Genomic DNA, 72,089 nt, shown 5'->3' on the forward strand with positions numbered 1-72,089 from the left:
CATTGTGCACTTTGTTTTTAAAAAAAATAAAGTTTAAATGTTAAAAAAAAAATTGCGTGGGGTCCCCCCTCCTAAGGCAAACCAGCCTCGGGCTCTTTGAGACGATCCTGGTTGCAGAAATATGGGAAAAAAATGGACAGGGGTTCCCCCATATTTAAGCAACCAGCATCGGGCTCTGCGCCTGGTCCTGGTTCCAAAAATACGGGGGACAAAAAGAGTAGGGGTCCCCCGTATTTTTAAAACCAGCACCGGGCTCCACTAGCTGGACAGATAATGCCACAGCCGGGGGTCACTTTTATATAGTGCCCTGCGGCCGTGGCATCAAATATCCAACTAGTCACCCCTGGCCGGGGTACCCTGGGGGAGTGGGGACCCCTTCAATCAAGGGGTCCCCCCCCCAGCCACCCAAGGGCCAGGGGTGAAGCCCGAGGCTGTCCCCCCCATCCAATGGGCTGCGGATGGGGGGCTGATAGCCTTTGTTGAAAATGTAAAGATATTGTTTTTAGTAGCAGTACTACAAGTCCCAGCAAGCCTCCCCCGCATGCTGGTACTTGGAGAACCACAAGTACCAGCATGCGGCGGAAAAACGGGCCCGCTGGTACCTGTAGTACTAATACTAAAAAATACCTAAAAAAAGACAAGACACACACACCTTGAAAGTAAAGATTTATTACATACATCCACACAAACATACATACATACTTACCTTATGTTCACACGCAGGTCGGTCCTCTTCTCCAGTAGAATCCATGGGGTACCTGTTGAATAAATTATACTCACCAGATCCAGGCTACCAGGCTCCTCGTAGAATCCATTTGTAATCCAGGTACTTGATTAAAATAAAAAAACGGAGACCCGAGCCACGCACTGAAAGGGGACCCATGTTTGCACATGGGTCCCCTTTCCCCGACTGCCAGAAACCCACTCTGACTTCTGTCTAAGTGGGTTTCTTCAACCAATCAGGGAGCGCCACGTTGTGGCACCCTCCTGATCGGCTGTGTGCTCCTGTACTGACTGACAGGCAGCACACGGCAGTGTTACAATGTAGCGCCTATGTAACCAATGGTGGGAACTTTCTGCCCTGCGGTTGACCGAAAGTGACCTCACCGCTGAGCAGAAAGTTCCCACCATTGGTTACAATGGAGCGCATAGGCGCTACATTGTAACACTGTCGCGTGCTGCCTGTCAGTCAGTACAGGAGCACACAGCCGATCAGGAGGGTGCCACAACGTGGCGCTCCCTGATTGGATGAAGAAACCCACTTAGACAGAAGTCAGAGTGGGTTTCTGGCAGTCGGGGAAAGGGGACCCATGTGCAAACATGGGTCCCCTTTCAGTGCGTGGCTCGGGTATCCGTTTTTTTATTTTAATCAAGTACCTGGATTACAAATGGATTCTACGAGGAGCCTGGGACCCTGGATCTGGTGAGTATAATTTATTCAACAGGTACCCCTTGGATTCTACTGGAGAAGAGGACCGAACTGCGTGGGGCCATAGGTAAGTATGTATGTATGTTTGTGTGGATGTATGTAATAAATCTTTACTTTCAAGGTGTGTGTGTCTTGTCTTTTTTGGGGTATTTTTTTAGTAGTAGTACTACAGGTACCAGCGGGCCCGTTTTTCCGCCGCATGCTGGTACTTGTGGTTCTCCAAGTACCAGCATGCGGGGGAGGCTTGCTGGGCCTTGTAGTACTGCTACTAAAAACAATATCTTTTCATTTTCACAAAAGGCTATCAGCCCCCCATCCGCAGCCAATTGGATGGGGGGGACAGCCTCGGGCTTCACCCCTGGCCCTTGGGTGGCTGGGGGGGGGCCCTTGATTGAAGGGGTCCCCACTCCCCCAGGGTACCCCGGCCAGGGGTGACTAGTTGGATTTTTGATGCCACGGCCGCAGGGCACTATATAAAAGTGACCCCCGGCTGTGGCATTATCTGTCCAGCTAGTGGAGCCCGGTGCTGGTTTTAAAAATACGGGGGACCCCTACTCTTTTTGTCCCCCGTATTTTTGGAACCAGGAGCAGGCGCAGAGCCCGATGCTGGTTGCTTAAATATGGGGGAACCCCTGTCAATTTTTTCCCCATATTTCTGCAACAGGATCGGCTCAAAGAGCCCGAGGCTGGTTATGCTTAGGAGGGGTGACCCCACGCATTTTTTTGGGGAAAATAACCACTTTCCCACCCCTTCCCACTGATATACATGCACGGATCTCATGGATCCGTGCATGCCTATCCAATCACGGTAAAAAAAAGCAGGTCTGTTTTTTTTAGCACTTTTTTACGAGTTGTAATTTTTCACGGCAGTGTTTTTTTTTTTTTTGCTTTGCACTTCTTAGTAAATGACCGAGATTCATACTTAAACAGCCGCGTTTTGACCGATGGTGTATTCATTCGTAATTTTTTTCTTGGACTTCCAAAAAAATACGAATGGCCTCATCACTGCCGTGATTTGAGTTTAGTAAATTACCGAGATGACACTTTGAAGAAAAAACGGCATCTCGGTCAAAATCGGGATCTTAGTAAATATACCCCAATGTGTAGTAATGTTATGCCATCAATAAGTGAATAAATCAGATATCTTCACTAGTTTTCACTTTCTTCAACCTTTGGTGAGACTGACAAATTCTTTCCTTAAAGATACTAATGATGTTTTGCAGGTGCTTGAGGAAATACAATGGGGAGAGAATTTTATCTTGATAAGTGCAGATGTTTCTACATTATACACGATAATAGAGATGAATAAGGGTTTGGAAGCAGTCTCTTACTTTCTTGATAAGTCTGAACTCTCAGTGGCGATAAAGACATTTGTTTTAAAAAGTATAAGATTCATTTTAACAAATAATTATTTTTATTTTGATGGTTTTTATTATATACAAATGGTCGGCACCGCCATGGGCACCAGATTCGCCCCCAGTTATGCCAATTTATTTATGGCGTATTGGGAAACCATTATGGTATGGCATCACGGTCAGCTGGGGGCGGGTCTGGTGTCCTGGCGCCGTTTTATAGATGACATTTTATTTATATGGAACGGAACGGCTGAGGAACTAGAAGAATTCTGTCATAATCTTAATACAAATGATTTTAATGTTAATCTTACGTTCTCAATCAGTAAAACGACCATTACATTTTTAGATTTATGTATTTATGTGAAGGATAACACTCTCCTCACTAAACTATATAGAAAAGATACAGACTCAAATAGTTTCATAAAGAGGAGTAGCCTACACCATAAAAACTGGTTAGACGGAATACCGTATGGACAATTTTTAAGGGTGAAACGTAACTGCACGGAAACAACAGTATGTGACCAGCAAATTACTGAGATGAGTAAGAGGTTTCTTGATAAAGGATATAAGAAGGAGGACATTATAGCCTCTAAAGTACGTGTTGAATCCATTGATAGAAAACAGTTGCTAAAAGGGAATAATAGAAAGGACAAGGGGACTGGGAGTCAACTACAGAAGTGGAATTTTATTAGTAACTATAGTGTCCAATATAAAGAAATTGAATCCATTTTCAGAAAACACTGGAAAATATTAAAAGAGGACCCGGTTCTGGGAAAAGAAATACCTGGCAGACCCTGTTTTACTTATCGTAGGGCCAAGAGTTTAAAAGATAAACTGGTACATAGTGCACTTAATGTGACCAAACGCACAAGTACCAGGAGCCATGGATTCCATAGATATGGGATGTGCACTATGTGTCGTCTGGTTAAAGGTCCGAGTAAACAAAAGGACTTTGAAGCCAATGGGGAAAAATTCACCATCTCTAATTTTATAACGTGTAACACTAAAAACGTTGTTTACATTTTATCCTGTACATGTGATCTTTTCTATGTCGGCAAGACGAGTAGAAACCTCAAGACTCGTCTTGCCGAACATACGTACAATATTAGAAAGGGGTTGGAAACACATACAGTATCCATGCACTTTAAGACAATGCATCAGTGCAACCCCAAACATCTTAAAATGTTTATTGGTATTCAGGCTATTACCCCAAATTGGAGAAATCGTGATGTGGAGAGCAATTTAGTGAAATCCGAGATGAAATGGATTTTTAAGTTAAATTCTTTAATCCCTAATGGTCTTAATTCGGATTTTGAGCTTAAATGGTTTTTATAAATTTATGAGATTGTTTTAATTTGTTTTAATATTTTTTGTTTTTTGGGTACTTGTCGTCATGCACTTTATGGACTCTATTTAAGGACTTGGACACTTTTTATTCTTGTTAATGGACGTTTGGAAGAACATTGTATGGAGCTATAGAGGATGGATCTATATAAATGTGTCAATTCCGCCATTTGGAGCGCTCTGTGGAGCGCAAGAGCCCAACTTCTGGTGAAAGAACGAATGGAACGCATTGTGGAATGCATGATAGTCACTTCCGGTTCCGGCCGGAAGTGCCGTGAACGTCATTTCCGCCGGAAATGAGAGCGGGAATCGCCGTGGCGGGAATGTACGCCTCAGCTGACATCTATGAGTTGATTAAGTGAGGGTATTTAAGAGGGACATGTTTAACCAGCCACCATGCCTCTGATGAAGGACTGAGGTCCGAAAAGCTTCAGGCGTGGTGACTGGTGTTTTGTGGACAATTCCTGGCGGTGACAGTCTCCTGTGAGTGGGGTTCAGTGTATCCGGACCGCTGAGCCGCATCATCCCATCTGAGATCTGGGAGGGTAACTGCACGAATGCCTGGCAAATGTCCTAACCCACAATAGTGGTTACATGCTTTTTATCATTCTGTTTATTGTGAGTGCAATTTTATTAAAATATCATTTTTAACTTTGCATTCGACTGTACTTGCACTATTTTCCGTTTATCTTTGAAAATTTAAAGGTAACATCTATCCCTGTGGTGGAGCTACATATGTGAGGACAAGAGGATATATTCCTAATTGAGGTCCTTTTCCACACGGTACGCTGACTATTCTGGGAGGAACATTGGAATAGAGACTGAATACTTCTGACACATCGTTTGATGTAAGATATTTGGACTTTGATAAGAACATTTGTGATTAGCGCATTGGTGCCCATATATATCTTGTTCTGCCTATTATCTAGAGACCTGTGAGGAGTCCTTTTTGGTGCACTAAAGCTGCTGTTCACAGTTGGCGCGATATACAGAAATATTTATTTTCAAGTTAATTATATATTCACTGGCGTACCTAACTTACAATGTGAGTCATCAGATCAAATATATAACGATATCTTTTATCCTCACATGAAGCAAATTTCTTTCTATGAACACACCTAACTTACACAGAGACAGGTGTATGAACACTCATAAAGGAGATAACAAGGTATCTTTCAAATTACAGATACGTATTAGCGTACCTAATACTCACAGTGAGGGCAACATGAATCCTCGCATAACAGTTTCTTTCTACGCCAGTCGAATAACCTCAATCCAAAGGTGATAAAAATATGTGCATTTATTCAAATACAATAAAATCAATAAATAAAGGCGGAAATGTCAGGCTCTGACGGAAGTGAGTACCATCTTGGAACAAAAAGTGGCCAACTTTAGCGAGTCCCAATTGTATAAGTAAATAAGACAAGGTCCTACCTTCCCTCAGAGTCCAGTAGCAGGTGCACAGATGCAGTGCCCCCTCCTATCCAACGCATTTCGAGTCAATGGACTCTTTTTCAAGGCATGAGGGTCCATGATCACCGATCTCCATATTTATAGTGGAGAAGATTACATCACTTCCGGCCTCAGGTCACGTGACCGGAGCAGGGAGTGTTGAAATTACAATAGTAATGATAAAATCAAATTAGAAATGTCTAAAATTAGTAGGTTTAACCTTTAAGATCAGATAAAGATCATAATGAAAAGTGGATAATATTCTAAATAATCCGTTTCTACGGCAAAAACGGAAGCCGGAAGTCAATGAAGTACCGCTTGGGGTTCTGGTAGGTGTAGTTTCTGATGAGAGAGGAATGTCTGCAGCGGAAGCAGAAGTCGAGTGCCGCTGAGGGATTTGGGGGATGTAGTCCACAGAACGCGGGATATCCATGAACCGCGATCGTGACTACCGGAAGCCGAATGTGCTCAGATGCCGCTGAGGATTCTGGTACATGAAGTCCATGAGAGTGCGCTGTTTGTAGTTCCCAATTCTGGATAGTGTAGTACTTGATTATAGGGAGTTTGTAGTTCACGGCCATGATTGCAAGAGTAATCTCTTCTCATGTGATGGAATTGTTGAAATTGTAGTGTTCTTTCCCGTAGCATGTAGTTCTGTTGTCCCCATATGCTTCTTAGTTGTCTCACACATGCAGATCTTTGATTAGATAATTTCCATTAGTTAAAATCTATCAAAGGAATATAGAGTATTACCATTCTGACATGATATTTTAGTAATATATGTACATCAGCTTGTGGACATATTTAAACTAGATGTTAATCCAACCGCCTATAGGTGAATGACTAATAAAGGAAGGTGAAAAAGTGAAGTGAAAAGAAAGGCTTGGAATGACTGCTTCTATTCTATAGGTGAATAGAGGTGTTTTTTTTTTTTTTTGTGGTATTATTAAAGAAACCATTTTAATTCAAAGTCATGATTCAGTCCACCAGGGGTGAGGGTATTGAGTGAAAATATGGTTTCATCTCGGATATTGCCAGGTTTCTTTCAATGTTTTTATCCTTCCATGTTGATCTAATGTGTTTTATTCCAATTAATTTTATTATATGCTGAACCGAGCATTCGTGTTTAATTTTGAAATGATTGGAGAGATGGTGGGTCTCCACTCCTTTTTTAACATTCTGCAGATGCTCTCCTATCCTTTTCTTGAGCGGTCGCGTGGTTCTACCAATGTAGTTGAGGACACAGGAGCATTCAATGAGATAGATCACATTTGCCGTGTGGCAAGTTATGAAGTCCCTAATTTTGAAGTTTATGTTATTGACTGTTACTTTGCAGTGTTTGCTAGTGGGGACTTTGATATTCCTGCAGCCAACGCACAGCCCGCACCTATGAAAACCCTTGGTTCTGATTGAGTTACGTGTTGGCATGGGTAGAGCACTCCTTACTAGCTGGTTTTTTAGGTTCCTTGATCTTCTATAGATGAAATTTGGTTTTGTCGGTATGATGTTACCAAGGATCGGGTTTTTCGTTAAGAGATACCAGTTCTTACTGATGATTTTCTCAATTTGTTTATGTTGGGCATTGTATTGGGATATGAATGCCTATTTAAGTTTATTGTTGGCTGGATCTTTTTTCTTCTTCATTCGATTATATGGTAATAGAGATACACAATCTTTTGTCTCTACTTCACTGATGACTTGGTCTAGTTCCTCTTCGTTGTAGCCCTTGTTTAGGAAATTGTTCTTCATTTGAAGTGATTGCTGCTTGAAGACCCGATTGTCACTGCAATTCCTGCGTACTCTCAAGAATTTACTTTTGGGGACCCCTTTTAGACATAAGGCGTGATGTTGACTATCTATCGGAATATATGTATTCATATCAGTTGGTTTCTGATAAATCATTGTGTTTAATTTGTTATTCTCCTGGTAGATGGTCAAATCTAAAAAGTTGATTTTCTCACGACTGCTAGTTAATATGAATTTCAGGTTGACATTATTGTCATTAAGTTGTCCAAAATATTTGTCCAGATCTTCTTGAGAGGAATTCCAGAACAGGAGTACATCATCAATGTAACGAAACCACTGTAAGAGGGGACCGCCCCAAGCTATGCTATCATATATCGTCCTGCTCACCCAGAAGCTCATGAATAGATTTGCATAGCTTGGGGCAAATTTTGTCCCCATAGCAGTGCCATTTTTTGGGAGAAAAAATTTGCCATTAAAGAAAAAGAAAAAACATTTTTAATATGAAATCAATTGCCTCCAACGTAAATTCTTTTCTCTCTTGTGTAAAATCTGTCTTGTCTAGAAACCATGTAATTGCTTCTAATCCCTGTTCGTGTCTTATACAGGTGTAAAGTGATGTTACATCGGCGGAAGCCATACACATCCCGTCTTTGCCAATTGATGTTTTGAAGTTTGGAGATAGCATCGCAGGTATCTTTTAAATAGGAAGGATTAGAAGTAACGAGAGGCTGTAGAATTGAATCCACTAGGGAGAAGAGGTTTGATGTCAGACTTCCAATACTGGCTATGATGGGCCTTCCAGGAGGGTCCACTAGACTTTTGTGAACCTTTGGAAATATATATATGGTTGGGGTAACCGGATTTTCTATGTTTACAAAGTCATATTCCTCTTTGGTCATTCTTTTGCCTTGCTGATGTTTATCCAGTAACCTGAGGAATTTCTCTTTTATTGTATTTGATGGATCACTTTTTAATTTAATATATGTCTCACCATCGGCTAATTGTCTGTTGATTTCTTTGATATAATCCTCCCGGTTTAATATGGCAATGCCTCCACCCTTGTCGCATGGTTTAATAAATATATCCTCATCTTTGCTTAGTTCTTCAATAATCCGCCTCTCCTGTTTATTGAGATTAAATTTCATCCTAGGTTTCTTTAGATTCTTAACTCCTTCCAAAACTATTTTTGTGAAAGTTTCGATGAAATTCCCCTTGATGTACATAGGGTAGAATTTTGATTTCTTCTTTCTCTTATTTGGGGGTTCTTCTTCCGTTGTCCCTGGGGTGTCCTTAGCCTTCTCTGGTGGTCCTCCTGGGATCTTACCTTCTAATTCTTTCTGCGCAAATAACTTTTTCAGGGTAATCTTTCTGATGAACTTCTGAATATCAATGTATTTGTTGAAATCATTCATGTGTGATGTCGGCGCATATTTAAGGCCTTTGTTGAGAACTCTCATTTCCTGATCGGTCAACTTTCTTTTGCTAAAGTTAAACACCAGACTGGTCTTTGTTTGTTCTTTATTAGTAATGATCTTTTTCTGTCTACTTCTGTTTCGATGGATGCCTCCTCTGCATCCGCTTTCTTGAAGATAATTTTTTTCTTCTTTTTTGTGATTGATGGTCTAATTTTATTTGTATTCTGTTGATTGGGGGTCTTTGTTCCAGGATTGACCATGATGGGGATTTATTTTTCAGTTGGGTGGCTCAGATTCGGTCCCTTCTTGAGGACCTTTCTCCTAAAAAAGGTTGCCTCCTTGATTGCATCACAACACCCTCACGGTGAGTGGACCTTTTTCTATTCTTCCTATTCTCTAGTGTATCCTGTCCTTGAGTGATAAATCTAGGACTGTTCCTCTGCTGTATATGATTCCTCCTTGGTGTTTCTTGGTCTTCATATCTTTATCATTGATAGCTTCTTACTAAAGTTGGCTCCGGGTGCCATCCATCATAAGTCGTTTTTGTGTTTTGATAGGTTCTCCTGTTTCCATGGTCCAGGTTTTCGTATCTATGCCGATGGTATCTGTATGTGTTCTCTCTCTGGTGTTGCCTATAGAATTCTTGTGTTTTTTTCCAGTTATAGTTACTTCTTTCCCATTCCCTTCTCTGTTTGTGGATGCTTCGACCCCTAGGGTTCCTCTCGGTTTTCGTATCATAATGTTGCCTCTTGTCATGATAGTCAAAGTGATTGTGTCGACCATGCGTCGACATTGTATAGTATATTGTTCTAAATGGACTATGTTTCCATCCTTTATATATTCTTTCTTTCATGCTCATCTCTCCTTTCTTCTGTTGTGTTTGATCCTTCGCTTTATTTCCTCTGATGATTCCAAATTTATAGAAGTCGTAGTCTCTTTGTAGTTTTCCTTGTTTCTTCTTTATTAGGAATTCTGTATTTTTACTGTTTTTTTCATTGATATCTTTTTCTAAGTCTGCAAATGTTGGTAATTTGTTGTATGGTTGTATGAGAGTTTGACGTATTTCTATCCTTTCACTTATTTCTTTTAATTTTATTTTTCTTTCCCTGAGTATGATAGACATAAGGAACAACGGAAGAAGAATCCCCAAATAAGAGAGAGAAGAAATCAAAATTCTACCTTACATACATCAAGAGGAATTTCATCGAAACTTTCACAAAAATAGTTTTGGAAGAAGTTAATAATCTAAATAAACCTAGGATAAAATTTAATCTCCATAAACAGGAGAGGCAGATTATTGAAGAACTAAGCAAAGATAAGGATATAATTATTAAACCATGCGACAAGGGTGGAGGCATTGCCATATTAAACCGGGAGGATAATATCAAAGAAATCAACAGACGATGGTGAGACATATATTAAATTAAAAAGTGATCCATCAAATACAATAAAAGAGAAATTCCTCAGGTTACTGGATAAACATCAGCAAGGCAAAGGAATGATCAAAGAGGAATATGACTTTGTAAACCTAGAAAAATCCGGTTACCCCAACCATATATATACTTCCAAAGGTTCACAAAAGTCTAGTGGACCCTCCTGAAAGGCCTATCATAGCCGGTATTGGAAGTCTGACATCAAACCTCTCCTCCCTAGTGGATTCAATTCTACAGCCTCTCATTGCTTCTAATCCTTCCTATTTAAAAGATACCGGTGACGCTATCTCCAAACTTCAAAACAACAATTGGCAAGACGGGATGTGCATGGCTTCTGCCGATGTAACATTACTTTACACCTATATAAAACACGAACAGGGATTAGAAGCAATTACATGGTTTCTAGACAAGACGGATTTTACACAAGAGAGAAAATAATTTACATTGGAGGCAATTGTTTTCATATTAAAAAATAATTATTTTTTCTTTAATGGTGAATATTTTCTCCAAAAAAATGGCACTGCTATGAGGACAAAATTTGCCCCAAGCTATGCAAATCTATTCATGAGCTTCTGGGAGAGCAGGATGATATATGAAAGCATAGCTTGGGGCGGTCCCCTCTTACATTGGTTTCGTTACATTGTTGATGTACTCCTGTTCTGGAATTCCTCTCAAGAAGATCTGGACAAATATTTTGAACAACTTAATGACAATAATGTCAATCTGAAATTCACATTAACTAGCAGTCACGAGAAAATCAACTTTTTAGATTTGACCATCAACCAGGAGAATAACAAATTAAACACAATGATTTATCAGAAACCAACTGATGTGAATACATTTATTAAAATAGATAGTCAACATCACGCCTTATGTCTAAAAGGGTTCCCCAAAAGTAAATTCTTGAGAGTACGCAGGAATTGCAGTGACAATTGGGTCTTCAAGCAGCAATCACTTCAAATGAAGAACAATTTCCAAAACAAAGGCTACAACGAAGAGGAACTAGACCAAGTCATCAGTGAAGTAGAGACAATAGATCATGCATCTCTATTACCATATAATCGAATGAAGAAGAAAAAAGATCCAGCCAACAATAAACTTAAATGGGCATTCATATCCCAATACAACGCCCAACATAAACAAATTGAGAAAATCATCAGTAAGAACTGGTATCTCTTAACGAAAGACCCGATCCTTGGTAACATCATACCGACAAAACCAAATTTCATCTATAGAAGATCAAGGAACCTAAAAAACCAGCTAGTAAGGAGTGCTCTACCCATGCCGACTCGTAACTCAATCAGAACCAAGGGTTTTCATAGGTGCGGGCTGTGCTTTGGCTGCAGGAATATCAAAGACCCCACTAGCAAACACTGCAAAGTAACAGTCAATAACATAAACGTCAAAATTAGGGACTTCATAACTTGCCACACGGCAAATGTGATCTATCTCATTGAATGCTCCTGTGTCCTCAACTACATCAGTAGAACCACGCGGCCGCTCAAGATAAGGATAGGAGAGCATCTGCAGAATGTTAAAAAAGGAGTGGAGACCCACCATCTCTCCAGTCATTTCAAAATTAAACATGAATGCTCGGTTCAGCATATAAAAAAATTCATTGGAATTAAACACATTAGATCAACATGGAAGGATAAAAACATTGAAAGAAACCTGGCAATATCCGAGATGAAACCATATTTTCACTCAATACCCTCACCCCTGGTGGACTGAATCATGACTTTGAATTAAAATAGTTTCTTTAATAATACCACAAAATAAAAATATTAAACACCTCTATTCACATATAGAATAGAAGCAGTCATTCCAAGCCTTTCTTTTCACTTCACTTTTTCACCTTCCTTCATTAGTCATTCACCTATAGACGGTTGGATTAACATCTAGTTTAAATATGTCCACAAGCTGATGTAAAAATATTACTATAACATCATGTCAGAATGGTAATACTCTATATTCCTTTGATAGATTTTAACTAATGGAAATGATCTAATTAAAGATCTGCCTGTGTGAGACAACTTAAGATGGGTACTCACGGAGAGATCCATGCTTAAAATCTAAGCAATTTGACTAGATTGCTTAGATTTTAAGCACAGATCACTCGTGTGTACCCCCCTCAGCGATAGCAATGCGCAGCCCCGCACATCGCTATCGCCGGTGCTAGATTGGCCTGCATGCATTGACTCGAAACGCGTTGGTTAAGAGGGGGCACTGCATCGGTGGACCTGCTACTGGACTCTGAGGGAAGGTAGGACCTTGTCTTATTTACTTATACAATTGTGACTCGCTAAAGTTGGCCACTTTTTGTTCCAAGAGGGTACTCACTTCCTTCAGAGCCTGACATTTCCGCTGAGTCAAGCTTTTATTTATTGATTTTATTGTATTTGAATAAATGCACATCTTTTTATCACCTTTGGATTGAGGTTATTCGACTGGCGTAGAAAGAAAACGTTATGCGAGGATTCATGTTGCCCTCACTGTGAGTATTAGGTACGCTAATACGTATCTGTAACTTGAAAGATACCTTGTTATCTCCTGTTGGCTGCGAAGAATTCGCATCATCAGTCCAGCCATGGCTTAAAAGATACCTTTATTAGTGTTTATACACCTGTCTCTGTGTAAGTTAGGTGTGTTCATAGAAAGAAATATCCTTCATGTGAGGATAAAAGATACCTTTATATATTTAATCTGATGACTCACATTGTAAGTGAGGTACGCCAGTGAATAGTAGTGAAGATATCTGATTTATTCACTTGTTGATGGCATAACATTACTACACATTGTGTCCTTTTTGTTGTATATTCTCTTGCATACATTCGAGTGTTCAATCAAAACATTGGAAACAGAGCGCGTCTGGTTATTCATCAGGATATACTCATTACAGCTAAGTACACCAATCCCTTCACCTCACATTCACCGTCACTGCTTAAACGATAGCACCATCTAGGCCACACAAGCATGTGCAATACGTCAATGCAGTAACATTATAACATATACAAATATCTTATCAGTTTAAAATACAATCGTGGAAAGTATATAAAACACAATGCTTAATACGTGCAGCATCCATGGTGAACTAAGACACACACACTGCGAACATGTGTGTGATGTAAACTGGTGAGAGTGAACAATTAATCTACTGACAGTGTGACATCTAGATTGACAATACTAAAATGTGCTTAAACAACATTATGTAATGCAACTGCTTTGATATACTGCAAACATATTAGACCCTTATATATGGCGAGTAAATTAAAAATATGTTGCAAATAAAATCTATTACTACATTCTAAACCAACTACTGGGGTGGGTAACCAACTTACGGGGTTCCACTTGCGTTCCAACCAACTTATACAAATAGATGGTCCAACAAAACATCAAGACCAAGCAGCGGCAATATGAACAAAAAACAATTATGACCATATTTATAAAAAGCAGCTTAAACTCATGTTTTCATTCAAACCTCGCAAATGGATAGTGTTAAGTTTATAAATCCTCCGAGCTTCAAATTGTAACAATTTACTGGCTCGATTGCTCCCTCGTAATGTGGCTGGGATGTGATCCACGATTTTATCGGTGTGAAATGGCGAGCAACTGGTTGGTCACTTTTGCCAGTTTGGAGGGAGGCCCTAATCGCTGACCTGTGTTGGGCCATCCTCTCTTTGAAGTGGCATTGTGTCTTGCCAATGTAGTACAAACTACAGGGGCAGATCAGTACATATATGACAAATGAGGAGCTGCAAGTAAGTGGCCATCTGATGGGGATTTTTTTGCCTGTGTGGGGGTGTGAATTGTACAAATTTCTCAGACATGATGTTAAGTTGTTCTTCTAATTCCTCAGGGTTGCTCGTAATACGGTACAGTGAATACGGTAGGCCTCGCACTGAAGCTCTGGGCTGGAAGTTGTCATATCACAATAACGTATTGTGATCTGTTGGTTTGGAGTAGTGATGTGCACCGGAAATTTTTCGGGTTTTGTGTTTTGGTTTTGGATTCGGTTCCGCGGCCGTATTTTAGATTCAGACGCGTTTTGGCAAAACCTCCCTGAAATTTTTTTGTCGGATTCGGGTGTGTTTTTAAAAAAAAACCTCAAAAACAGCTTAAATCATAGAATTTGGGGGTCATTTTGATCCCATAGTGTTATTAACCTCAATAACCATAATTTCCACTCATTTCCAGTCTATTCTGAACACCTCACACTATTATTTTTAGTCCTAAAATTTGCACCGAGGTCGCTGGATGGCTAAGCTAAGCGACCCAAGTGGCCGATACAAACACCTGGCCCATCTAGGAGTGGCACTGCAGTGTCAGGCAGGATGGCACTTCAAAAAAATAGTCCCCAAACAGCACATGATGCAAAGAAAAAAAGAGGCGCACCGAGGTCGCTGTGTGACTAAGCTAAGCGACATAAGTGGCCGACACAAACACCTGGCCCATCTAGGAGTGGCACTGCAGTGTCAGACAGGATGGCCGATTTAAAAAATAGTCCCCAAACAGCACAGGATGCAAAGAAAAAAAGAGGTGCAATGAGGTAGCTGTTTGGCTAAGCTAAGCGACCCAAGTGGCCGACACAAACACCTGGCCCATCTAGGAGTGGCACTGCAGTGTCAGACAGGATGGCAGATTTAAAAAATAGTCCCCAAACAGCACATGATGCAAAGAAAAAAAGAGGTGCACCAAGGTCGCTGGATGGCTAAGCTAAGCGACCCAAGTGGCTGACACAAACACCTGGCCCATCTAGGAGTGGCACTGCAGTGTCAGACAGGATGGCCGATTTAAAAAACAGTCCCCAAACAGCACAGGATGCAAAGAAAAAAAGAGGTGCAATGAGGTAGCTGTGTGGCTAAGCTAAGCAACCCAAGTGGCCGACACAAACACCTGGCCCATCTAGGAGTGGCACTGCAGTGTCAGACAGGATGGCCAATTTAAAAAATAGTCCCCAAACAGCACATGATGCAAAGAAAAAAAGAGGTGCACCAAGGTCTCTGGATGGCTCAGCTAAGCGACCCAAGTGGCCGAAACAAACACCTGGCCCACCTAGGAGTGGCACTGCAGTTTTCTAGCGAGAGGATGAGTGCTTCCATCCTCATGTGAATCTGAACCACTTCCCATGAACATAGGCCAGGGCCTCAGCCGTTCCTTGCCACTCCGTGTCGTAAATGGCATATTGGCAAGTTTACGTTTCTTATCAGATGCTTTTAATTTTGATTTTTGGGTAATTTTACTGAACTTTTGTAGTATACTTGACGACACAGAGGTAGAGCAATGGACTACTGTACCGTACTGCTATATATATACTGGTGGTCAGCAAAATTCTGCACTGTCCTCCTACTATATATACTGCGCACAACTAAAATGCAGCACAGGTATGGATGGATAGTATACTTGACGACACAGAGGTAGGTAGAGCAGTGGACTACTGTACCGTACTGCTTTATATTATATACTGGTGGTCAGCAAAATTCTACACTGTCCTCCTATTATTTATACTGCGCACAACTAAAATGCACCACAGGTATGGATGGATAGTATACTTGATGACACAGAGGTAGGTAGAGCAGTGGACGACTGTACCGTACTGCTATATATTATATACTGGTGGTCAGCAAAATTCTGCACTGTCCTCCTACTATATATACTGCGCACAACTAAAATGCACCACAGGTATGGATGGATAGTATACTTGATGACACAGAGGTAGGTAGAGCAGTGGACTACTGTACCGTACTGCTATATATTATATACTGGTGGTCAGCAAAATTCTGCACTGTCCTCCTACTATATATATTGCGCATAACTAAAATGCACCACAGGTATGGATGGATAGTATACTTGACAACACAGAGGTAGGTAGAGCAGTGGCCTACTGTACCATACTGCTATATAATATATACTGGTGGTCAGCAAAATTCTGCACTGTCCTCCTACTATATATACTGTGCACAACTAAAATGCACCACAGGTATGGATGGATAGTATACTTGACGACACAGAGGTAGGTAGAGCAGTGGCCTACTGTACCGTACTGCTATATATTATATACTGGTGGTCAGCAAAATTTTGCACTCTCCTCCTACTATATATACTGTGCACAACTAAAATGCACCACAGGTATGGATGGATAGTATACTTGACGACACAGAGGTAGGTAGAGCAGTGGACTACTGTACCGTACTGCTATATAATACTGGTGGTCACTGGTCAGCAAAATTCTGCACTATCCCCCTTCTATATACTACAATGCAGCACAGATATGGAGCGTTTTTCAGGCAGAACACGTAGATATTTTCAGCACACTGAGCACAGATATTTGCAAGCACACTGAGCACAGATATTTACAGCACACTGAGCACAGATATTTGCAGCACACTGAACACAGAAACTGAGAGAACGCTGCACGTCCTCTCCCTATCATCTCCAATGCATGAGTGAAAATTGCGGCGACACGCGGCTCCTTATATAGAATACGAATCTCGCGAGAATCCGACAGCGGGATGATGACGTTCGGGCGTGCTCGGGTTAACCGAGCAAGGCGGGAAGATCCAAGTCTGCCTCGGAACCGTGTAAAATGGGTGAAGTTCGGAGGGGTTCGGATTCCGAGGAACTGAACCCGCTCATCACTAGTTTGGAGTGTAATGAAGTTTGAATATTGCCTTCACATAACCTGATTTTTATATCCAACAAACAAATTTCAGATTTCTGTGTGGTTAAAGCTAATTTAAATGGGCTGGCAGACCTGTTGTGTGTGTTTATCAGAGTGTTTAACAACCCTTCTTCTTTCATCCAATACAAGAGCAAATCATCTATGTAACGGTAATATAGTGAGATGCTCTCAGAAATGGTCGGGTCTTCAAAGAATAATTGGCGTTGTACTTCCCACATGTATGCGTTCGCTAGCGATGGGGTCGGGCATCGCACAACCAATATTTTGTATAAAAAACTTACCATTAAACAAAAAATAATTGTAGGTCAAAGTACATTCAAGCAATTACATAAAAAGATTGACATCGGGACCCTCATACAGTGTATTATGCATAGTAAGCCACTTAATTGCTGCTAACCCGGCCTGGTGGGTTGTGTAAACTTGGCTTGCACACATGGTTGTAAAAAAAATCTAAATAGATGGCAATAGGTTCGACAGGGAACCCCTGGCAGATATAATCGGATGGCCAGGGGGTCGCTGTGCGTCCTTGTGGATTTTCAGAATTGTGTAAAAAACCGGCACCACCGGATGCGTGCAAGTCAGTCTATTGCATATCGCTTGCAACTCTTGTGGGTGACCCCAATTAACTTTGCGGTTAGCCGCAGACCGCAAAGTTCCCATCATAGGCCAGAATGGAGCTGCACTAATCTCCATTCTAGCCGCTGCGCTCCGCCTGATTGACAGGCCAAGAGCGCACAGCCAAACAGGAGAGCACCATGATGTAGCGCTCCCTGATTGGTTGGCGTGATCTCCAGTGACAGCAGTCACGGGGGGTCCCGGCATTCGGGAAAAGGGGTTTCATATGTAAACATGGAATCCCTTGATAATGTCAATATTACCTTTCAACACAAAGCTATACCTTTAAACACACCTTTACTATGGAGCTGCTGCGGTCGCTAGCTCACGCTACGTACTTTGTACGCTATTTGCGCAGAGTCCCGTACCGTGTACGCACTTAGCGTACAAACGCCGTACTGTGGGTACAAAGCACACGCAGTGCGTTCGCACCCAATTAATACACCTTAAAACCTTATACAGTTATACAATGCAATTATATGATTACACTTTAAACCTTATGCAGCAAAGCTCTGCAATGATGTTACACCTTAAACCTTATGCAGCGCTGACGGTACAAAGTACCCGCAGTGCGTACACCTTATCAATACACCCTTAAACCTTATACAGTAAAATACGCTTTAAACCCTAGCAGGGAAATGAGGACACAACACCGATATGTAGTTGAACCACAGGGTTCTAAGGCCACAGTGGATTATTTCAAAAGGTAAACAGTACAAATTAAACACTACAGGCTAACAAGATATATCTAAACAGAATAATGGCTACAGAGAATGTACATACGTGTGAATATTCGCAAGCGCTTCCCAGATCCGGTCCTCCGCTAATCAGGTTGAAAGCGTTAAGCCTGCAGCTCGCTCTTTATTCAGTAGATCAAGACATAATACAATAGACACTGTGTGCTCTTCTACCATTGGTTAGGGGGTGGGAGATGTCCTGTGCACCAGGGACCATTGATCAGTTCAAGAAGTGGGCGATGGCTAGGACTTGAGATGTGGTTTCTGTTGTTTACATCTGAGTTCCCGCCCCATGATCAGTTAAACCCATCACATTAATAATAAATCTGGTATTATTAATAATTTAATGAGGTAAGATTTAATAATGTTCTTATTCCCACCAGATTAATGCTTACGTGACTCTGAACAATATGATTCCACACATGATATGATTATCTATTTCAATCTTCAATATATACATAAATCCACATATTCATATATATATATATATATATATATATATACATACGTACAAACATACTCCTACTATTACAATTTGTTAGGAATTATATATTTATTCATCTATATATATATATATATATATATATATATATATATATATATATAAAAAGAAATAGAGTTTCCCCTGGGAGCTAGTCATATTCTTTGGTATATCAAGAGTTTTCACTTCAAATAAAAAATCATGAGAAATAGACTTATTTATTTAATAAAATACAGTAAAATAAGCTGTATCACAATATGTCCAAAGTGACAATCAACAAAGTTTCGTACAAATATTTGTGTTGGTAACAATTCAGTCACATAATAACATGATAATTGATCCTCCTTGAAGAGATGACAAAAACCGCTGTCTTAACCCAACGCGTTTCGTCCTACGGACTTCATCAGGGGTTATATTTATAATCTAAACAATGTGGAAAACATTCCATAAATATATCATTTTTGTTTATCTACAATGTACTCATATTAATTGCAATTATAATGTATACATACCAAAGGATCACAGTATGGACAAGCAACTTAGCGTGTCTTCAAAGATAAATAAAAACACTTAAAAGTGATATCACACCACATGGGATATCTGTAAAATTATAACATAATGGCAGGATAAGAATATATATGAGGAGGAATGGAGGATAAAAAACTGAATAAGCGACAAATGGGGTTTTCTTTAGTGGATCAAATCTGACCTATTTGATCTATATTGACATAATAACCCAAGGCAGTTCAATTGTTATAGGAGCTTATTATATTCATCATTTATAAGCTAAATGGAGCTGTTGCAAAAACTTATCTTGTTTATCATTTATAAACTGAAGTGGGGGACGTATTGCTACTCATTCTATAGTGATTTATAATTCCATAATCATATTAGTATGATACATTTATACATACCAATCAAGCACATTAGATGTAATTCATTCTGTGTTTATCCACTGAGCCAAACTATGTTTGGAGATTTCTGAGAGCAATTGTATTTAAACCTATAATGGAAAACACATTTCTAATACTATATGGGTATGATATATATTAAAAATACTGGCCCATAATTTTCATACATACCACTTGTGTTGAAAAATAGCTCATAGAGCAGCTTTTCACTAAATCGCATCCAAACGTAGATTTTACACAAGGCAGAAAACTGTAAATGTACCTATGATGGAGTAGAGTGTATAAATAAGGGAATAATGATAGGTACACAGATAATTCTGATCAGCTTTAGCTCTTTGTCAGAATTAATGTTTTAAAGAGGTATTCGTCATTACCCAAAATATACTGAAGGATTTTGTAGGGGATAATGATAGGTACACAAATAATTCTGATAATTCTAATCAGCTTTAGCTCTTTGTCAGAATTAATGTTTTAAGGAGGTATTCGTCATTGCCCCAAAATACACTGAAGGATTTTGTAGGAATTTGTTCACATCTGATTCAAAATAGCAGAAAGTATAGACTCTTTTCATCTAAATATTAGATATTATATTGATATTGAATACCTTCTTTTCTAAACCTCCAGGGCTATTCACCAGAAATATTTATCATGTTAACATTTAGAAGCTATCCATTATAGAGAAAATACTATAGGTCAACAAAAAAAAATGGATTTTGGATTATTTATATCCCTATTATCCAAACCACAATATTTTTAGAGCTAGTATTTAACTCCACACATTATTATCATCAGTATTCAATTCCAATTACTAACATCATTTGTAATTACACACCAAATAAAAATATAGAGGGCCATGAGATCAATATGCTTACCTCTCTGCATCCAGTAATGCTCCTAGCTGCTGCACACAATCTGGACTCAGACTGCTGGGTTTTTTAAACCCCACTACAAATGACATCACTTCCCTTAATTGAATTAACTAAACTAAAGGGGGGTACACACGGAGAGATCCGTGCTTAAAATCTAAGCAATCTTGCTAGATTGCTTAGATTTTAAGCACGGATCTGCCGTGTGTATGCCCTCCAGCGATAGCGATGCGCGGCCCCGCGCATCGCTATCGCCGATGCTAGATTGAGCCTGCATGCAGGCTCAATCTAGCGGGTCACTCACTTCACCGTTGTGTGAAGTGAGCGCCCCCCCCGTCGGCTTCTCCCCTCGCTCAGCACATCGCGCTGTGCTGAGCGGGGTGAGAGATGTGTGCTGAGCGGTCTGTGTTAAGATCGCTCAGCACACATCTCTCCCGTGAGTACCCCCCTTTAGAGTACTAACTGATTAATTTCCATACCTAATTGATATTATGTCTTGAATTCACTAAAATACAGTGAAGTGCTTATTACCACAGGGCCGATCTTATAAAACACTGAAAATACAAAATGGGCAAACATATAGTATCAAGCGCTGGCAATAAAAATTCAAACCTTCCCTTTATGGATGGTTGTATTGAGGGTGTGTTGCTACCCCCTCTTCCTCTATTCCACTTCTTGTGGGGACCACTTCAATCCTCAATCCACATTCAGGATCGTGACATGAAAAAGAACATATAATACAATGGTGTAGTATGTCTTAGCCGGATCACACTTCACCCCAATGACTTTAGTTCAAGGAGTTGATAGGTGTTAAGCCTCCACCAATTTTTTCAGGGAACAGAGAACAGAAAAAGCGTACCCAAACTCACAGTAGGAATGGATATGATAATCGTGTAAAGGTATCTTTTATGTGAAATCACGGAAGATAGTCTAGAGGGCGTACCCCAACTCACAGTGACTAGAGAGAAATGAAACCCATAAAGGTTTCTTTTAGTGAGGACTTCAGATTACAGCGTACCCCAACTCACGATTAAAAAGACGTTTGTAATCATATCACGGTTTCTTTCACTCTTCAAATACCAGATGAAAAGTCGGTGCAAAAAGGTTTATTCCATAAAATTCAATAAAAATATTCACGCAGGAATACACAATTAACTAATAAAAGTCAACTAAAAAGGAGCATAGATGTACGATCATACCACCCAGGTTTGGACACCTGGAGTATATCACCTGAGCATGCAAGTTCCGGAGTTCTTATTGGTGCATCCAGGGTCCAAAGTTCAGGTGGGAAGAAAGTGCATCAAAATGAAGAAAAAAAGCTCCTGTCTGCTTCCAACGCGTTTCAATCTCTGCAAGAGATCTTCCTCAAGGCCTGCAGACCAGGGGCCCATGTACCGGTATTTATACCCATAGTAAATTGTTAAACAGGAAGTGAGGTCACACCATGATAACATTTTCATACAATATTAATTTCTATATACATTTGTTTTCACAGTTTTTTAATACTATTATCCAGTTGGAAATGATCAAGTGGAGCGATTCTGCTCTATCCAGACAGCAGGATTAGTAAACCTTAATAGAAAACTCAAACGCCGAAACCGGAAATGAATAACCGTGGAACGCATGCGTTCCACCGGTCACGTGATCGGCGGCTCATGTGTTGTTCAAGTCGAATGGATTCACCCGCTCCGACAACACTAGTGCAGAGCCGTCTTGAGTCGGGATCGGAAGTGAACTCCCGTGGAACGCATGCGTTCCACCGGTCACGTGGTCCGCGGCTCATGCAATGAGGTAGGGGAAAGCGGAAGTCTCCATCTGTGCACCGCATATATTCCCCATCCTAAAAGGTCAATACTTTGGTTTCACGATTAAATAAAGTCCATATATATAATAAAAGACATGTCTTTTATTTATAATTATAAAACACTCTTACCGAATGGTTTAAATAGCGATTTTGAAACCAAATGGTTTCTTTAGATGCTGTTTTGTGTTTTTAATTGTTGTTTTTTCTTCTTTTCTGGCGGAACATCAATTAGGACTTTTTATGGACTATATGTATGGACTCTCTTCTCTATACATATGGACTTTCTTCGACACAAATAGAAGGATCTATAAGAAAACAAAGAAATGGATATGTTGATATAATTACGATGTTTTATTGTATATGGATTATATGCATGCAGTTGGAAATGATATAAATTCATTTATTTAATCGTGAAACCAAAGTATTGACCTTTTAGGATGGGGAATATATGCGGTGCACAGATGGAGACTTCCGCTTTCCCCTACCTCATTGCATGAGCCGCTGACCACGTGACCGGTGGAACGCATGCGTTCCACGGGAGTTCACTTCCGATCCCGACTCAAGACGGCTCTGCACTAGTGTTGTCGGAGCGGGTGAATCCATTCGACTTGAACAACACATGAGCCGCCGATCACGTGACCGGTGGACCGCATGCGTTCCACGGTTATTCATTTCCGGTTTCGGCGTTTGAGTTTTCTATTAAGGTTTACTAATCCTGCTGTCTGGATAGAGCAGAATCGCTCCACTTGATCATTTCCAACTGGATAATAGTATTAAAAAACTGTGAAAACAAATGTATATAGAAATTAATATTGTATGAAAATGTTATCATGGTGTGACCTCACTTCCTGTTTAACAATTTACTATGGGTTTAAATACCGGTACATGGGCCCCTGGTCTGCAGGCCTTGAGGAAGATTTCTTGCAGAGATTGAAACGCGTTGGCAGCAGACAGGAGCTTTTTTTCTTCATTTTGATGCACTTTCTTCCCACCTGAACTTTGGAACCTGGATGCACCAATAAGAACTCCGGAACTTGCATGCTCAGGTGATATACTCCAGGTGTCCAAACCTGGGTGGTATGATCGTACATCTATGCTCCTTTTTAGTTGACTTTTATTAGTTAATTGTGTATTCCTGCGTGAATATTTTTATTGAATTTTATGGAATAAACCTTTTTGCACCGACTTTTCATCTGGTATTTGAAGAGTGAAAGAAACCGTGATATGATTACAAACGTCTTTTTAATCGTGAGTTGGGGTACGCTGTAATCTGAAGTCCTCACTAAAAGAAACCTTTATGGGTTTCATTTCTCTCTAGTCACTGTGAGTTGGGGTACGCCCTCTAGACTATCTTCCGTGATTTCACATAAAGATACCTTTACACGATTATCATATCCATTCCTACTGTGAGTTTGGGTACGCTTTTTCTGTTCTCTGTTCCCTGAAAAAATTGGTGGAGGCTTAACACCTATCAACTCCTTGAACTAAAGTCACTGGGGTGAAGTGTGATCCGGCTAAGACATACTACACCATTGTATTATATGTTCTTTTTCATGTCACGATCCTGAATGTGGATTGAGGATTGAAGTGGTCCCCACAAGAAGTGGAATAGAGGAAGAGGGGGTAGCGACACACCCTCAATACAACCATCCATAAAGGGAAGGTTTGAATTTTTATTCCCAGCGCTTGATACTATATGTTTGCCCATTTTGTATTTTCTGTTCACAACAGAGGTTGGTGATACCTCTAGAGCAACATATTTCTCAGCTGCAGGGGTGCGCCAGAATAGATCAATTTATTTTTTGTGTTTTATTATAAAACACTGAGTCTTTTCGGAGGTGGAGGGATTAATTAAATAATTGCGTTCCACAACCCCATTGCGGCGTGCGTTCCACCGTCACTTACATGCTTCCTGTATTAGTAAAACTCAGCTGTGAAGCTGCACCAAGCGGTGTGGCTCCGTAACTCCGTGCACCATAGCAACCGAGTGTAATCAATGACGCGCTTCCGCCTTCCGGCGCGTCTTGCGTTTCATTGTTCATGGACTTCCTGCATATGCGTTCCAAACAGTGTGTATGGATTGTATTATATACAACTAAGGTGTTATTATTACATTAAAGGTGTGGATAAACCTTTTCATTTAGGGCAGGACTATTTAAGTTATTTATATAGTTACCATGCTTAAACATTAACTTTGGGTTTAATTTATATTTTACCAATCAATTACGAGTTCGTAACAGTCCTAAATGTGAGAAATATTTTTAAAGCAATATTTTTAAAGCCTTAATGTGAATTATTATAGTGCACTTATTAAGTATTAGTTTTGATCTTAATTGAATCTAGTCAATTACCTAACTAAAACACTATTAATCAAACAGATTTATTCTAGACCACCTGTGATTAAATGTGGTCTGAAAATATTTAAATCCATATTACATTCTAAATAGGAATCTGATCATTAGTGTTATTATCCTATAGATTGGACCCTATTGTGATTATTCCATAGTGCTTATATTTAAACTATTAATCACTACTTTTATTATATCAATATTAAATGTGGTCAATTAAGTGAATTTATCCTATTAATTAACTCAATGGAAATGAGTGAAATACCCAATTAATCATATTAAAGTGTCTCAACCTGTCACATTGTTATACCTCCTATGATTAAATATATCTGAGTGTGTTTAACTTATTAAGGTCATAAGTGAGAATCTAATCGTATGTGAAAATCTTTATTAATCCTAAACAAATAGATGTACTTACTATTCTTAACCACCTGTAATTTAGTGTGTGTCGTTGTTTTAAATATTTATCCCCTAAACTTAAATCTAATCATTAATGAGGGTCGTTGTTAGTCCTGATCTAAACTGTAAAGACCCCATTATTATTTTATGATTACTGTCTAGAATGATTTTATCCAATATGTTTGACCAAACCCATACGACTAAGGTATCATTAATATTGGGACATCCTACAAACAGCCATAGTAATAAAAAGAGTACCTGGCATATAATCTCATGGTCCTCTATTTACAATATCATACACAATCACATAAATGGAACCATAATATACTCAAGTGTCTGACACAAAATCTTAAGATATTTCATTTACAGTATCATGCCTTTATATACATACATTAACAAATGTCAATCACAAGCAATTTACTGCAACTGTCATAGTCATCCCATATTACTCTAATTTCCCTAAATGCTTTGCTGATCCCTATTCTTTCCAAAAAGAGGTGGGAAAAAGAAAAGAAGAAGAACAAGAAAAAGAGCCTCAAATGATGGATATAAACTTCAACTGATGTTTCGTAATACATCAAGACCTATAGGAAAGAAACAATATCTATGCCCTCATTATGGCCCATGGGAGACTGGGTGTCTAGAGTGTAAATCCAAAACGTTTCACGTTTGGCTAAAGTGAGTTCTCGGCTACTACCTCTTGTATCAACTGGTATAAATTCCAGTACCGTAAAAGAGAAATTCTCCCTGTTGACTACGGAATTATGTTTTTCTCCATAGTGTCTTGCCAGACTGTGAGTGGTCATCTTATTTTTTATATTTCTCATATGCTCTTGTATCCTGATCTTAATTGCTCTTTTCGTCTTTCCTACATATGACATATTGCAACTACAGGTAATCCTGTATATTACGAATTCTGTGTTGCAATTGACCAAATGATGCAATTTGTATGTTCTTCCTGTATCTAACTTATGTTCAAAAGGTTTACGTCCCATATGTTTGCAGCATATGCACCTTGAGCATGGAAAACAGCCCTTGGTAGGGATAAGAGAATTTACTCAGGATTTTGGGGTGTTAGGACCAACCATTCTACTTGGTGCCATTTTGCTTTTCAAGTTTGGGGCTCTTTGGAAAACTATATCTGGTTTTCTTGGTAAAGTGGGGCCCAAAATCGGATCCTTTAGTAAGATACCCCAATGACGATCCATAATCTTTCTGATGGTATGGTTCTCACGATTGTACCGAGTTACAAATGGTCGAATAGGTCGTCTATTATTTTCTGACTCTCTGATCCGAGGCTGTAACATCTGTTCTCTGTTCTTAACCGAAGCTCTGTTCATGGCTTCATGAATTAAGTCATGAGCATATCCTCTTTCCATAAATCTTTTCTGTAATGTGGTTGCTTGTTCCCAGTAATCGTTGATGTTACTACAATTACGTCTCAAGCGAACAAATTGTGCAAATGGAACCCCTCTCTTCCATGCTGGGTGGTGACAGCTGGACTGTGGTATATAACTATTAGCATCCACCTCTTTGAAGTAGGTTTTGGTTTTGACTGTTTCTTCAGGTTGACCTGTTAAGACCAAATCCAAGTAATCTATATTCTTAGAGTCCACCTTATAAGTAAATTTCAGGTTGAAATCATTCGTGTGTATATATGAAATGAAATCTGTAATACTGGCTGTATCCCCTTTCCAAATAAATAGGAGATCATCAATATATCTCTGATAGAATAATATATTGTCGGAATACCTTGAATTGTATACAAATAGGTCTTCCCAGACTCCCATAAAGATGTTTGCGTACGATGGGGCAAACTTAGTCCCCATCGCGGTCCCTTGTTGTTGTAAATAGAATTTCTTATTGAATTCAAAGTAGTTGTGATTTAGTATGAAAGTTATACTATCCAAAAGGAATTCAATCTCCTTGGAGGATTTATCTGGATCCGCTGATAGTGTTTTCTTAACCGCTTCAAGGCCTTTAGTATGAGGAATACAAGAGTATAATGCCTGGACATCCACAGTTAACCAGCACAATTCCTCTGACCAGACAAACGATTCCAATTTCCGTAATACACTTGTTGGGTCTTTCAAATAAGAGGTAAGCTTTACTACATATGGTTGCAGTTTCAAATCCAAATAGTGTGACAGGTTGGACGTCAAAGACTTGATCCCTGCTACTATAGGGCGTCCAGGGGGTGTAGTTTTATTTTTGTGTACCTTCGGGATATGATAGAACGTTGGAATTATAGGGAATTTCACAAATAAGTAATCAAACTCCTCTCTGCAAATCAAGTTTTCATCTAGAGCTTTAAGGAGTAGACCTTTGAGTTCTTCTTGATATTGGACAATGGGATTGGATGGTAATTCTACATATGTAGAACCATCATCAAGAATCCTCGAGGCTTCGTCCATATATGCTGCTTTGGTTTGTAGAACTACTGCTCCTCCTTTATCGGCACTTTTGATGACAATATTTTGATCTTTAACTAGTGACTTCAATGCTCCTTTCTCTTGTGTACTAAGATTAGTTTGATACTTATTATTCTGTATTTTTATTTGTTTAAAGTCATCTTTCACTGATTCATAAAATATATCGAGATTGCTACCTCTCGATTCCACTGGATAGAATTTAGAGGGTAATTTTACCAATGGTTCTCTTTCATGATTTGATCTTATGTAAGGCGGGTTCTTGAGGAAGTGTCTTTGAATCGTAAGTTTTCTTATGTACTTATTAAGATCTATAAATAAACTGAATTTGTTTACATGAGAGTCTGGTGCAAATTTGAGACCCTTCATTAATAATAAGTTTTCCGCTGTTGACAGCTGTCTCTCTGCATTATTGACGATCCCTGTCTCGGTTTCTCTTGATTGAATAATGCCTTTCTTTTTTGGGGGCTTTTTTTCTACCACCTCTAGATCCTCGCCTATTCCATTGTACCCTCTTTTCGTCCCTTGGGGTGAATCTATTAGATCGAACAGTTCTTCTTCCTGTTGGATGAAGGGGAGTTTGTATCTCTGTCTCCCATCTAAAAAACGTTTAGGTGGTTGTTTTCTTGGTGTCAATGACCAATCACTATCTATTCGATTTCTAGAAGACCAGTAATTATTGTGGTCAGTGCGATAATTACGATAATCTCTCTTATAGCCATAGTTGGATGGAATCCTATTCCTATAATTTCCAAAATCTTCCCTTCTACTTGGGTAAGGTGACTGGTATTGTCTTCTTGGTCTGTAATTTTGTGGTCTATCCACATAGTTCTCATGATAATTCTGAACATTCCGTCATCCTCTATCTTGTTGTCCAAATCTCGTTTTAATGGGTGGATTTCTTCCATTATTAGCCCTATCTTCTTGAATGGGTAAATTATGAATCTGCCCTGAAATATAGTCATTTTTGTCTCGAATTAACTTTTTTTGTTTACATGATATAATTTCATTCTCCACAGTATCCAATTTATATTGTAAATCCGTGACATCCCGCTTAAATTCCTCACTATGTTCAAATTTTACTGCCTGAGATTCAACATTTTTTAATTTCCTCCTCCAGATGATTAAGTTCACGTTTCCTTTCGGAAATGATTAAAGCAATTAATTTTACTGAACATCCATCTAATATGGCATTCCAATTTGTAATAAACTCCTCATTACCTCCCCCTATAGTGGGATTTTTATGTAATCTGAGTCCTCTTGGGACTTTCCCCACTTCTAGATATTTCTCCAATGTTATGATATCATACCAATTTTTTAGTTCTGTTATCGCCAATTTTTCTACTAAATTTAAATAGCCATAGTAATCATTCTCATCAGTCTGAAACACCTGTTCTTCCTCCTCAAAAATATTCCTAACCTTCAATGATCTCTTAGATCTGTCTTTAAAAATCGGCATTTCTGCACACAAGCTGCGGTTCGGGTCTTACTAACAGAAAATAAAATTGTAGAAAAAGTATAAGACCTTTCTCGAGCTAAAGATATGAAGAGCTACACCGTAGGGGAAGTACCCCCTGTTAGACGGGGTACAATGGTTACGAATAAAAAAGAAATAGAGTTTCCCCTGGGAGCTAGTGATATTCTTTGGTATATCAAGAGTTTTCACTTCAAATAAAAAATCATGAGAAATAGACTTATTTATTTAATAAAATACAGTAAAATAAGCTGTATCACAATATGTCCAAAGTGACAATCAACAAAGTTTCGTACAAATATTTGTGTTGGTAACAATTCAGTCACATAATAACATGATAATTGATCCTCCTTGAAGAGATGACAAAAACCGCTGTCTTAACCCAACGCGTTTCATCCTACGGACTTCATCAGGGGTTATATTTATAATCTAAACAATGTGGAAAACATTCCATAAATATATCATTTTTGTTTATCTACAATGTACTCATATTAATTGCAATTATAATGTATACATACCAAAGGATCACAGTATGGACAAGCAACTTAGCGTGTCTTCAAAGATAAATAAAAACACTTAAAAGTGATATCACACCACATGGGATATCTGTAAAATTATAACATAATTGCAGGATAAGAATATATATGAGGAGGAATGGAGGATAAAAAACTGAATAAGCGACAAATGGGGTTTTCTTTAGTGGATCAAATCTGACCTATTTGATCTATATTGACATAATAACCCAAGGCAGTTCAATTGTTATAGGAGCTTATTATATTCATCATTTATAAGCTAAATGGAGCTGTTGCAAAAACTTATCTTGTTTATCATTTATAAACTGAAGTGGGGGACGTATTGCTACTCATTCTATAGTGATTTATAATTCCATAATCATATTAGTATGATACATTTATACATACCAATCAAGCACATTAGATGTAATTCATTCTGTGTTTATCCACTGAGCCAAACTATGTTTGGAGATTTCTGAGAGCAATTGTATTTAAACCTATAATGGAAAACACATTTCTAATACTATATGGGTATGATATATATTAAAAATACTGGCCCATAATTTTCATACATACCACTTGTGTTGAAAAATAGCTCATAGAGCAGATTTTCACTAAATCGCATCCAAACGTAGATTTTACACAAGGCAGAAAACTGTAAATGTACCTATGATGGAGTAGAGTGTATAAATAAGGGAATAATGATAGGTACACAGATAATTCTGATCAGCTTTAGCTCTTTGTCAGAATTAATGTTTTAAAGAGGTATTCGTCATTACCCAAAATATACTGAAGGATTTTGTAGGGGATAATGATAGGTACACAAATAATTCTGATAATTCTAATCAGCTTTAGCTCTTTGTCAGAATTAATGTTTTAAGGAGGTATTCGTCATTACCCAAAATATACTGAAGGATTTTGTAGGGGATAATGATAGGTACACAAATAATTCTGATAATTCTAATCAGCTTTAGCTCTTTGTCAGAATTAATGTTTTAAGGAGGTATTCGTCATTGCCCCAAAATACACTGAAGGATTTTGTAGGAATTTGTTCACATCTGATTCAAAATAGCAGAAAGTATAGACTCTTTTCACCTAAATATTAGATATTATATTGATATTGAATACCTTCTTTTCTAAACCTCCAGGGCTATTCACCAGAAATATTTATCATGTTAACATTTAGAAGCTATCCATTATAGAGAAAATACTATAGGTCAACTAAAAAAATGGATTTTGGATTATTTATATCCCTATTATCCAAACCACAATATTTTTAGAGCTAGTATTTAACTCCACACATTATTATCATCAGTATTCAATTCCAATTACTAACATAATTTGTAATTACACACCAAATAAAAATATAGAGGGCCATGAGATCAATATGCTTACCTCTCTGCATCCAGTAATGCTCCTAGCTGCTGCACACAATCTGGACTCAGACTGCTGGGTTTTTTAAACCCCACTACAAATGACATCACTTCCCTTAATTGAATTAACTAAACTTAGAGTACTAACTGATTAATTTCCATACCTAATTGATATTATGTCCTGAATTCACTAAAATACAGTGAAGTGCTTATTACCACAGGGCCGATCTTATAAAACACTGAGCCTTTTCGGAGGTGGAGGGATTAATTAAATAATTGCGTTCCACAACCCCATTGCGGCGTGCGTTCCACCGTCGCTTACGTGCTTCCTGTATTAGTAAAACTCAGCTGTGAAGCCGCACTAAGCGGTGTGGCTCCGTAACTCCGTGCACCATAGCAACCGAGTGTAATCAATGACGCGCTTCCGCCTTCCGGCACGTCTTGCGTTTAATTGTTCATGGACTTCCTGCATATGCGTTCCAAACAGCGTGTATGGATTGTATTATATACAACTAAGGTGTTATTATTACATTAAAGGTGTGGATGAACCCTTATCATTTAGGGCAGGACTATTTAAGTTATTTATATAGTTACCATGCTTAAACATTAACTTTGGGTTTAATTTATATTTTACCAATCAATTACGAGTTTGTAACAGTCCTAAATGTGAGAAATATTTTTAAAGCAATATTTTTAAAGCCTTAATGTAAATTATTATAGTGCACTTATTAAGTATTAGTTTTGATCTTAATTAAATCTAGTCAATTACCTAACTAAAACACTATTAATCAAACAGATTTATTCTAGACCACCTGTGATTAAATGTGGTCTGAAAATATTTAAATCCATATTAAATTCTAAATAGGAATCTGATCATTAGTGTTATTATCCTATAGATTGGACCCTATTGTGATTATTCCATAGTGCTTATATTTAAACTATTAATCACTACTTTTATTATATCAATATTAAATGTGGTCAATTAAGTGAATTTATCCTATTAATTAACTCAATGGAAATGAGTGAAATACCCAATTAATCATATTAAAGTGTCTCAACCTGTCACATTGTTATACCTCCTATGATTAAATATATCTGAGTGTGTTTAACTTATTAAGGTCATAAGTGAGAATCTAATCGTATGTGAAAATCTTTATTAATCCTAAACCAATAGATGTACTTACTATTCTTAACCACCTGTAATTTAGTGTGTGTCGTTGTTTTAAATATTTATCCCCTAAACTTAAATCTAATCATTAATGAGGGTCGTTGTTAGTCCTGATCTAAACTGTAAAGACCCCATTATTATTTTATGATTACTGTCTAGAATGATTTTATCCAATATGTTTAACCAAACCCATACGACTAAGGTACCATTATTATTGGGACATCCTACAAACAGCCATAGTAATAAAAAGAGTACGTGGCATATAATCTCATGGTCCTCTATTTACAATATCATACACAATCACATAAATGGAACCATAATATACTCAAGTGTCTGACACAAAATCTTAAGATATTTCATTTACAGTATCATGCCTTTATATACATACATTAACAAATGTCAATCACAAGCAATTTACTGCAACTGTCATAGTCATCCCATATTACTCTGGCTGTTTGTAGGATGTCCCAATATTAATGGTACCTTAGTCGTATGGGTTTGGTCAAACATATTGGATAAAATCATTCTAGACAGTAATCATAAAATAATAATGGGGTCTTTACAGTTTAGATCAGGACTAACAACGACCCTCATTAATGATTAGATTTAAGTTTAGGGGATAAATATTTAAAACAACGACACACACTAAATTACAGGTGGTTAAGAATAGTAAGTACATCTATTGGTTTAGGATTAATAAAGATTTTCACATACGATTAGATTCTCACTTATGACCTTAATAAGTTAAACACACTCAGATATATTTAATCATAGGAGGTATAACAATGTGACAGGTTGAGACACTTTAATATGATTAATTGGGTATTTCACTCATTTCCATTGAGTTAATTAATAGGATAAATTCACTTAATTGACCACATTTAATATTGATATAATAAAAGTAGTGATTAATAGTTTAAATATAAGCACTATGGAATAATCACAATAGGGTCCAATCTATAGGATAATAACACTAATGATCAGATTCCTATTTAGAATTTAATATGGATTTAAATATTTTCAGACCACATTTAATCACAGGTGGTCTAGAATAAATATGTTTTATTAATAGTGTTTTAGTTAGGTAATTGACTAGATTTAATTAAGATCAAAACTAATACTTAATAAGTGCACTATAATAATTCACATTAAGGCTTTAAAAATATTGCTTTAAAAATATTTCTCACATTTAGGACTGTTACGAACTCGTAATTGATTGGTAAAATATAAATTAAACCCAAAGTTAATGTTTAAGCATGGTTACTATATAAATAACTTAAATAGTCCTGCCCTAAATGATAAGGGTTCATCCACACCTTTAATGTAATAATAACACCTTAGTTGTATATAATACAATCCATACACGCTGTTTGGAACGCATATGCAGGAAGTCCATGAACAATGAAACGCAAGACGCGCCGGAAGGCGGAAGCGCGTCATTGATTACACTCGGTTGCTATGGTGCACGGAGTTACGGAGCCACACCGCTTGGTGCGGCTTCACAGCTGAGTTTTACTAATACAGGAAGCACGTAAGCGACGGTGGAACGCACGCCGCAATGGGGTTGTGGAACGCAATTATTTAATTAATCCCTCCACCTCCGAAAAGGCTCAGTGTTTTATAAGATCGGCCCTGTGGTAATAAGCACTTCACTGTATTTTAGTGAATTCAGGACATAATATCAATTAGGTATGGAAATTAATCAGTTAGTACTCTAAGTTTAGTTAATTCAATTAAGGGAAGTGATGTCATTTGTAGTGGGGTTTAAAAAACCCAGCAGTCTGAGTCCAGATTGTGTGCAGCAGCTAGGAGCATTACTGGATGCAGAGAGGTAAGCATATTGATCTCATGGCCCTCTATATTTTTATTTGGTGTGTAATTACAAATGATGTTAGTAATTGGAATTGAATACTGATGATAATAATGTGTGGAGTTAAATACTAGCTCTAAAAAATATTGTGGTTTGGATAATAGGGATATAAATAATCCAAAATCCATTTTTTTTGTTGACCTATAGTATTTTCTCTATAATGGATAGCTTCTAAATGTTAACATGATAAATATTTCTGGTGAATAGCCCTGGAGGTTTAGAAAAGAAGTTATTCAATATCAATATAATATCTAATATTTAGATGAAAAGAGTCTATACTTTCTGCTATTTTGAATCAGATGTGAACAAATTCCTACAAAATCCTTCAGTGTATTTTGGGGCAATGACGAATACCTCCTTAAAACATTAATTCTGACAAAGAGCTAAAGCTGATTAGAATTATCAGAATTATTAGTGTACCTATCATTATCCCCTACAAAATCCTTCAGTATATTTTGGGTAATGACGAATACCTCTTTAAAACATTAATTCTGACAAAGAGCTAAAGCTGATCAGAATTATCTGTGTACCTATCATTATTCCCTTATTTATACACTCTACTCCATCATAGGTACATTTACAGTTTTCTGCCTTGTGTAAAATCTACGTTTGGATGCGATTTAGTGAAAAGCTGCTCTATGAGCTATTTTTCAACACAAGTGGTATGTATGAAAATTATGGGCCAGTATTTTCAATATATATCATACCCATATAGTATTAGAAATGTGTTTTCCATTATAGGTTTAAATACAATTGCTCTCAGAAATCTCCAAACATAGTTTGGCTCAGTGGATAAACACAGAATGAATTACATCTAATGTGCTTGATTGGTATGTATAAATGTATCATACTAATATGATTATGGAATTATAAATCACTATAGAATGAGTAGCAATACGTCCCCCACTTCAGTTTATAAATGATAAACAAGATAAGTTTTTGCAACAGCTCCATTTAGCTTATAAATGATGAATATAATAAGCTCCTATAACAATTGAACTGCCTTGGGTTATTATGTCAATATAGATCAAATAGGTCAGATTTGATCCACTAAAGAAAACCCCATTTGTCGCTTATTCAGTTTTTTATCCTCCATTCCTCCTCATATATATTCTTATCCTGCCATTATGTTATAATTTTACAGATATCCCATGTGGTGTGATATCACTTTTAAGTGTTTTTATTTATCTTTGAAGACACGCTAAGTTGCTTGTCCATACTGTGATCCTTTGGTATGTATACATTATAATTGCAATTAATATGAGTACATTGTAGATAAACATAAATGATATATTTATGGAATGTTTTCCACATTGTTTAGATTATAAATATAACCCCTGATGAAGTCCGTAGGACGAAACGCATTGGGTTAAGACAGCGGTTTTTGTCATCTCTTCAAGGAGGATCAATTATCATGTTATTATGTGACTGAATTGTTACCAACACAAATATTTGTACGAAACTTTGTTGATTGTCACTTTGGACATATTGTGATACAGCTTATTTTACTGTATTTTATTAAATAAATAAGTCTATTTCTCATGATTTTTTATTTGAAGTGAAAACTCTTGATATACCAAAGAATATCACTAGCTCCCAGGGGAAACTCTATTTCTTTTTTTATTCGTAACCATTGTAACCCGTCTAACAGGGGGTACTTCCCCTACGGTGTAGCTCTTCATATCTTTAGCGCGAGAAAGGTCTTATACTTTTTCTACAATTCTATTTTCTGTTAGTAAGACCCGAACCGCAGCTTGTGTGCAGAAATGCCGATTTTTAAAGACAGATCTAAGAGATCATTGAAGGTTAGGAATATTTTTGAGGAGGAAGAACAGGTGTTTCAGACTGATGAGAATGATTACTATGGCTATTTAAATTTAGTAGAAAAATTGGCGATAAAAGAACTAAAAAATTGGTATGATATCATAACATTGGAGAAATATCTAGAAGTGGGGAGAGTCCCAAGAGGACTCAGATTACATAAAAATCCCACTATAGGGGGAGGTAATGAGGAGTTTATTACGAATTGGAATGCCATATTAGATGGATGTTCAGTAAAATTAATTGCTTTATTCATTTCCGAAAGGAAACGTGAACTTAATCATCTGGAGGAGGAAATTAAAAATGTTGAATCTCAGGCAGTAAAATTTGAACATAGTGAGGAATTTAAGCGGGATATCACGGATTTACAATATAAATTGGATACTGTGGAGAATCAAATTATATCACGTAAACAAAAAAGTTCATTCGAGACAAAAATGACTATATTTCAGGGCAGATTCATAATTTACCCATTCAAGAAGATAGGGCTAATAATGGAAGAAATCCACCCATTAAAACGAGATTTGGACAACAAGATAGAGGACGACGAAATGTTCAGAATTATCATGAGAACTATGTGGATAGACCACAAAATTACAGACCAAGAAGACAATACCAGTCACCTTACCCAAGTAGAAGGGAAGATTTTGGAAATTATAGGAATAGGATTCCATCCAACTATGGCTATAAGAGAGATTATCGTAATTATCGCACTGACCACAATAATTACTGGTCTTCTAGAAATCGAATAGATAGTGATTGGTCATTGACACCAAGAAAACAACCACCTAAACGTTTTTTAGATGGGAGACAGAGATACAAACTCCCCTTCATCCAACAGGAAGAAGAACTGTTCGATCGAATAGATTCACCCCAAGGGACAAAAAGAGGGTACAATGGAATAGGCGCGGATCTAGAGGTGGTAGAAAAAAGCCCCAAAAAAAGAAAGGCATTATTCAATCAAGAGAAACCGAGACAGGGATCGTCAATAATGCAGAGAGACAGCTGTCAACAGCGGAAAACTCATTATTAATGAAGGGTCTCAAATTTGCACCAGACTCTCATGTAAACAAATTCAGTTTATTTATAGATCTTAATAAGTACATAAGAAAACTTACGATTCAAAGACACTTCCTCAAGAACCCGCCTTACATAAGATCAAATCTTGAAAGAGAACCATTGGTAAAATTACCCTCTAAATTCTATCCAGTGGAATCGAGAGGTAGCAATCTCGATATATTTTATGAATCAGTGAAAGATGACTTTAAACAAATAAAAATACAGAATAATAAGTATCAAACTAATCTTAGTACACAAGAGAAAGGAGCATTGAAGTCACTAGTTAAAGATCAAAATATTGTCATCAAAAGTGCCGATAAAGGAGGAGCAGTAGTTCTACAAACCAAAGCAGCATATATGGACGAAGCCTCGAGGATTCTTGATGATGGTTCTACATATGTAGAATTACCATCCAATCCCATTGTCCAATATCAAGAAGAACTCAAAGGTCTACTCCTTAAAGCTCTAGATGAAAACTTGATTTGCAGAGAGGAGTTTGATTACTTATTTGTGAAATTCCCTATAATTCCAACGTTCTATCATATCCCGAAGGTACACAAAAATAAAACTACACCCCCTGGACGCCCTATAGTAGCAGGGATCAAGTCTTTGACGTCCAACCTGTCACACTATTTGGATTTGAAACTGCAACCATATGTAGTAAAGCTTACCTCTTATTTGAAAGACTCAACAAGTGTATTACGGAAATTGAAATCGTTTGTCTGGTCAGAGGAATTGTGCTGGTTAACTGTGGATGTCCAGGCATTATACTCTTGTATTCCTCATACTAAAGGCCTTGAAGCGGTTAAGAAAACACTATCAGCGGATCCAGATAAATCCTCCAAGGAGATTGAATTCCTTTTGGATAGTATAACTTTCATACTAAATCACAACTACTTTGAATTCAATAAGAAATTCTATTTACAACAACAAGGGACCGCGATGGGGACTAAGTTTGCCCCATCGTACGCAAACATCTTTATGGGAGTCTGGGAAGACCTATTTGTATACAATTCAAGGTATTCCGACAATATATTATTCTATCAGAGATATATTGATGATCTCCTATTTATTTGGAAAGGGGATACAGCCAGTATTACAGATTTCATTTCATATATACACACGAATGATTTCAACCTGAAATTTACTTATAAGGTGGACTCTAAGAATATAGATTACTTGGATTTGGTCTTAACAGGTCAACCTGAAGAAACAGTCAAAACCAAAACCTACTTCAAAGAGGTGGATGCTAATAGTTATATACCACAGTCCAGCTGTCACCACCCAGCATGGAAGAGAGGGGTTCCATTTGCACAATTTGTTCGCTTGAGACGTAATTGTAGTAACATCAACGATTACTGGGAACAAGCAACCACATTACAGAAAAGATTTATGGAAAGAGGATATGCTCATGACTTAATTCATGAAGCCATGAACAGAGCTTTGGTTAAGAACAGAGAACAGATGTTACAGCCTCGGATCAGAGAGTCAGAAAATAATAGATGACCTGTTCGACTATTTGTAACTCGGTACAATCGTGAGAACCATACCATCAGAAAGATCATGGATCGTCATTGGGGTATCTTACTAAAGGATCCGATTTTGGGCCCCACCTTACCAAGAAAACCAGATATAGTTTTCCAAAGAGCCCCAAACTTGAAAAGCAAAATGGCACCAAGTAGAATGGTTGGTCCTAACACCCCAAAATCTCGAGTAAATTCTCTTATCCCTACCAAGGGCTGTTTTCCATGCTCAAGGTGCATATGCTGCAAACATATGGGACGTAAACCTTTTGAACATAAGTTAGATACAGGAAGAACATACAAATTGCATCATTTGGTCAATTGCAACACAGAATTCGTAATATACAGGATTACCTGTAGTTGCAATATGTCATATGTAGGAAAGACGAAAAGAGCAATTAAGATCAGGATACAAGAGCATATGAGAAATATAAAAAATAAGATGACCACTCACAGTCTGGCAAGACACTATGGAGAAAAACATAATTCCGTAGTCAACAGGGAGAATTTCTCTTTTACGGTACTGGAATTTATACCAGTTGATACAAGAGGTAGTAGCCGAGAACTCACTTTAGCCAAACGTGAAACATTTTGGATTTACACTCTAGACACCCAGTCTCCCATGGGCCATAATGAGGGCATAGATATTGTTTCTTTCCTATAGGTCTTGATGTATTACGAAACATCAGTTGAAGTTTATATCCATCATTTGAGGCTCTTTTTCTTGTTCTTCTTCTTTTCTTTTTCCCACCTCTTTTTGGAAAGAATAGGGATCAGCAAAGCATTTAGGGAAATTAGAGTAATATGGGATGACTATGACAGTTGCAGTAAATTGCTTGTGATTGACATTTGTTAATGTATGTATATAAAGGCATGATACTGTAAATGAAATATCTTAAGATTTTGTGTCAGACACTTGAGTATATTATGGTTCCATTTATGTGATTGTGTATGATATTGTAAATAGAGGACCATGAGATTATATGCCAGGTACTCTTTTTATTACTATGGCTGTTTGTAGGATGTCCCAATATTAATGGTACCTTAGTCGTATGGGTTTGGTCAAACATATTGGATAAAATCATTCTAGACAGTAATCATAAAATAATAATGGGGTCTTTACAGTTTAGATCAGGACTAACAACGACCCTCATTAATGATTAGATTTAAGTTTAGGGGATAAATATTTAAAACAACGACACACACTAAATTACAGGTGGTTAAGAATAGTAAGTACATCTATTGGTTTAGGATTAATAAAGATTTTCACATACGATTAGATTCTCACTTATGACCTTAATAAGTTAAACACACTCAGATATATTTAATCATAGGAGGTATAACAATGTGACAGGTTGAGACACTTTAATATGATTAATTGGGTATTTCACTCATTTCCATTGAGTTAATTAATAGGATAAATTCACTTAATTGACCACATTTAATATTGATATAATAAAAGTAGTGATTAATAGTTTAAATATAAGCACTATGGAATAATCACAATAGGGTCCAATCTATAGGATAATAACACTAATGATCAGATTCCTATTTAGAATTTAATATGGATTTAAATATTTTCAGACCACATTTAATCACAGGTGGTCTAGAATAAATATGTTTGATTTATAGTGTTTTAGTTTGGTAATTGACTAGATTTAATTAAGATCAAAACTAATACTTAATAAGTGCACTATAATAATTCACATTAAGGCTTTAAAAATATTGCTTTAAAAATATTTCTCACATTTAGGACTGTTACAAACTCGTAATTGATTGGTAAAATATAAATTAAACCCAAAGTTAATGTTTAAGCATGGTAACTATATAAATAACTTAAATAGTCCTGCCCTAAATGATAAGGGTTCATCCACACCTTTAATGTAATAATAACACCTTAGTTGTATATAATACAATCCATACACGCTGTTTGGAATGCATATGCAGGAAGTCCATGAACAATGAAATGCAAGACGCGCCGGAAGGCGGAAGCGCGTCATTGATTACACTCGGTTGCTATGGTGCACGGAGTTACGGAGCCACACCGCTTAGTGCGGCTTCACAGCTGAGTTTTACTAATACAGGAAGCACGTAAGCGACGGTGGAACGCACGCCGCAATGGGGTTGTGGAACGCAATTATTTAATTAATCCCTCCACCTCCGAAAAGGCTCAGTGTTTTATAAGATCGGCCCTGTGGTAATAAGCACTTCACTGTATTTTAGTGAATTCAGGACATAATATCAATTAGGTATGGAAATTAATCAGTTAGTACTCTAAGTTTAGTTAATTCAATTAAGGGAAGTGATGTCATTTGTAGTGGGGTTTAAAAAACCCAGCAGTCTGAGTCCAGATTGTGTGCAGCAGCTAGGAGCATTACTGGATGCAGAGAGGTAAGCATATTGATCTCATGGCCCTCTATATTTTTATTTGGTGTGTAATTACAAATGATGTTAGTAATTGGAATTGAATACTGATGATAATAATGTGTGGAGTTAAATACTAGCTCTAAAAAATATTGTGGTTTGGATAATAGGGATATAAATAATCCAAAATCCATTTTTTTTGTTGACCTATAGTATTTTCTCTATAATGGATAGCTTCTAAATGTTAACATGATAAATATTTCTGGTGAATAGCCCTGGAGGTTTAGAAAAGAAGTTATTCAATATCAATATAATATCTAATATTTAGATGAAAAGAGTCTATACTTTCTGCTATTTTGAATCAGATGTGAACAAATTCCTACAAAATCCTTCAGTGTATTTTGGGGCAATGACGAATACCTCCTTAAAACATTAATTCTGACAAAGAGCTAAAGCTGATTAGAATTATCAGAATTATTAGTGTACCTATCATTATCCCCTACAAAATCCTTCAGTATATTTTGGGTAATGACGAATACCTCTTTAAAACATTAATTCTGACAAAGAGCTAAAGCTGATCAGAATTATCTGTGTACCTATCATTATTCCCTTATTTATACACTCTACTCCATCATAGGTACATTTACAGTTTTCTGCCTTGTGTAAAATCTACGTTTGGATGCGATTTAGTGAAAAGCTGCTCTATGAGCTATTTTTCAACACAAGTGGTATGTATGAAAATTATGGGCCAGTATTTTTAATATATATCATACCCATATAGTATTAGAAATGTGTTTTCCATTATAGGTTTAAATACAATTGCTCTCAGAAATCTCCAAACATAGTTTGGCTCAGTGGATAAACACAGAAGGAATTACATCTAATGTGCTTGATTGGTATGTATAAATGTATCATACTAATATGATTATGGAATTATAAATCACTATAGAATGAGTAGCAATACGTCCCCCACTTCAGTTTATAAACGATAAACAAGATAAGTTTTTGCAACAGCTCCATTTAGCTTATAAATGATGAATATAATAAGCTCCTATAACAATTGAACTGCCTTGGGTTATTATGTCAATATAGATCAAATAGGTCAGATTTGATCCACTAAAGAAAACCCCATTTGTCGCTTATTCAGTTTTTTATCCTCCATTCCTCCTCATATATATTCTTATCCTGCCATTATGTTATAATTTTACAGATATCCCATGTGGTGTGATATCACTTTTAAGTGTTTTTATTTATCTTTGAAGACACGCTAAGTTGCTTGTCCATACTGTGATCCTTTGGTATGTATACATTATAATTGCAATTAATATGAGTACATTGTAGATAAACATAAATGATATATTTATGGAATGTTTTCCACATTGTTTAGATTATAAATATAACCCCTGATGAAGTCCGTAGGACGAAACGCGTTGGGTTAAGACAGCAGTTTTTGTCATCTCTTCAAGGAGGATCAATTATCATGTTATTATGTGACTGAATTGTTACCAACACAAATATTTGTACGAAACTTTGTTGATTGTCACTTTGGACATATTGTGATACAGCTTATTTTACTATATTTTATTAAATAAATAAGTCTATTTCTCATGATTTTTAATTTGAAGAGAAAACTCTTGATATACCAAAGAATATCACTAGCTCCCAGGGGAAACTCTATTTCTCTTTTTATTCGTAACCATTGTAACCCGTCTAACAGGGGGTACTTCCCCTACGGTGTAGCTCTTCATATCTTTAGCGCGAGAAAGGTCTTATACTTTTTCTACAATTCTATTTTCTGTTAGTAAGACCCGAACCGCAGCTTGTGTGCAGAAATGCCGATTTTTAAAGACAGATCTAAGAGATCATTGAAGGTTAGGAATATTTTTGAGGAGGAAGAACAGGTGTTTCAGACTGATGAGAATGATTACTATGGCTATTTAAATTTAGTAGAAAAATTGGCGATAAAAGAACTAAAAAATTGGTATGATATCATAACATTGGAGAAATATCTAGAAGTGGGGAGAGTCCCAAGAGGACTCAGATTACATAAAAATCCCACTATAGGGGGAGGTAATGAGGAGTTTATTACGAATTGGAATGCCATATTAGATGGATGTTCAGTAAAATTAATTGCTTTAATCATTTCCGAAAGGAAACGTGAACTTAATCATCTGGAGGAGGAAATTAAAAATGTTGAATCTCAGGCAGTAAAATTTGAACATAGTGAGGAATTTAAGCGGGATATCACGGATTTACAATATAAATTGGATACTGTGGAGAATCAAATTATATCACGTAAACAAAAAAGTTCATTCGAGACAAAAATGACTATATTTCAGGGCAGATTCATAATTTACCCATTCAAGAAGATAGGGCTAATAATGGATGAAATACACCCATTAAAACGAGATTTGGACAACAAGATAGAGGACGACGAAATGTTCAGAATTATCATGAGAACTATGTGGATAGACCACAAAATTACAGACCAAGAAGACAATACCAGTCACCTTACCCAAGTAGAAGGGAAGATTTTGGAAATTATAGGAATAGGATTCCATCCAACTATGGCTATAAGAGAGATTATCGTAATTATCGCACTGACCACAATAATTACTGGTCTTCTAGAAATCGAATAGATAGTGATTGGTCATTGACACCAAGAAAACAACCACCTAAACGTTTTTTAGATGGGAGACAGAGATACAAACTCCCCTTCATCCAACAGGAAGAAGAACTGTTCGATCGAATAGATTCACCCCAAGGGACGAAAAGAGGGTACAATGGAATAGGCGCAGATCTAGAGGTGGTAGAAAAAAGCCCCCAAAAAAGAAAGGCATTATTCAATCAAGAGAAACCGAGACAGGGATCGTCAATAATGCAGAGAGACAGCTGTCAACAGCGGAAAACTCATTATTAATGAAGGGTCTCAAATTTGCACCAGACTCTCATGTAAACAAATTCAGTTTATTTATAGATCTTAATAAGTACATAAGAAAACTTACGATTCAAAGACACTTCCTCAAGAACCCGCCTTACATAAGATCAAATCATGAAAGAGAACCATTGGTAAAATTACCCTCTAAATTCTATCCAGTGGAATCGAGAGGTAGCAATCTCGATATATTTTATGAATCAGTGAAAGATGACTTTAAACAAATAAAAATACAGAATAATAAGTATCAAACTAATCTTAGTACACAAGAGAAAGGAGCATTGAAGTCACTAGTTAAAGATCAAAATATTGTCATCAAAAGTGCCGATAAAGGAGGAGCAGTAGTTCTACAAACCAAAGCAGCATATATGGACGAAGCCTCGAGGATTCTTGATGATGGTTCTACATATGTAGAATTACCATCCAATCCCATTGTCCAATATCAAGAAGAACTCAAAGGTCTACTCCTTAAAGCTCTAGATGAAAACTTGATTTGCAGAGAGGAGTTTGATTACTTATTTGTGAAATTCCCTATAATTCCAACGTTCTATCATATCCCGAAGGTACACAAAAATAAAACTACACCCCCTGGACGCCCTATAGTAGCAGGGATCAAGTCTTTGACGTCCAACCTGTCACACTATTTGGATTTGAAACTGCAACCATATGTAGTAAAGCTTACCTCTTATTTGAAAGACTCAACAAGTGTATTACGGAAATTGAAATCGTTTGTCTGGTCAGAGGAATTGTGCTGGTTAACTGTGGATGTCCAGGCATTATACTCTTGTATTCCTCATACTAAAGGCCTTGAAGCGGTTAAGAAAACACTATCAGCGGATCCAGATAAATCCTCCAAGGAGATTGAATTCCTTTTGGATAGTATAACTTTCATACTAAATCACAACTACTTTGAATTCAATAAGAAATTCTATTTACAACAAGGGACCGCGATGGGGACTAAGTTTGCCCCATCGTACGCAAACATCTTTATGGGAGTCTGGGAAGACCTATTTGTATACAATTCAAGGTATTCCGACAATATATTATTCTATCAGAGATATATTGATGATCTCCTATTTATTTGGAAAGGGGATACAGCCAGTATTACAGATTTCATTTCATATATACACACGAATGATTTCAACCTGAAATTTACTTATAAGGTGGACTCTAAGAATATAGATTACTTGGATTTGGTCTTAACAGGTCAACCTGAAGAAACAGTCAAAACCAAAACCTACTTCAAAGAGGTGGATGCTAATAGTTATATACCACAGTCCAGCTGTCACCACCCAGCATGGAAGAGAGGGGTTCCATTTGCACAATTTGTTCGCTTGAGACGTAATTGTAGTAACATCAACGATTACTGGGAACAAGCAACCACATTACAGAAAAGATTTATGGAAAGAGGATATGCTCATGACTTAATTCATGAAGCCATGAACAGAGCTTTGGTTAAGAACAGAGAACAGATGTTACAGCCTCGGATCAGAGAGTCAGAAAATAATAGACGACCTGTTCGACTATTTGTAACTCGGTACAGTCGTGAGAACCATACCATCAGAAAAATCATGGATCGTCATTGGGGTATCTTACTAAAGGATCCGATTTGGGGCCCCACTTTACCAAGAAAACCAGATATAGTTTTCCAAAGAGCCCCAAACTTGAAAAGCAAAATGGCACCAAGTAGAATGGTTGGTCCTAACACCCCAAAATCTCGAGTAAATTCTCTTATCCCTACCAAGGGCTGTTTTCCATGCTCAAGGTGCATATGCTGCAAACATATGGGACGTAAACCTTTTGAACATAAGTTAGATACAGGAAGAACATACAAATTGCATCATTTGGTCAATTGCAACACAGAATTCGTAATATACAGGATTACCTGTAGTTGCAATATGTCATATGTAGGAAAGACGAAAAGAGCAATTAAGATCAGGATACAAGAGCATATGAGAAATATAAAAAATAAGATGACCACTCACAGTCTGGCAAGACACTATGGAGAAAAACATAATTCCGTAGTCAACAGGGAGAATTTCTCTTTTACGGTACTGGAATTTATACCAGTTGATACAAGAGGTAGTAGCCGAGAACTCACTTTAGCCAAACGTGAAACATTTTGGATTTACACTCTAGACACCCAGTCTCCCATGGGCCATAATGAGGGCATAGATATTGTTTCTTTCCTATAGGTCTTGATGTATTACGAAACATCAGTTGAAGTTTATATCCATCATTTGAGGCTCTTTTTCTTGTTCTTCTTCTTTTCTTTTTCCCACCTCTTTTTGGAAAGAATAGGGATCAGCAAAGCATTTAGGGAAATTAGAGTAATATGGGATGACTATGACAGTTGCAGTAAATTGCTTGTGATTGACATTTGTTAATGTATGTATATAAAGGCATGATACTGTAAATGAAATATCTTAAGATTTTGTGTCAGACACTTGAGTATATTATGGTTCCATTTATGTGATTGTGTATGATATTGTAAATAGAGGACCATGAGATTATATGCCAGGTACTCTTTTTATTACTATGGCTGTTTGTAGGATGTCCCAATATTAATGGTACCTTAGTCGTATGGGTTTGGTCAAACATATTGGATAAAATCATTCTAGACAGTAATCATAAAATAATAATGGGGTCTTTACAGTTTAGATCAGGACTAACAACGACCCTCATTAATGATTAGATTTAAGTTTAGGGGATAAATATTTAAAACAACGACACACACTAAATTACAGGTGGTTAAGAATAGTAAGTACATCTATTGGTTTAGGATTAATAAAGATTTTCACATACGATTAGATTCTCACTTATGACCTTAATAAGTTAAACACACTCAGATATATTTAATCATAGGAGGTATAACAATGTGACAGGTTGAGACACTTTAATATGATTAATTGGGTATTTCACTCATTTCCATTGAGTTAATTAATAGGATAAATTCACTTAATTGACCACATTTAATATTGATATAATAAAAGTAGTGATTAATAGTTTAAATATAAGCACTATGGAATAATCACAATAGGGTCCAATCTATAGGATAATAACACTAATGATCAGATTCCTATTTAGAATTTAATATGGATTTAAATATTTTCGGACCACATTTAATCACAGGTGGTCTAGAATAAATATGTTTGATTTATAGTGTTTTAGTTAGGTAATTGACTAGATTTAATTAAGATCAAAACTAATACTTAATAAGTGCACTATAATAATTCACATTAAGGCTTTAAAAATATTGCTTTAAAAATATTTCTCACATTTAGGACTGTTACAAACTCGTAATTGATTGGTAAAATATAAATTAAACCCAAAGTTAATGTTTAAGCATGGTAACTATATAAATAACTTAAATAGTCCTGCCCTAAATGATAAGGGTTCATCCACACCTTTAATGTAATAATAACACCTTAGTTGTATATAATACAATCCATACACGCTGTTTGGAATGCATATGCAGGAAGTCCATGAACAATGAAACGCAAGACGCGCCGGAAGGCGGAAGCGCGTCATTGATTACACTCGGTTGCTATGGTGCACGGAGTTACGGAGCCACACCGCTTAGTGCGGCTTCACAGCTGAGTTTTACTAATACAGGAAGCACGTAAGCGACGGTGGAACGCACGCCGCAATGGGGTTGTGGAACGCAATTATTTAATTAATCCCTCCACCTCCGAAAAGGCTCAGTGTTTTATAAGATCGGCCCTGTGGTAATAAGCACTTCACTGTATTTTAGTGAATTCAGGACATAATATCAATTAGGTATGGAAATTAATCAGTTAGTACTCTAAGTTTAGTTAATTCAATTAAGGGAAGTGATGTCATTTGTAGTGGGGTTTAAAAAACCCAGCAGTCTGAGTCCAGATTGTGTGCAGCAGCTAGGAGCATTACTGGATGCAGAGAGGTAAGCATATTGATCTCATGGCCCTCTATATTTTTATTTGGTGTGTAATTACAAATGATGTTAGTAATTGGAATTGAATACTGATGATAATAATGTGTGGAGTTAAATACTAGCTCTAAAAAATATTGTGGTTTGGATAATAGGGATATAAATAATCCAAAATCCATTTTTTTTGTTGACCTATAGTATTTTCTCTATAATGGATAGCTTCTAAATGTTAACATGATAAATATTTCTGGTGAATAGCCCTGGAGGTTTAGAAAAGAAGTTATTCAATATCAATATAATATCTAACATTTAGATGAAAAGAGTCTATACTTTCTGCTATTTTGAATCAGATGTGAACAAATTCCTACAAAATCCTTCAGTGTATTTTGGGGCAATGACGAATACCTCCTTAAAACATTAATTCTGACAAAGAGCTAAAGCTGATTAGAATTATCAGAATTATTAGTGTACCTATCATTATCCCCTACAAAATCCTTCAGTATATTTTGGGTAATGACGAATACCTCTTTAAAACATTAATTCTGACAAAGAGCTAAAGCTGATCAGAATTATCTGTGTACCTATCATTATTCCCTTATTTATACACTCTACTCCATCATAGGTACATTTACAGTTTTCTGCCTTGTGTAAAATTTACGTTTGGATGCGATTTAGTGAAAAGCTGCTCTATGAGCTATTTTTCAACACAAGTGGTATGTATGAAAATTATGGGCCAGTATTTTTAATATATATCATACCCATATAGTATTAGAAATGTGTTTTCCATTATAGGTTTAAATACAATTGCTCTCAGAAATCTCCAAACATAGTTTGGCTCAGTGGATAAACACAGAATGAATTACATCTAATGTGCTTGATTGGTATGTATAAATGTATCATACTAATATGATTATGGAATTATAAATCACTATAGAATGAGTAGCAATACGTCCCCCACTTCAGTTTATAAACGATAAACAAGATAAGTTTTTGCAACAGCTCCATTTAGCTTATAAATGATGAATATAATAAGCTCCTATAACAATTGAACTGCCTTGGGTTATTATGTCAATATAGATCAAATAGGTCAGATTTGATCCACTAAAGAAAACCCCATTTGTCGCTTATTCAGTTTTTTATCCTCCATTCCTCCTCATATATATTCTTATCCTGCCATTATGTTATAATTTTACAGATATCCCCTGTGGTGTGATATCACTTTTAAGTGTTTTTATTTATCTTTGAAGACACGCTAAGTTGCTTGTCCATACTGTGATCCTTTGGTATGTATACATTATAATTGCAATTAATATGAGTACATTGTAGATAAACAAAAATGATATATTTATGGAATGTTTTCCACATTGTTTAGATTATAAATATAACCCCTGATGAAGTCCGTAGGACGAAACGCGTTGGGTTAAGACAGCAGTTTTTGTCATCTCTTCAAGGAGGATCAATTATCATGTTATTATGTGACTGAATTGTTACCAACACAAATATTTGTACGAAACTTTGTTGATTGTCACTTTGGACATATTGTGATACAGCTTATTTTACTATATTTTATTAAATAAATAAGTGTATTTCTCATGATTTTTTATTTGAAGTGAAAACTCTTGATATACCAAAGAATATCACTAGCTCCCAGGGGAAACTCTATTTCTTTTTTTATTCGTAACCATTGTAACCCGTCTAACAGGGGGTACTTCCCCTACGGTGTAGCTCTTCATATCTTTAGCGCGAGAAAGGTCTTATACTTTTTCTACAATTCTATTTTCTGTTAGTAAGACCCGAACCGCAGCTTGTGTGCAGAAATGACGATTTTTAAAGACAGATCTAAGAGATCATTGAAGGTTAGGAATATTTTTGAGGAGGAAGAACAGGTGTTTCAGACTGATGAGAATGATTACTATGGCTATTTAAATTTAGTAGAAAAATTGGCGATAAAAGAACTAAAAAATTGGTATGATATCATAACATTGGAGAAATATCTAGAAGTGGGGAGAGTCCCAAGAGGACTCAGATTACATAAAAATCCCACTATAGGGGGAGGTAATGAGGAGTTTATTACGAATTGGAATGCCATATTAGATGGATGTTCAGTAAAATTAATTGCTTTAATCATTTCCGAAAGGAAACGTGAACTTAATCATCTGGAGGAGGAAATTAAAAATGTTGAATCTCAGGCAGTAAAATTTGAAGATAGTGAGGAATTTAAGCGGGATGTCACGGATTTACAATATAAATTGGATACTGTGGAGAATCAAATTATATCACGTAAACAAAAAAAGTTCATTCGAGACAAAAATGACTATATTTCAGGGCAGATTCATAATTTACCCATTCAAGAAGATAGGGCTAATAAAGGATGAAATACACCCATTAAAACGAGATTTGGACAACAAGATAGAGGACGACGGAATGTTCAGAATTATCATGAGAACTATGTGGATAGACCACAAAGTTACAGACCAAGAAGACAATACCAGTCACCTTACCCAAGTAGAAGGGAAGATTTTGGAAATTATAGGAATAGGATTCCATCCAACTATGGCTATAAGAGAGATTATCGTAATTATCGCACTGACCACAATAATTACTCTTCTTCTAGAAATCGAATAGATAGTGATTGGTCATTGACACCAAGAAAACAACCACCTAAACGTTTTTTTAGATGGGAGACAGAGATACAAACTCCCCTTCATCCAACAGGAAGAAGAACTGTTCGATCGAATAGATTCACCCCAAGGGACGAAAAGAGGGTACAATGGAATAGGCGAGGATCTAGAGGTGGTAGAAAAAAGCCCCAAAAAAGAAAGGCATTATTCAATCAAGAGAAACCGAGACAGGGATCGTCAATAATGCAGAGAGACAGCTGTCAACAGCGGAAAACTCATTATTAATGAAGGGTCTCAAATTTGCACCAGACTCTCATGTAAACAAATTCAGTTTATTTATAGATCTTAATAAGTACATAAGAAAACTTACGATTCAAAGACACTTCCTCAAGAACCCGCCTTACATAAGATCAAATCATGAAAGAGAACCATTGGTAAAATTACCCTCTAAATTCTATCCAGTGGAATCGAGAGGTAGCAATCTCGATATATTTTATGAATCAGTGAAAGATGACTTTAAACAAATAAAAATACAGAATAATAAGTATCAAACTAATCTTAGTACACAAGAGAAAGGAGCATTGAAGTCACTAGTTAAAGATCAAAATATTGTCATCAAAAGTGCCGATAAAGGAGGAGCAGTAGTTCTACAAACCAAAGCAGCATATATGGACGAAGCCTTGAGGATTCTTGATGATGGTTCTACATATGTAGAATTACCATCCAATCCCATTGTCCAATATCAAGAAGAACTCAAAGGTCTACTCCTTAAAGCTCTAGATGAAAACTTGATTTGCAGAGAGGAGTTTGATTACTTATTTGTGAAATTCCCTATAATTCCAACGTTCTATCATATCCCGAAGGTACACAAAAATAAAACTACACCCCCTGGACGCCCTATAGTAGCAGGGATCAAGTCTTTGACGTCCAACCTGTCACACTATTTGGATTTGAAACTGCAACCATATGTAGTAAACCTTACCTCTTATTTGAAAGACTCAACAAGTGTATTACAGAAATTGGAATCGTTTGTCTGGTCAGAGGAATTGTGCTGGTTAACTGTGGATGTCCAGGCATTATACTCTTGTATTCCTCATACTAAAGGCCTTGAAGCGGTTAAGAAAACACTATCAGCGGATCCAGATAAATCCTCCAAGGAGATTGAATTCCTTTTGGATAGTATAACTTTCATACTAAATCACAACTACTTTGAATTCAATAAGAAATTCTATTTACAACAACAAGGGACCGCGATGGGGACTAAGTTTGCCCCATCGTACGCAAACATCTTTATGGGAGTCTGGGAAGACCTATTTGTATACAATTCAAGGTATTCCGACAATATATTATTCTATCAGAGATATATTGATGATCTCCTATTTATTTGGAAAGGGGATACAGCCAGTATTACAGATTTCATTTCATATATACACACAAATGATTTCAACCTGAAATTTACTTATAAGGTGGACTCTAAGAATATAGATTACTTGGATTTGGTCTTAACAGGTCAACCAGAAGAAACAGTCAAAACCAAAACCTACTTCAAAGAGGTGGATGCTAATAGTTATATACCACAGTCCAGCTGTCACCACCCAGCAAGGAAGAGAGGGGTTCCATTTGCACAATTTGTTCGCTTGAGACGTAATTGTAGTAACATCAATGATTACTGGGAACAAGCAACCACATTACAGAAAAGATTTATGGAAAGAGGATATGCTCATGACTTAATTCATGAAGCCATGAACAGAGCTTCGGTTAAGAACAGAGAACAGATGTTACAGCCTCGGATCAGAGAGTCAGAAAATAATAGATGACCTGTTCGACCATTTGTAACTCGGTACAATCGTGAGAACCATACCATCAGAAAGATCATGGATCGTCATTGGGGTATCTTACTAAAGGATCCGATTTTGGGCCCCACTTTACCAAGAAAACCAGATATAGTTTTCTAAAGAGCCCCAAACTTGAAAAGCAAAATGGCACCAAGTAGAATGGTTGGTCCTAACACCCCAAAATCTCGAGTAAATTCTCTTATCCCTACCAAGGGCTGTTTTCCATGCTCAAGGTGCATATGCTGCAAACATATGGGACGTAAACCTTTTGAACATAAGTTAGATACAGGAAGAACATACAAATTGCATCATTTGGTCAATTGCAACACAGAATTCGTAATATACAGGATTACCTGTAGTTGCAATATGTCATATGTAGGAAAGACGAAAAGAGCAATTAAGATCAGGATACAAGAGCATATGAGAAATATAAAAAATAAGATGACCACTCACAGTCTGGCAAGACACTATGGAGAAAAACATAATTCCGTAGTCAACAGGGAGAATTTCTCTTTTACGGTACTGGAATTTATACCAGTTGATACAAGAGGTAGTAGCCGAGAACTCACTTTAGCCAAACGTGAAACATTTTGGATTTACACTCTAGACACCCAGTCTCCCATGGGCCATAATGAGGGCATAGATATTGTTTCTTTCCTATAGGTCTTGATGTATTACGAAACATCAGTTGAAGTTTATATCCATCATTTGAGGCTCTTTTTCTTGTTCTTCTTCTTTTCTTTTTCCCACCTCTTTTTGGAAAGAATAGGGATCAGCAAAGCATTTAGGGAAATTAGAGTAATATGGGATGACTATGACAGTTGCAGTAAATTGCTTGTGATTGACATTTGTTAATGTATGTATATAAAGGCATGATACTGTAAATGAAATATCTTAAGATTTTGTGTCAGACACTTGAGTATATTATGGTTCCATTTATGTGATTGTGTATGATATTGTAAATAGAGGACCATGAGATTATATGCCAGGTACTCTTTTTATTACTATGGCTGTTTGTAGGATGTCCCAATATTAATGGTACCTTAGTCGTATGGGTTTGGTCAAACATATTGGATAAAATCATTCTAGACAGTAATCATAAAATAATAATGGGGTCTTTACAGTTTAAATCAGGACTAACAACGACCCTCATTAATGATTAGATTTAAGTTTAGGGGATAAATATTTAAAACAACGACACACACTAAATTACAGGTGGTTAAGAATAGTAAGTACATCTATTGGTTTAGGATTAATAAAGATTTTCACATACGATTAGATTCTCACTTATGACCTTAATAAGTTAAACACACTCAGATATATTTAATCATAGGAGGTATAACAATGTGACAGGTTGAGACACTTTAATATGATTAATTGGGTATTTCACTCATTTCCATTGAGTTAATTAATAGGATAAATTCACTTAATTGACCACATTTAATATTGATATAATAAAAGTAGTGATTAATAGTTTAAATATAAGCACTATGGAATAATCACAATAGGGTCCAATCTATAGGATAATAACACTAATGATCAGATTCCTATTTAGAATTTAATATGGATTTAAATATTTTCAGACCACATTTAATCACAGGTGGTCTAGAATAAATATGTTTGATTAATAGTGTTTTAGTTAGGTAATTGACTAGATTTAATTAAGATCAAAACTAATACTTAATAAGTGCACTATAATAATTCACATTAAGGCTTTAAAAATATTGCTTTCAAAATATTTCTCACATTTAGGACTGTTACAAACTCGTAATTGATTGGTAAAATATAAATTAAACCCAAAGTTAATGTTTAAGCATGGTAACTATATAAATAACTTAAATAGTCCTGCCCTAAATGATAAGGGTTCATCCACACCTTTAATGTAATAATAACACCTTAGTTGTATATAATACAATCCATACACGCTGTTTGGAACGCATATGCAGGAAGTCCATGAACAATAAAACGCAAGACGCGCCGGAAGGCAGAATCGCGTCATTGATTACACTCGGTTGCTATGGTGCACGGAGTTACGGAGCCACACCGCTTGGTGCGGCTTCACAGCTGAGTTTTACTAATACAGGAAGCACGTAAGCGACGGTGGAACGCACGCCGCAATGGGGTTGTGGAACGCAATTATTTAATTAATCCCTCCACCTCCGAAAAGGCTCAGTGTTTTATAAGATCGGCCCTGTGGTAATAAGCACTTCACTGTATTTTAGTGAATTCAGGACATAATATCAATTAGGTATGGAAATTAATCAGTTAGTACTCTAAGTTTAGTTAATTCAATTAAGAGAAGTGATGTCATTTGTAGTGGGGTTTAAAAAACCCAGCAGTCTGAGTCCAGATTGTGTGCAGCAGCTAGGAGCATTACTGGATGCAGAGAGGTAAGCATATTGATCTCATGGCCCTCTATATTTTTATTTGGTGTGTAATTACAAATGATGTTAGTAATTGGAATTGAATACTGATGATAATAATGTGTGGAGTTAAATACTAGCTCTAAAAAATATTGTGGTTTGGATAATAGGGATATAAGTAATCCAAAATCCATTTTTTTAGTTGACCTATAGTATTTTCTCTATAATGGAAAGCTTCTAAATGTTAACATGATAAATATTTCTGGTGAATAGCCCTGGAGGTTTAGAAAAGAAGGTATTCAATATCAATATAATATCTAATATTTAGATGAAAAGAGTCTATACTTTCTGCTATTTTGAATCAGATGTGAACAAATTCCTACAAAATCCTTCAGTGTATTTTGGGGCAATGACGAATACCTCCTTAAAACATTAATTCTGACAAAGAGCTAAAGCTGATTAGAATTATCAGAATTATTTGTGTACCTATCATTATCCCCTACAAAATCCTTCAGTATATTTTGGGTAATGACGAATACCTCTTTAAAACATTAATTCTGACAAAGAGCTAAAGCTGATCAGAATGATCTGTGTACCTATCATTATTCCCTTATTTATACACTCTACTCCATCATAGGTACATTTACAGTTTTCTGCCTTGTGTAAAATCTACGTTTGGATGCGATTTAGTGAAAAGCTGCTCTATGAGCTATTTTTCAACACAAGTGGTATGTATGAAAATTATGGGCCAGTATTTTTAATATATATCATACCCATATAGTATTAGAAATGTGTTTTCCATTATAGGTTTAAATACAATTGCTCTCAGAAATCTCCAAACATAGTTTGGCTCAGTGGATAAACACAGAATGAATTACATCTAATGTGCTTGATTGGTATGTATAAATGTATCATACTAATATGATTATGGAATTATAAATCACTATAGAATGAGTAGCAATACGTCCCCCACTTCAGTTTATAAATGATAAACAAGATAAGTTTTTGCAACAGCTCCATTTAGCTTATAAATGATGAATATAATAAGCTCCTATAACAATTGAACTGCCTTGGGTTATTATGTCAATATAGATCAAATAGGTCAGATTTGATCCACTAAAGAAAACCCCATTTGTCGCTTATTCAGTTTTTTATCCTCCATTCCTCCTCATATATATTCTTATCCTGCCATTATGTTATAATTTTACAGATATCCCATGTGGTGTGATATCACTTTTAAGTGTTTTTATTTATCTTTGAAGACACGCTAAGTTGCTTGTCCATACTGTGATCCTTTGGTATGTATACATTATAATTACAATTAATATGAGTACATTGTAGATAAACAAAAATGATATATTTATGGAATGTTTTCCACATTGTTTAGATTATAAATATAACCCCTGATGAAGTCCGTAGGACGAAACGCGTTGGGTTAAGACAGCGGTTTTTGTCATCTCTTCAAGGAGGATCAATTATCATGTTATTATGTGACTGAATTGTTACCAACACAAATATTTGTACGAAACTTTGTTGATTGTCACTTTGGACATATTGTGATACAGCTTATTTTACTATATTTTATTAAATAAATAAGTCTATTTCTCATGATTTTTTTATTTGAAGTGAAAACTCTTGATATACCAAAGAATATCACTAGCTCCCAGGGGAAACTCTATTTCTTTTTTTTATTCGTAACCATTGTACCCCGTCTAACAGGGGGTACTTCCCCTACGGTGTAGCTCTTCATATCTTTAGCGCGAGAAAGGTCTTATACTTTTTCTACAATATATATATATATAATATATATTACATATATATATAAATGAACACCTTTATCTCCATGGGTTTTAGACTAGGAATGTTAATATTTTAAATTCCTATCTGTCTGGTTTTGTGTTGTGGTTAGCTATTGTTTCTGATCTTCCAAACAGCCTCGGCTCCTGGGCATTGTCAACTTGTTTGTCCCTTCCTTTCAGGTGAGACAATGACAACTCAGCACTCATTGTTCTAAATAGAAACCTGGCCATCTTAGTAAACAAAGGTGTTTGCCCTCTTCATAGAATCTCAAAGCTTAGTGTAAATAAGGCCATTGTATTCTAGTCTCTGGGAGATTTAATTTATGTGTAACTGAGTTTCCTTCTCTTTCCCTCCACATACATAATATACAGTAAACACAGTTCATATCTATATTCCACTTCTGCATCTAACTATCCTCAGGAACATGCAATCTTCCTCAAACCAACACCAGAATGTTTCCCTTAAAATACCCTACAGCTGGATACCAAACACCACCTTGTAACCTTGTTCTGTCCCCTCCTATCCTGTAAAGGTGAATCCCTTTGTTCTGTTACCATTTTAAACAGCTATTTCTTTCTGATGTGGTGCAGGGGGCTATGTGTACAATGTGCACTATTTGGGTTAAATATGTAATGTTCTGATAACCCTCTATGCGCTCACAAACTCCACCGTAAATACCCATACCACGCGCATGATCGCAGGAGTGATCCTATGCAAATTGCGGATATGTGCACGCGCAGCGGGCATGTGTGTAGGGTTAGTACATGGGGTATGCATTACAATATTTTTCGACTTTGACAGTCCACCCTTTGGCAGTCAACAATAACTGCAACTATCCAAACAGAAAAATATACAATACAATATCTACAGATGATTGGATAAAAATATACAATACAAATTATCTACAGATGATTGGATGGTAGCAGGAGAGGTGTAGGTGGGAAATGTATGGCCTAGTGGGATAGTAAAAAGCATGTATGTATGAATCCGTGTCTGAGGGGCATGTATCATTGTGCCGTATATGTTCTAAATAAGCTTCGAGGTATTGCGAAGTATACATTAAATCCTTCTTATCCCGTATTAAGGGTCTGTAAGTGGGCCAACAAACACTACCGAGCTCTTTTCGGCTTTTTGTTCCAACAAATGGGGTGCACATTTAGTTGATGATACATGAAGGGGGGAACACATGTGAATGCTAATATATGGATATCACCTATCGACTATGTGTGTCACTACCTGAAGGTTGTAGAGATGAAGATAAGGAACATATCAAAAATACATTCACATCACATTTGCGTAATCATTCTTGGGTGTTGATTGAAGTCTTCTCCGGATGGGTGTATTTTTGCTGAGGGATAACAAAGGAAAAACAGGTGAAAGAAACGGGCCGTGGAATCACTTCTTATCACAACATGGTCTCTATTGATGGGTCATAAATTAAATCAGTTGCTGTAACAACGCCCCCGCTCCTTAAACTCATTACTTTGGTACCGTGCTTGCGCCGCGTTAAAACACGAACACACCTAAATATCAAGCCAATCATTATGACAACTCCCAGGATACAAAGGAGAAACTTTCCTACACTCACGATAACATTTTGAGCCCATTCTCCTAAACCTGAGAACCAATTGCGTGGGTTCATCCATGAGACCCAGCCGGTCAGTTCATTACTCACAGCAGTAAGGGTAAGGTTGTGTCTCCTTTGGAACTCCCACTTCAACTGTAAGATATCGTCCATCTTTTGATCTATGACCTCGGTTGGGTCATCAGTGCTGTTTGTAATATACGTGCAGCACTTCACACCATACTGAGTTGCCAAAGTGACGCAGTACCTGCCTGTCACTGCTGTGATATAATTGAGGACCATCCTGTGCTGGATCAGTTCCGTTTTGTAAGCTTGCAACTTCCTCCCTGTATACCTGAAGGTGTCATCATACATCTCGGTGCATGGATATACCTATAATTTATAATTCCTCTGGCGGTACGGGTGATGTCTAACGCGAGTAGGAATTAAATCCCGGTGGATTCGTGGATTAAATCAGAAGCTGCGTGCTCTGTCCTATCTATAAGGTGTCTCTTAACGATGTGTTCATAATGAGTATGAGTGTAAGGAGTTTGAGCACTGCGGTGAACGTCTTTCATCTTATCACGGGTTATGGTCATTACTTCTGGCAACACTCTTCCAATGTAACACAATCCCTCTGAGTTTGGGGCAAGCCACTTATAAGCCTTCCTCCCACATATGAAATAAGCATCATCGGGGAGAACATATGGGACAGAATATGACATTACCATATTGCAAACCTTCCAAGTAAAAAATCCTATCCCTAACTCTCTCATCTGTTCAGTACACGTATCAGGCTGTATGATATGCGCACAGTACCCTAGTGATACCTCTCCAACCCGCATGGTCCTACTTCCTAGAGTATACCTATACCGAAAATACCTTCCACCGTCGGCTATTTGGCGTATAAGTTCAGTGTCTACGGGTATTCTGTCGGCTCTGTGTGAAAATGTCATGGTTTGGTTATTCCATGTCACTTCCCAATTTCCCAGCTTTCGGGAATTGGAAATGTTGAAACATACTAAGGACCTATCCACATGATATTGGTGGAGCTTCAGAATAGGGGGCTTAGAAAAATTAAATTTCTTGTCCACCGGTCTCCCACCCCGTAATTCAAGTACATCATCTATTGTTAAAGGATACGGTATTAGTCCTGACTTGCTCTGACCTTGAGGTACTTGTGAGCACACCCAGCATTCTGTTTGGTTTAAAACCTTACCCACTAATGAGTGATAATCACTTAATGGATGACGGTCCATGTTGATATTAAGGCTGGACTGACATCTCTGGATGCACCCATCCTCAACTATGTTTTCACAATTCCTACAGATACAATTTTCCTCAGCCAAAAACCCTTCACAGTGCCTCCTAGTTTCTAGACTACCAGATCGTTTTCTGATACTCGCCTTTGCTCGATGGATGTGTTGCTCTTGGAATTCTACAAATCCGTCCTTGCCATCAGAACCCATTCCAGATCCTTTCTCGACCTCTCTGGTACTCTCACCGAAACAGACTGCTCTGGTCACCAACAGGGTCAACAGGAAAACCCGGAACGCAGTCTCTTGGGGTAAGTCCATCTTGTTAAGGGGAGAGAAAGGAACCAAGGAGGGGGAGGAAAGGAGGGTAATGGGAGATGGAAAAAATAATAAAAAGGAAAAGGAAAACTGGTACGACAACCACCTCTAGTCTTGTTGTTCTCCGTGCTCAGGTGCCGTCTCAACAGTGCTGCCTCTCAGTCTTTCCGGAACAGACATTCCAGTGATACGCTATTCTTTCCGAGTCAGCGACCTTTCTGTAGGGAACATAAATCCTGTATTACAATGTGTTTAACTGTTGTGTGAAATAAACCATCCGTGGAAAATGAAAAGAGAGAGAGAGAATAATAAAAAGAAAATTTGTCATATTTGCGTTCACCATCAGGCTGTCACACCATCATGTCTATCGGTATCTCTGCACAGTCTCCCTTCACCAGTATTTCCACTCTCCACCCTCTGTGCATGGCCAGGCACAATGATGCTGGTGAGATATACTGGGGTTGGGCAGACCTCTGAAAAGACCGAGTAGATATGTGACGTTTGAGCTGTAAATCTGTCGGTGAACGTCAGAGATGAAGAGGAAACTTTAAAGATAAATCACAGAGTTTACCTGGCCGTCCTGTATCTACAAGAAATGATCTACCAACTACATCAACTGTGACCTCAGGTTCACTACCAAGTCTAGCAATCAACTTCACTGGCTGCAGACTACAATTGTGGCCCAAAATTTTTGCTATGTAATCCCTGATCCCAATTACGTGTATCATAACTTTGCTCGTGTTCTTGTCTAGGGGGTCTGAATTTATGTGTGCTGTTACAATTGCTGGCATAATGCCCTTCCCTTTTACACAGATAACAAACTCTTGGCTTCCTCCACGTGCCAGGGGCCTGGGGTTTTGGTCGAGTTGATGCTTCCGTGCTTGGATGCTCATCACCATCAACCGCTCTCCCTGTGCCTCTCTGGTTCTCTGGATATTACGGTCGTGCTCGATAGCGGACTCTCTTAATGCAGCCACCGAAATACCTCTCCAGTTAGGTAGAAAGGTTTGTACCCTGGTTCTTAGTGTGTCTTTTAACCCGTCCATTAATACGGACACAGCTACCTCTCTATGATGTACATTTTCCTTAATGTCCTCGATCCCAGTGTATCTAGCCATTTCCTGCAGTGCTCGATGGAAATATTCATAAGCAGTTTCACCTTCCTTTTTTTTTGTCTTATGGAAAAGATTTTATTCCATTTGACAACAGTAGGGAAATATACTCCTAATTGTAGATTGATCTGTCATACATTCTCCTGAGTGTATTCATCAGTGAGAGGTACTTCTACATCTAATTTACAATCAGTAATGAATTTCGCAGGGTCAATATTGGAGGGAACACATGCCCGTAGCACTGTTCGCCAATCTTTGTTTGTGGGTTCGGTGGCGTTACCTTATTCTCTAATAAACCTCTGACATGCGGCTAGATCCTTTCTGGGATCGGGAAATTCAGACATAATTGTCCTCAATTCTGTGCGGGACCAGGGACAATGCATAGCAATGTTCCTGATGGGAGTGATTCCCTGAGCGTCAGTCCTCCCATTGGGGACTGCGATCACCCTGACAGGATTTAGTTCAATTACACCATTTTGTGTTGACTCTACAATGTGAGGTGCTATTATCTCTGCATAATGTACAGTACCGTACTTACCTGTGGACACGACCTCACCTGTCCCTCCGCTAGGGGCCTTTGCTACTGCTCTTACCGGTTGGGCCGTGCCCACCTGGGTGTCTCGTATGGTGGCTGCTAGAGAGAGAGCCGATATCGTGCTGGACTCATCTTCTTGCTCGCAGTCCTGAGGGAAGTTTAAAATGGGATACAACTTGCACGGGTTAGCATTAATACATTTATCAGCTTTACTCTTATCATCATTACTACATTTATCAACTTTACTCTTATCACATATCAGTATGCCATTGTCTGTAGCCACTTTCTTCCCTGTAATATACGGTGGTGGTGGTATGGTTGCCATCAGTTTCCTGCTAGGTTTGGAACCGGCTGTGTAAGCTAGTTCCCTCTGCATATCGCCCTCTTGCTGCCATAAATGTGGCCTTGGCGTCGGCCAGGCGTGTATCAGAATTGGCGGCTTTGTCATACAAAAGCCCTTATCTGTATTTTATATGGATAAGGCGGAATTGAGGACTCGTTCCCAATTCCTTCCTAAGGTGGTATCAGTTTTTCATGTGAACCAACCTATTGTGGTGCCTGCGGCTACTTGGGACTTGGAGGATTCCAAGTTACTGGACGTAGTCAGGGCCCTGAAAAGTATATGTTTCCAGGACAGCTGGAGTCAGGAAGACTGACTCGCTATTTATCCTGTATGCACCCAACAAGCTGGGTGCTCCTGCTTCTAAGCAGACGATTGCTCGCTGGATCTGTAGCACGATTCAACTTGCACATTCTGCGGCTGGACTGCCGCACCCTAAATCTGTAAAAGCCCATTCCACAAGGAAAGTGGGCTCTTCTTGGGCGGCTGCCCGAGGGGTCTCGGCTTTACAACTTTGCCGAGCTGTTACTTGGTCGGGTTAAAACATTTTTGTAAGAGTCTACAAGTTTGATACCCTGGCTGAGGGGGACCTAGAGTTTGCTCATTCGGTGCTGCAGAGTCATCCGCACTCTCCCGCCCGTTTGGGAGCTTTGGTATAATCCCCATGGTCCTTACGGAGTCCCAGCATCCACTAAGGACGTCAGAGAAAATAAGATTTTACTCACCGGTAAATCTATTTCTCGTAGTCCGTAGTGGATGCTGGGCGCCCATCCCAAGTGCGGATTGTCTGCAATACTTGTTTATAGTTATTGCCTAACTAAAGGGTTATTGTTAAGCCATCTGTTGAGAGGCTCAGTTATATTTCATACTGTTAACTGGGTATAGTATCACGAGTTATACAGTGTGATTGGTGTGGCTGGTATGAGTCTTACCCGGGATTCAAAATCCTTCCTTATTGTGTCAGCTCTTCCGGGCACAGTATCCTAACTGAGGTCTGGAGGAGGGTCTTAGTGGGAGGAGCCAGTGCACACCAGGTAGTCCTAAAGCTTTCTTTAGTTGTGCCCAGTCTCCTGCGGAGCCGCTAATCCCCATGGTCCTTACGGAGTCCCAGCATCCACTACGGACTACGAGAAATAGATTTACCGGTGAGTAAAATCTTATTTTATTTATATATATATATATATATATATATATATATATACATACGTACACACATACTCCTGCTATTACAATTTGTTAGGAATTATATATTTATTCATCTATATATATATATATAATATATATTACATATATAAAAATGAACATCTTTATCTCCAAGGGTTTTAGACTAGGAATGTTAATATTTTAAATTCCTATCTGTCTGGTTTTGTGTTGTGGTTAGCTATTGTTTCTGATCTTCCAAACAGCCTCGGCTCCTGGGCATTGTCAACCTGTTTGTCCCTTCCTTTCAGGTGAGACAATGACAACTCAGCACTCATTGTTCTAAATAGAAACCTGGCCATCTTAGTAAACAAAGGTGTTTGCCCTCTTCATAGAATCTCAAAGCTTAGTGTAAATAAGGCCATTGTATTCTAGTCTCTGGGAGATTTAATTTATGTGTGACTGAGTTTCCTTCTCTTTCCCTCCACATACATAATATACAGTAAACACAGTTCATATCTATATTCCACTTCTGCATCTAACTATCCTCAGGAACATGTGATCTTCCTCAAACCAACACCAGAATGTTTCCCTTAAAATACCCTACAGCTGGATACCAAACACCACCTTGTAACCTTGTTCTGTCCCCTCCTATCCTGTAAAGGTGAATCCCTTTGTTCTGTTACCATTTTAAACAGCTATTTCTTTCTGATGTGGTGCAGGGGGCTATGTGTAGAATGTGCACTATTTGGGTTAAATATGTAATGTTCTGATAACCCTCTAAGCGCTCACATACTCCGCCGTAAATACCCATACCACGCGCATGATCGCAGGAGCGATCCTACGCAAATTGCGGATATGTGCATGCGCAGCGGGCATGTGTGTGGGGTTAGTACATGGGGTATGCATTGCAATATTTTTCAACTTTGACACCCTTTAGTGCATTGGACCAGGGGTTTTTTTTCGTTTATTTTTTTTAACCCTGTGGATTCTACATGGAACGAAGAGGACCGATCATCACTAGAAAATAGGTGAGTATTTTTTTTTTTACAGCTTTCCAATTGGATTCTACGTTGACAAGGGGCCCGAAGGGCTCTGTGGGACACTAGGTAAGTATGTGTGAGTGTGTAAGTGTGCATGTATGTTAATTAAAGTTATACTGTCATGATGTGTGTGTATTGTTTTTATTTGGGTATTTCTTTTGTTGTAGAACTACAGGTACCAGCGGGCCCCTAATTTCCCCACATGCTGGTACTTGTGGTTCTCCAAGTACCAGCTTGTGGGGGAGGCTTGCTGGGACTTGTAGTTCTACAGCAAAAGACAATATTCTTTTTTTACACAAACAAAGGCTATCAGCCCTCCATTCACCACCCAGGGATGGGGGGACAGCCTTGGGCTTCACCCCTGGTCCTTGGGTGCCTGGAGGGGGGGACCCCTTGATTTAAGGGGTCCCCACTCCTCCAGGGAACCCCGGCCAGGGGGGACTAGTTGGAGGGGTAATGCCACGGCCGCAGGGACCTATATAAAAGTGTCCCCCAGCTGTGGCATTATCTTCACGGATAGTGAACCCCGGTGCTGGTTTTAAAAATACGGGGGACCCCTACGTCTTTTGTCCTCCGTCTTTTTGGAACCAGGGCCGGCCAGAGAGCCTGGTGTTGGTTGGCTAAATACGGACGGACCCCAGTCATTTTTCCCCCAGTATTTAAACAACCAGGGCCGGCTCAAAGAACCCAAGTCTGGTAATGCTTAGGAGGGGGGACTTCACGCAATTTTTTTTTCTGATTTTTAACTGTTTAAATACTTCTCATGCTGTACACAATGAAGCCCTGCACGGATCTCACTGATCCGGCCGGGCTTCATTGTGTTATGTCCGGCAGTGTTTTACTAATCACTCCCATAAAACACTGCTCGACAATAGGAATAACATCGACATCGGAGAATACGAAAAACTAAAACTCGGCAGCTTAGTAAATTACCGAAAATAATTTCAAAAAGTTGCAGAAACATACAGCCGATAAGATTCCAGTTAAAACTCCCACCAATTTGGCAGGAACACGAATCTTAGTAAATAAACTAGAGATGTGCACCGGAAATTTTTCGGGTATTGTGTTTTGGTTTTGGATTCGGTTTCCGCGGCCGTATTTTAGATTTAGACGCGTTTTGGCAAAACCTCCCTGAAATTTTTTTGTCGGATTCGGGTGTGTTTTTACAAAAACCCCTCAAAAACAGCTTAAATCATAGAATTTGGGGGTCATTTTGATCCCATAGTGTTATTAACCTCAATAACCATAATTTCCACTCATTTCCAGTCTATTCTGAACACCTCACACTATTATTTTTGGATTCGGACGCGTTTTGCTAAAGCCTCCCTGAAAAATTTTTGTCGGATTCGGGTGTGTTTTGGATTCGGGTGTTTTTTTACAAAAAACCCTCAAAAACAGCTTAAATCATAGAATTTGGGGGTCATTTTGATCCCATAGTATTATTAACCTCAATAACCATAATTTACACTCATTTTCAGTCTATTCTGAACACCTCACACCTCACAATATTATTTTTAGTCCTAAAATTTGCACCGAGGTCGCTGGATGGCTAAGCTAAGCGACACAAGTGGACGACACAAACACCTGGCCCATCTAGGAGTGGCACTGCAGTGTCAGGCAGGATGGCACTTCAAATAAATTGTCCCCAAACAGCACGTGATGCAAAGAAAAAAAGAGGTGCACCACGGTCGCTGTGTGACTAAGCTAAGCGACACAAGTGGCCGACACAAACACCTGGCCCATCTAGGAGTGGCACTGCAGTGTCAGACAGGATGGCACTTCAAAAAAATTGTCCCCAAACATCACATGATGCAAAGAAAAAAAGAGGCGCACCAAGGTCGCTGTGTGACTAAGCTAAGCGACACAAGTGGCCGACACAAAAACCTGGCCCATCTAGGAGTGGCACTGCAGTGTCAGACAGGATGGCACTTCAAAAAAATAGTACCCAAACTGCACATGATGCAAAGAAAAATGAAAGAAAAAAGAGGTGCAAGATGGAATTGTCCTTGGGCCCTCCCACCCACCCTTATGTTGTATAAACAGGACATGCACACTTTAACGAACCCATCATTTCAGCGATAGGGTCTGCCACATGACTGTGACTGAAATGACTGGTTGGTTTGGGACCCCACCAAAAAAGAAGCAAACAATATCTCCTTGCACAAACTGGCTCTAAAGAGGCAAGATGTCCACCTCATCATCATCTTCCAATTCCTCACCCCTTTCACTGTGTACATCCCCTTCCTCACAGATTATTAATTCATCCCCACTGGAATCCACCATCTCAGATCCCTGTGTACTTTCTGGAGGCAATTGCTGGTGAATGTCTCCACGGAGGAATTGATTATAATTAATTTTGATGAACATCATCTTCTCCACATTTTCTGGAAGAAACCTCGTACGCCGATTGCTGACAAGGTGAGCGGCTGCACTAAACACTCTTTCGGAGTACACACTGGAGGGAGGGCAACTTAGGTAGAATAAAGCCAGTTTGTGCAAGGGCCTCCAAATTGCCTCTTTTTCCTGCCAGTATACGTACGGACTGTCTGACGTGCGTACTTGGATGCGGTCACTCATATAATCCTCCACCATTCTTTCAATGGTGACAGAATCATATACAGTGACAGTAGACGACATGTCAGTAATCGTTGGCAAGTCCTTCAGTCCGGACCAGATGTCAGCACTCACTCCAGACTGCTCTGCATCACCGCCAGCGGGTGGGCTCGGAATTCTTAGCCTTTTCCTCGCACCCCCAGTTGCGGGAGAATGTGAAGGAGGAGCTGTTGACGGGTCACGTTCCGCTTGACTTGACAATTTTCTCACCAGCAGGTCTCTGAACCTCTGCAGACTTGTGTCTGCTGGAAATAGAGATACAACGTAGGTTTTAAATCTAGGATCGAGCACGGTGGCCAAAATGTAGTGCTCTGATTTCAACAGATTGACCACCCGTGAATCCTGGTTAAGCGAATTAAGGGCTCCATCCACAAGTCCTACATGCCTAGCGGAATCGCTCTGTTTTAGCTCCTCCTTCAATGTCTCCAGCTACTTCTGCAAAAGCCTGATGAGGGGAATGACCTGACTCAGGCTGGCAGTGTCTGAACTGACTTCACGTGTGGTAAGTTCAAAGGGTTGCAGAACCTTGCACAACGTTGAAATCATTCTCCACTGCACTTGAGTCAGGTGCATTCCCCCTCATTTGCCTATATCGTGGGCAGATGTATAGGCTTGAATGGCCTTTTGCTGCTCCTCCATCCTCTGAAGCATATAGAGGGCTGAATTCCACCTCGTTACCACCTTTTGCTTCAGATGATGGCAGGGCAGGTTCAGGACTGTTTGCTGGTGCTCCAGTCTTCGGCACGCGGTGGCTGAATGACGAAAGTGGCCCACAATTCTTCGGGCCACCGACAGCATCTCTTGCATGCCCCTGTCGTTTTTTAAATAATTCTGCACCACCAAATTTAATGTATGTGCAAAACATGGGACGTGCTGGAATTTGCCCAGATGTAATGCACGCACAATATTGGTGGCGTTGTCCGATGTCACAAATCCCCAGGAGAGTCCAATTGGGGTAAGCCATTCTGCGATGATGTTCCTCAGTTTCCGTAAGAGGTTCTCAGCTGTGTGCCTCTTATGGAAAGCGGTGCTACAAAGTGTAGCCTGCCTAGGAACGAGTTGGCGTTTGCGAGATGCTGCTACTGGTGCCGCCGCTGCTGTTCTTGCTGCGGGAGGCAATACATCTACCCAGTGGGCTGTCACAGTCATATAGTCCTGAGTCTGCCCTGCTCCACTTGTCCACATGTCCGTGGTTAAGTGGACATTGGGTACAACTGTATTTTTTAGGACACTGGTGACTCTTTTTCTGACGTCTGTGTACATTTTCGGTATCGCCTGCCTAGATAAATGGAACCTAGATGGTATTTGGTACCGGGGACACAGTACCTCAATCAAGTCTCTAGTTGCCTGTGAATTAACGGTGGATACCGGACACACGTTTCTCACCACCCAGGCTGACAAGACCTGAGTTATCCGCTTTGCAGCAGGATGACTGCTGTGATATTTCATCTTCCTCGCAAAGGACTGTTGGACAGTCAATTGCTTACTGGAAGTAGTACAAGTGATCTTCCCACTTCCCCTCTGGGATGACGATCGACTCCCAGCAGCAACAACAGCAGCGCCAGCAGCAGTAGGCGTTACACTCAAGGATGCATCGGAGGAATCCCAGGCAGGAGAGGACTCGTCAGACTTGCCAGTGACATGGCCTGCAGGACTATTGGCTTTCCTGTGTAAGGTGGAAATTGACACTGAGGGAGTTGGTGGTGTGGTTTGCAGGAGCTTGGTTACAAGAGGAAGGGATTTAGTGGTCAGTGGACTGCTTCCACTGTCATCCAAAGTTTTTGAACTTGTCACTGACGTCTGATGAATGCGGTTCAGGTAACGTATAAGGGAGGATGTACCGAGGTGGTTAATGTCCTTACCCCTACTTATTACAGCTTGACAAAGACAACACACGGTTTGACACCTGTTGTCCGCATTTGTGTTGAAATAATTCCACACCGAAGAGGTGATTTTTTTTGTATTTTGACCAGGCATGTCAGTGGCCATATTCGTCCCATGGACAACAGGTGTCTCCCCGGGTGCCTGACTTAAACAAACCACCTCACCATCAGAATCCTCCTTGTCAATTTCCTCCCCAGCGCCAGCAACACCCATATCCTCATCCTGGTGTACTTCAACAGTGACATCTTCAATTTGACTATCAGGAACTGGACTGCGGGTGCTCCTTCCAGCACTTGCAGGGGGGCGTGCAAATGTTGGAAGGCGCAAGCTCTTCCCGTCCAGTGTTGGGAAGGTCAGGCATCGCAACCGACACAATTGGACTCTCCTTGGGGATTTGTGATTTAGAAGAACGCACTGTTCTTTGCTGTGCTTTTGCCAGCTTAAGTCTTTTCATTTTTCTAGCTAGAGGATGAGTGCTTCCATCCTCATGTGAATCTGAACCACTAGCCATGAACATAGGCCAGGGCCTCAGCCGTTCCTTGCCACTCCGTGTCGTAAATGGCATATTGGCAAGTTTACGCTTCTCATCAGACGCTTTCAATTTTGATTTTTGGGTCATTTTACTGAACTTTTGTTTTTTGGATTTTACATGCTCTCTACTATGACATTGGGCATCGGCCTTGGCAGACGACGTTGATGGCATTTCATCGTCTCGGCCATGACTAGTGGCAGCAGCTTCAGCACGAGGTGGAAGTGGATCTTGATCTTTCCCTATTTTAACCTCCACATTTTTGTTCTCCATTTTTTTATGTGTGGAATTATATGCCAGTATCAATAGCAATGGCCTACTACTATATATACTGCGCACAACTGAAATGCACCACAGGTATGGATGGATAGTATACTTGATGACACAGAGGTAGGTAGAGCAGTGGCCTTCCGTACCGTACTGCTATATATACTGGTGGTCACTGTCAGCAAACTGCAAAACTAAAATGGACCACAGGTATAGAATCTAGATGGATAGTATACTTGACGACACAGAGGTAGGTAGAGCAGTGGCCTTCCGTACCGTACTGCTATATATACTGGTGGTCACTGTCAGCAAACTGCAAAACTAAAATGCACAACAGGTTTACAATCTAGATGGATAGTATACTTGACGACACAGAGGTAGGTAGAGCAGTGGCCTTCCGTACCGTACTGCTATATATACTGGTGGTCACTGTCAGCAAACTGCAAAACTAAAATGCACCACAGGTATAGAATCTAGATGGATAGTATACTTGACGACACAGAGGTAGGTAGAGCAGTGGCCTTCCGTACCGTACTGCTATATATAGTATACTGGTGGTCACTGTCAGCAAACTGCAAAACTAAAATGCACCACAGGTATAGAATCTAGATGGATAGTATACTTTACGACACAGAGGTAGGTAGAGCAGTGGCCTTCCGTACCGTACTGCTATATATTCTGGTGGTCACTGTCAGCAAACTGCAAAACTAAAATGCACCACAGGTATAGAATCTAGATGGATAGTATACTTAACGACACAGAGGTAGGTAGAGCAGTGGCCTTCCGTACCGTACTGCTATATATACTGGTGGTCACTGTCAGCAAACTGCAAAACTAAAATGCACCACAGGTATAGAATCTAGATGGATAGTATACTTGACGACACAGAGGTAGGTAGAGCAGTGGCCTTCCGTGCCGTACTGCTATATATACTGGTGGTCACTGTCAGCAAAACTCTGCACTGTACTCCTCCTATATAATACTGCTGGTCCCCAGTCCCCACAATAAAGCAGTGTGAGCACAGATATATGCAGCACACTGAGCACAGATTTGGAGCGTTTTTCAGGCAGAGAACGGATAAAACTGGTGGTCACTGATCAGCAAAACTCTGCACTGTACTCCTCCTATATAATACAGCTGCTCCCCAGTCCCCACAATTAAGCAATAATCACAAATATTTGCAGCAACATTAATAAACGGAGAGGACGCCAGCCACGTCCTCTCCCTAACATTTCCAATGCACGAGTGAAAATGGCGGCGACGCGCAGCTCCTTATATGGAATACGAATCTCGCGAGAAACCGACCGCGGGATGATGACGTTCGGGCGCGCTCGGGTTAACTGAGCCATACGGGAGAATCCGAGCATGCCTCGGACCCGTGTAAAATGGGTGAAGTTCGGGGGGGTTCGGTTTCCGAGGAACCGAACCCGCTCATCACTAAAATAAACCTCCAGGTTTTGCCTCAATCAGTTGTCAGCCAGAAGCTAGTCTAATAAATTCACAGCACCTGTAATCTGCCTTTTTTGTCTGTGCTCAGTGAACATAGGCTTTGTCAGTTAGTGCCCAGGTGATAGGAGTGTGGAGTCATTTGGAACATGCACTGTTTGTGACTATGAACATTTGGACTGTTATCTGATGTGTTGAGAACTGCCTGTAAGCCTGACCTACAATAACTGCATATGAAGCTGTATCCTGTCTGAGGTGGAAATGAAAGTGTGTTGGATCTTACACTGCCTTTGCGATTTTTGTCACATGTGGCACCCAAACAGGGACCAAAATTGCTGGATCCACAGCAAATCCTACACTGAGCCACCCACAGGCGCAGTGAGACGCATTGCAGGATGCTATCCGCTGCACAGTGGCTTGGTGAGTGTGTATTTTTAAACAGCAGTGCATACGTGTATATGTGTTTTCCCAAGCTGTGCATACTATAAAGCAGTTACTAATTCCTGTATATGGTGCTAGGAGCCCAGGACATGGTATGCAGGGTTAAGGAGAACCAGCCAATATAGGGGGTCATTCCGACCCATTTGCATGTTGCTGTTTTTTGCAGCGGTGCAAACAGGTCGGTCCTGCGCATGCACGGCAGCAGCAATGCGCAGGCGGGTCATTGCCCAGCGATGGCCGTCGCTGGGCAATGACAAGAAGAACGAAGAAAGAAGATTGACAGGAGTAAGGCGTTCCGGGGCCGTTTTCTGGGAGTGGTGCGGCAAACGCAGGCATGTTCAGGTATTTGCAGGGCGGGTGTCTGAGGTCAATTCCAATACCGGACAGGCTGAAGACATCGCAGCGGGTAAGTAACTCCAGAGCTACTCAGAAACTGCACAAAATGTTTTTGCATAGCTCGGCTGCACAAGCGTTCGCAGCCTTGCTATGCGAAAATCCACTCCCCCATAGGCGGCGTCTAGTTGATCGCACGTGCAGCAAAATGTTGGTACGTGCGATCAACTCGGAATGACCCCTATAGTGTGCAGCAAGCTCAAATTCAGAGACAGCAAGATCAGATACTGGGGCAGCAAACACAGATCCAGCTACTGCATGATGAGTTGAAGATGAGAAAAAGTGGGCAGGATTGGGAGGTGTTCCAAAAACGCACAGCCTTAGATATTGGGGCATTTTTGTGCACTTCTGAACGCACTGCCGCATGACCAGAGGAGGAATGGGCTCCCAGGCTAGTTCCCTGTCTCACACGGGAATCACAGAAAGCGTATACTGACCTGACGGTAGCTGAAGCTAGCTCATACCCTCGTGTAAAGGAGGCCATACTCAGCAGGGTTGGGGAGACGGGCCCCAGTAAAGCCCAGGAGTTCCATGATTAGAGGCTAAATCCATCTGTGCCTCCAAGAGTTCAGCTGGCCAAGTTAGCCAGGCTGAGTAAAGCGTGGCTACAGCCAGAGAGGCATTCGGCTCCACACACAGTAGAGATTGTTGCTTTGGACCATGCTATACAGATATTAGACCTTGTGGTAAAACACTGGGCACTGCAGACTGATTCCAGACATTTGACTCCTATGGTGTGTTTTGACTGTGGCAAGCCCGGTCATGTGCGCTGGGACAGTCCAAGACAGGGTGAACCGATGGATTACAGCACGGGTAAAGCAACTCAACCTGTGGTCAGCATGGCTGTTGAAACAATTTCCCCGGGAGAAACCACCCTGTTTGTTTGCAAAAACAGTTGGACGTCCAGGAGATCTGGACATTAATTGACACTGGCAGTGCACTTACCATTGTCTCTTATAACCTGGTTCCTCCGAGTGCTGACCAGGTTTTTACCCTGTCAAAGTATTGTGTATACATGTGGATGCCGAGGAGTGCCCACTTGTGCATCTGCCACTAATGATAAGAAGGTCATCGATTGAAGGTAGTAGCTGCAGTGACATCCAGACCACCTTAATCAGCTGATCCTGGGCTGTGATT

The sequence above is a fragment of the Pseudophryne corroboree genome, chromosome 1 (genome assembly GCF_028390025.1).
Source record: "Pseudophryne corroboree isolate aPseCor3 chromosome 1, aPseCor3.hap2, whole genome shotgun sequence".
Lineage (NCBI taxonomy): Eukaryota > Metazoa > Chordata > Amphibia > Anura > Myobatrachidae > Pseudophryne > Pseudophryne corroboree.